This window comes from Stigmatopora argus, chromosome 4 (genome assembly GCF_051989625.1).
Source record: "Stigmatopora argus isolate UIUO_Sarg chromosome 4, RoL_Sarg_1.0, whole genome shotgun sequence".
Lineage (NCBI taxonomy): Eukaryota > Metazoa > Chordata > Actinopteri > Syngnathiformes > Syngnathidae > Stigmatopora > Stigmatopora argus.
The window spans coordinates 4,365,884-4,437,972 of NC_135390.1; the positions used below are offsets into that span (position 1 = coordinate 4,365,884).

Sequence of the window (72,089 nt, forward strand, 5' to 3'; positions counted from 1 at the left end):
AGCTTCTAATTCTTGTCAGATCTGCTTTTTGGTGATTCTCGATTGAATCTTCACCCTCCTGATCAATTTTCTCTCAGCAGCAGGTGATAGCTTTCATTTTCTTCCTGATCGTGGCAGTGACAAAACAGTGCCATGCACTTTATACTTACAAACAATTGTTTGCACTGTTGCTCTTGGGACCTGCAGCTGCTTTGAAATGGCTCCAAGTGACTTTCCCCACTTGTTCAAGTCAAGGATTCGCTTTTTCAGATCCATGCTGAGCTCCTTTGACTTTCCCATTGTAGCGTTTGTGGGCGTTTGCATCCAATGAGCCATATTTAAATGGCCTCAGAGAAGTCACCAGCTGTAGTCAGTCATAGTCACTCACAAGAAGTTAAGAGGCCATGCTATGAAGCTAATTTCACTGACACAACTTTCTAAGTCACCAAAATTGCTAATTCGTGTTGCTGTATGTATATTTTTGACCCAGCAGATTTGATTACTTTTTCTGTTAACCCATAATAAAGTCATAAAAGAACCAAACTTCATGATTTTTTTGTGACAAAGAAGTATCTGTCCCAATCACTCTATCAGAGAAAAATCAGAGTTGTAGAAATAACTGGAAACTCAAGAGAGCCATGACATTATGTTCTTCACAAGTGTATGTAAACTTTTGACCACAACTGTATTTTTATATGTTAGCCTACAGGAGCACTGTGCAAATTAGATGAGTTAATTTACTTAAATTGAATTACAATAAATTTACAATATGCCCTTTTCTGTGAACATTTTTAAAATACAACCTTCTGACATAAATGTCAAAATTATTGAAATAACTAAATGCCTAAAGTCTTAAATATTTTTGAATTTTTAACAAATATGTAACTCTTTAAGGCTTGCTGAGTGTTTAGATTTTGTGCTTAGTATTCTGCTTATAAGATCTGGTAGCAAGAACTAGACCTTCCTTGTTTGAGCAATGACTAATAATGTCAACAAGAGACATGAAGGATGACACTGGTGTCTCCGAACCTCTTGACCCAACAACACACAACAAGCAGGAATGCTCACACAACCAGAAAATAGCAGGGGGTATTGTTGGGTTTCAGTCCATCTGTTGTCCAATCAGGAGGTGAACCTGTGGAGGTTTGAACCCATAAGGAAGCCCTCAGTATCACTCATGTTCAACAGCAGGTGGCAGAGTGTGTTATGGCTTCCACCCAAAGACCTGAATTCTGACTTTGCCTCGCTTTGACTTTGACTTGTTCCGACCCACTTACTTGACTTTCCTAAAACAGGTAGTGTGTGGGCATAGCCAAGCAAGTTCTGCAGACATGGTAATATTCTGCTTTTGATGGTTCATTTCATCGACTGCCAGATAAGAGCACTTTTTGTGTGTATGCCCACATGGATGGTTTAAAGTAGAACCTGAATTGGAATCAAGCATTAAAACATAAAGCACAACCTCCATGTACTATTTTGAGTGCTACAAGCCTGTTCATCTGTATACAGTCTTACATCTACTCACAAATTAAGTGATTTTGCTTTTGTAAGTAGAGAAATATTTTACATTAAATTAGTATAGGCGGCCCATTGGGGAGACGTTGATGCGTTGGCCTCACAGTCGTGGGGTTTTAGGGTTCGAACCCAGGTGAGTCCTCACCTGCGTGTGTTTCGTACCCGGACATTTCGTCGATGGACATTTCGTCGACGGACACTTCGTCGACGGACACTTCGTCGCCGTACGCTTCGTCCCCGGACGGTTTGTCCCTGTTATGGTTCGTCGCCGGACAGTTCGTCGCCGGACAATTCGTCGCCGGACACTTCGTCGCCAGACAGTTTGCCTAACCTCAACCACTATTAAAGAAGACACATGAAATTCACATGTTCTTTAATAAAGAAAATAAAACAGCAAAAACTCGCTCGACAACACAAACACATTAACATTTGGGCGTGTGCAAGTACTAAATGTGCTCGTCTCTAAACACACTACGCACGAAAACGGTTCCTATGTTGAGCGCTCCACGTTTGGAAAGACCCCAAAAAGAATCAACGTGACATCTGAGTTGTTATGTCACGTTGATTCTTTTTGGGGTCTTTCCAAACGTGGAGCGCTCAACGTAGGAACCGTTTTGTGCGTAGTGTGTTTAGAGACGAACACATTTAGTACCTTTAAAAATTATGAAAAAATCCCAACTTTTGTAAAATATGTATGCAAATGGGCTTATGTATGTAAAAAGGAGAAAAAAGAAAAGACTCACAATTATGTTACGCACACTCAAACTTAAAAAACAACTCCATGACGAACGATGGTCGAGAGCACAGGAATCAGGAACTCACCGCCGGCTGGATCTGATCAGACATAGTCCTAGAAAAAGATGAAAATGACGATAAAGCAGTTCAGAAAATGAGATGAAATGAGATGAGATGAGATACACAAAGTCCTCTATACTCAATTGGTTTCCACCTTCATTTAATCCATCATTGACTACCAGACCCCCTGGCCCCCTACATAAATGATCTTATTTGTCCTTGGTCTTCATGTCTCTTTCTTCGGTCTTCTCACCTATTCACTAAGCTCTCCATGCTATGACCACACCACTCACATTCAGTCTATGTGGACGCACCTTTTCTCCTTCCCATTAACTTTGGAGCAGATGGCAAGGCCCTGCTCTCTCTGTGTGAGCTTGACTGACAGGGGTTGGTCATTCACCTCCATAGATACCCAGTCATATGATGCCTCACTCTATCTCCCCTTTCTCATCATGTCCTTTAACTCTTCTCTTCCCTGGTCACCTCTAAATCTCCTCTGATCCCCCTTTTCTTTATCTGGACTATGTTTCACTCATTTCTTTCAGTATATTTTCCTTCTCACATTTTTAAATAATATCATTTTCACCATATACGAATGTATTGTTCACTCTTACTTTGATTATAGTTAGGCTGGCTAACACTGTTAGTTTACCTTGGGTGATGTTTTGTATGTCTTACACTTTAAATTGGCTAGTATTTTTAAGTTAGGGATGTTTTGAAGCTGTTGCCAGGAAACTTGGTTGTCCCACATTTGTGGAATTTCAAGAGGAGTGTAAGACGTTGGCATCGTAACAGTTAGAAGAACAATTTGTGTCAAGAGAAACTGATATAGTTAAATAGATGGACCAGAAACTAAGGTTGACAAAAAATACTTTTCTTCTGATTGCTTATGGACTGACCAAATCCCCGACAGGCAGCGACATGTTTTTTGGAAGACAATGCCTTCCTGGACATTCTTATTAAAAATGAACTGAAAGTGCTAGGGTTCACACGGATTGCCTGACGCTCTTCATGTGTGGGGATGCTGCTGGCTGGCTTTATGGTAAAGCCAGCCTTAATCAACAAGTCCGACCATCCTAATGCTTTAAAAAACAAGAAACGGTGCTCCCCTTCAAATACTTGGACTTAAACTCCCATTTTCCCTCTTTTTTATTTATATCAAGGGGAAAGGAACTATTTTCACTGTGGGTACAGTATTTAAAGTACTATTTACAATTGTTTAAATATATACATTACATTTGGATATTATCATATGCTTCTAACTGTAATATTTATTAAATACACTTGTATAATTGTACTCGTGTACTTGTATTTTTGTATAGCACGAAAACATGTAGTATGGTATGTAGTAATAATAGCGGTGATCCTACTTTGCGTTTTTTTTTTTTTATTATCGCGGCCATGTCTGGTCTACATTATCCGCGAAAAACGAGGGATATGTTTTTCTCTCTAGTCAGTTGACTTTGGTCAGGGCAAGCATGGGATCAATTCCCACTCAGTTGTGTTATGATTATGAGTGTGAATGGTTGTCTGTCTCTCTGTGTGTCTGTGTGCTCTACGGCTGACTGGTGATCATTCGAGGGTGTAGTCAGCCTTTCGCCCAAAGTCAGCTGGGATAGATACAGACCAAAAGTTGATGCCTTTGAAACCAAACAATTTCCGGTTCACATCATGTAAAATCCAGAAAACAACTTAAATCTTGTAATATTACCACTTTCTCCAATATTACTTCAATCTCTTAACATTACGTAAAGAGCAGAATTAGCATTGCCAAAAATTAAAGCCCGTGAAATTAAACAATGTCCGGTTCACGTTACATACAAATTAGCAACAAAATGTCTTTAATCTCATAAATTTGATATTCGAATCCTGTAATAGTCCAATCTATGATTTAATTTTTGTCATATTTTGATTTTAATCTTGTAATATTTCGCTTTTAATCTCATAAAAGTTTAATTTTAATCTCGAAATATTAAGATATTTCTCTCGGAATATTACAATGTATAATTTATTGTAATTTCCTACGGCACACATGATAATCGCTCACGGCACAGTGGTTGGGAAACACTGATATAATCAAACCTAAGTAAAAAACCCTAAAAAATAGAATAGCTGGAAAGCATCAAAGCCATCAGTATTGTCTCTTTCTGCTGTGATTATGAGTAAACAAACTAAAATTGGTTTTCTTCTCTGCCGGTATGAAGAGGTCCTTCTGAAGACAGTAAAGTGACTGCAAAATTGGATATAGCGGTAAAGGGCAAGGGCCTATCTTCAGTACACTACAGAGAAACAACTGGTTGAGATCACATCTTAACACTGAAGTATATGTTGTGTCTTATAAAGCTCTTCTTCATTATGGCCCTCAGAATCTCTGTAACTCTGGTCTGTATCTTTGATGATAGTGAGTGCTTATTGCGCCCATCCACTCGTAACTATTTGAATCCCAGGATGCTTTGTTTTAACGCAGCACAGATGGTCGATGTTGATGACTAGGCTTAAAATCGTTCACCTAAAATAATTGATAAACATCTGGACACAATTCTACTCTAGTTAAAATGAATGTCCTTTTAAATAATACTGAGTGGCAATTAAAAGAAAAACATGAGAGAATTCGACTTTATTAGAATGCTACTAGCAGGAACACACAAGATTAAATATGGAGATAATCTAGAGAGAAGGTTGACATACTAATCTCGCTGATTTTCTCATTCTGGCAAAAAGAAAATCTGCATATTTTGTCGGCAGATGCTGAAGACAACTGCTCTCAGCAAAATCAAATATTCAATAAACCTTTTGCTGTTGACTACTAATGTGATTCTGTTTTTGCTGACTGGTGTTCTTGGCCAGTCTTTGCTGGCATCTTCAACAAGAGCTTTACGAGGAAGCCATATATCAGTGCTGCATTTACCATTTTCTCTGTGGTCATTGTAGGCATAAAAACTGTAATGACCACATCCTGTTACTAGACAGGTAGCTGTGCAGAGAGTTGTATGATCCACATTCCCAGTAAAAGGGTGTACTGATACATTTTCTTGTGGACATACACACACACCTTCGCACCGCACCTATAGATAAATTACGATAAAATGCTCTATTGTTCTGTTTGCTGCCAATTAAAGTGACATTCAATCCATCACATAAAAATATATTCTTGACCAATCTAATCACTTTAGTCACTTTTTGTACCTGACTTCATATTTATTTGACCACTTATTCATGTTGACAACTGGTACCTCGAGATACGAGCTTAATTCGTTCCGGGACTGAGCTCGTATGTCGATATTCCCATAGGAATGAACTAAAAACAAATTAAATCCGTTCCAACCATCTGAAAAAAACACCAAAAACTGGATATTGGATTGGAAAAAGATTTTTATTTGTTCTAATTTGCCATCTATTAACAAAGTAACAAATAACTAGTGGTTTCATAGTACTGAAATGTGTTTAATAGTACTGAAATTAGACAGATTTCGCGGAGGGGAGAGAGAGAGCGACAGAGAGGGGGCGGGGACTTTTTGCACGGCAACACGCTCGTAACATAACATAAACAAATATAAATGAACTTGGATTACGATGCAGACAAACTCAAAAATAAGTTTAATCTAACCTTACACTAAACTTAATTCTAATTTGGTTTTACATTTTTATATCTTTCTTCTCCCATGTTGGCTCTATTTGCCCCGCCTCCACCCTGAATTTCAGATGCAACCTATCGAGGGTTGTTTGCTTTTGTCTTCCCTTCAAAATATTCCCAAAATGATGCACTGTCAGGCCCCGGACCAGATTGGTGGCTGGTTGTGCCTGCCACCAAATCACAGACCCAACCCCTGATCACTCAAACGCTTCCAGGTCTGAATCATCAGCCAGTGGGGAATATTTAAAGCCAAGAAGACCACGACCACGCTGCTAGATCATCTTAATCAGTTCACTGTTAAGTACCCTCTTGTACTGTCTCCTTGTCTGCCTCTACTAATCTACGACCTCTTGTTTTTGCTCCCAGGATTACGACCACGCTCAACCCCACGACCACGGACCCCGGACCACGGACAGCGACTTCGCTCTCACTCATTGTACCCTCCACTCTCGACTCAACGACATACTTCACGGTTACCGACCTCCCTTCCACGACTAACTACTCGCCTACGCTACTCCCTTTTGTGCCTTTTCCCGTCTCTTGGACAATTCTAATAAAGATTCGAGAACCAGACTTGCTGCCCTTGCCTGCTTTGGGGTCCTCCATCCCCGATTGTAACATGCACACAAATGTCCTCACAATAGGATAACGCACAACCACTTGCCAACGAGAAGTAGTATATACTCCTCTCGTATTAGCGATCACTCCGCCATTCGCACTGACTAACGGGAAAAAAAACTGAAAAAATGCAACGCTCCGCCCAGTGCTCGTAGAGACATTACACGAGGGAGTTGCGACCAGAGAGACATTACACGAGGGAGTTGCGGGGAGAGAGACAGTGGCCATGATGTTCTTATGAGCAGCCTCTCGCATCCAATGTATGCTTGTATATCAAAATTTGTCTCGTATCTCAAGATAAATATTTGCCCGAAATTTTACTCGTGTCGTATATGTCAGGGCACTCGTATGTCGACTATTGACTACTTATTTATTTCTTATTTATGTATTATTATAATGTATTAATTATTTATTTGTGCACCTCATGAAGCTTTAAATCTCATTATAGTTGTATAATGACAATAAAAACATTCATTTCAATTCAATTCAAAGTCTGAAACCTGGAACTCGCAGTTCATCAGAATTGCTCAATTCTCCAGACCACCACAATGTTGGCAGAGGCTTTTTGTTGTTTCACTCCCCGATACCGGTGGAAGTTCAAAAAGAGATTGGAAGGGGGGGCTCACGAGGGTGAGGCATGTGGGCGTAAAAACGGGATGGACGCAAGTGCAGAGAAGCAGGAAAATACGGGGAGTGAGGGTGTTCTAACATAAACTTTAAAAGCAAAAATAAAATCGTAAATACAAAAATCAGAGGAAAGTAACTAAGCAAACACTTAAACAATGAAACCAAACTTACAGGGGGAAACTGGGTAATCACATGGACAGGTCACACAAGGGAAAATGCCAAAAACACCAAAAAAACGGAGTTCAGGCCTCAAGTCCATCGTCAGCTAGAATAGGCTCCAACATGCCCTAAACCAGGGGTCTGGAATCTTTTTGACAGAGAGAGCCATAAACAATTTATATCTTCTAATGTTATTTCTGGAGAGCCATTCTCATAATTGAAAAGTAAAAATATATGAAAATGTGTGATTTTGTTGTTGTTGTCATTTCACCACTTTTAAAGTACAAAAAGTCTCTGAATTCATTTGACAACATTGTTATGCTGTTGCTAATCAATCAGTATCAATGAGATTATGCATGCAGAAGAGTAATGAAAAACAAAATTATGATTAAAGTGATGCTAGAGGTAGTGTCAACACCACAGTGTCGATGTGACGCTCCTATTGGTGCGTTCGGGACTCAGCGCTCTCACCATTGATTTCAATATTTTACCTCACAGGTTAGTGGAGAGCCATATGCACCCATGGAAAGAGCCACATATGGCTCCCGAGCCATAGGTTCCCTACCCCTGCCCTAAACCCTTATAGCAGGGTTAGGGAACCTACGGCTCGGGAGCCATATGTGGCTCTTTTGATGGTACTGTGGCATTGACGTTACTTCTAGTGCCACTTTAATCATAATTTTTATTTTCATTAGACTCTTCTGTATTCATACTCTCATTGATACCCAGTGATTAGCAACAGCGTAACAATGTTGCCAAAAGAATTGAGAGACTTTTTGTACTTTCTAAGTGGTGAAATGACTAAAAAAGACACACATTTTCAAGTATTTTTACTTTTAAATTCTGACTATGGTTCTCAAATAATAACATTTGGAAATATGAATTGTTCATGGTTCTCTCTGTCAAAAAAGGTTCCTGACCCCTGCCTGATAGTGATGAACAGCATGATTATGATAAATAATTCTTGAGGTCAGGATGTGTGTGTACATGACTGATTTCAAAAGCCACTTTCAGGCACAATATTCCTGAACATTACTGTGTGATGTAACCCATAATATAATCCCATTGATCATTTGTAATAAACTAGAACGAACAACAACGCGTTCTCAAAGTCTATTGAAAAATAATTTAAAATTAAGGAAAACTGTCATTGCTTAGCTGCAGAGACCCTCTCTGTCCCATCCGAAGATAAACCTCTTCCTAAGCTTTAAAATGGTGGAATATAGTAGTGGTTGAATCTAGTTTAGCTACCATCTACAATGTTTATATAGTAACTTCATTTAATGCTAGTCAAATGTGAGCACTACATCTAATGGTGAAGAAAAATAAGCAAGTTTTGCAGTCATGTGATAGCTACGTCATTAACCTCAATGCTCTGAAGCAGGACTTGCTAGATTCACCAGTAAACAATCATGTAATTTAGTCATTTTAATGTAAAGTGATGGATGCGTGAGTATTTACTTAGTTACTTCCTGAATGCGGGATGAATAAAGTTATCTAATCTAATCTTGTTGGAGGTTTTACATCTTGGAAGGACGTTTTTGAAACCAAAATGTAATCCTTCATCTCTATAGAACATTTCAAGTAGCAACTTTATCCACTTCTCTATAGAGGTCCTTTTTAATAACACTGTGTGTTCATATGTATTTGTCTATGCATGCAATTGGATTGTGGAGACTTCAAGACAGCTGATTTGCAACAGCAGAAAACATTAGAATTGTTATCTTGGCCAGCTTCTGATAATGCATTGATGGACCATTTGCCCCAAGACTGTGGAACTAAAGAACAAATATGATGAAAAGGGGGTGTATACGATTAAAGATGTGGAAAAATACCTCTTGCATTTTTGTTGTAAATTGTGGCGAGAAAATTATTTTATGCTCTGAATAGGTGCAAAAAAGATTAAGATTGTATTTGCTCCATATGTGATCTTAATTACTACATTTTATGTAATTGTATGTAATTTTATTTGGGCGGCTCGGCGGCTGAGTGGTTAGCACGTCGACTTCACAGTGGGAGACCTGGGTTCAAGTCCAAGTCGGTCCACCTCTGTGGAGATTGCATGTTCTCACCGGGCCTGTGTGGGTTTTCTCTGGGTACCTCTGTTTCCTCCAACAGCCATGGTAAGCTGATTGGACACTCTAAATTGCCCCTAGGTATGAGTGTGTGCCTGAATGGTTGTTTGTCTCCTTGTGCCCTGTGATTGGCTGGCCACCAATTCAGGGTGTTCCCCGCTTCTGACCCATAGGCTCCAGCACCCCCCGCAACCCTGGTAATGATAAAGCGGTTCAGAAAATGAGATGAAATGTCTTTTTATTTCTATTCTGATTTTGTATGCAAGGATTTAATGAGTCAAATGTAATAATTTTCAGCTGCAAAATGATGAATTTTATGTTTACGTTCTATATATTTTTTTGCTTATGATACTGTAAATCACAACCCACATGAAAAAAAAATGCAAATGAACAGACTTAATCGACTACTAGTGGGAGTGTGTAGGACCACACGCACACACAAACTGTTTTTCACTTGTTCCCCTCTATCTGTCAGTGACAAGAAGAATACAAATTAATAACAGCGTGGGTCAAAGAATGATATGCTGCAAAATAACAGAACAATAAACAGAAGCCTTTGCTCAAATTATATGCAGCAATTGCAGATACACACACACCGACACACACTTGTCTTGCCTGCATGCATGGGCCCACGTGGGACAGGAACACAAAGGATTCCAATCAATCAGCAAAGTTGTCTTATCTCCTGCTTGTGAAAATGGAACTTCAGAAATTAACTCATTTATTTTGGACAATTAGGGTTATTGAAGTGTGACAGTGAAAATTTAGTGTTCGCTGAGGCGTGGTCCTGGCAACAATAGCAATGAGCCAGTTGAGTGCAAAGAGAATTTAAAGCTGTAGTATTTACTTATCAATATAACTGCTGCTCTGTGGTGATTTGATTAAAAGCTCTTCCACTGTTTTTCATTTATTGGACAAGAGTGGAACGTGTGGCAAAAGCAAGCATACATATATATTGCATATATAAGTATAGCCACTGCAAAAAAATAAAATGAGAACTGCTAAAAAAATAACCAACAACAACAACAATAAAATATGGTTACCTGATTTTTCAAGAATTTCAGAAATGGAGGTTCCAATGTGGACAAATCGGAATACTGCAACTTGATTTTATAAGCTACTGTTGAGATCCCATGAAGCATATAAAGAGGTATAAAAAGTATGTCATATTGAATATTTCAGAATCACACATCAACAAAGGAGGGTTTCACGTGTCATTGAAGAGCCAATATTGAACAAAAACAAAAAAAATACTATGGCTGGAAGTGCAAAAATTTAAAAGCCTTATATAAACAAGCCTTAAAATGAGGGCCACACATGCAGTATGTATCTATATTAGCCTACTATCAAAATGACTAAGTTAGCTACAAATACATCGTGAGCATTCGTGATTAAAATTTTATTTTCTCTGCCGTGCATTCTGTAGCGAACGATGCGCCACGTGACTGCTCTGTTGTACGATGCCACCTAAAGTTTAACTTCATTACAATATTAATAACTTAAGTGTTGTTGTTTTGATCAAATTAAAGAAATGCAATAGAGAAATCTGTTTTTTTAGATGTGACTTTTATTTTGAGAATTCGAAAAAACAACAACAAAATGGAACATGCATAATGTGCCCCTTTGCAGTGGGTGAACGTTTTTCTACGCTTTATTATCTCTTGGGTTGTAACAAAACCTGGAGTAGTAGTGGAGTTGAGAGATGCAATCCACTTCTTAGATCTATTTTTGTGCTCCTCTAATTTCTCCAGGAGTAATACAATCACACCTTTTCTTTCTTTCCTAACTGGATACTCGGCTGCAAATGTAGCATGCCAAACCTGGAAATGTCTTTCCACATTACTATTTTTGTTATTTGACAACTTCTTGTTACAAATCAAACATTCGGGCACATTGGGAATGAATGCCAAGAAACATTGAATCCTCGGTTTTCCTCAGTTATTTTTCTCTTTTTCCTGTGGGATCCATGGCCCATCACACAGTCACTGGTGTGTTTACAACAAGCACCTGCCTAGCATCCCGTGCTGCTGATAGAAACGTGTGTCAGAGGCTATGACGCAAATTTTCGTTGACAGAAATGCTGATTTATTCTTTCATTTTCCGAACCGCTTATCCTCAAAGGGGTCACGGGGGATGATGGAGCCTATCCCAGCCGACTATGGGCACCAGGCAGGGGACACCTGAATGCAGGGCACAAGGAGAGGGACAACCATTTTTGGAAAATGGGAGGAAACCAGAGTAGCTGGAGAAAACCCAGATTCTTTTAAAAGAACACATTGTTCATCATACCCTGCTTTAAGTACACTCTTTTGTGCAGTTATTTCGGTGGATTGCGAGCCATAGTGGCTGCGTGCTTCCAACTTGTGGAGGAGGGTGGAAGTACAGGCACCGGTTATTACCACCAAAAACGTGTACAATTGTTTCAGACTTTCAGAATCGATACGAGAATTGTGCAACGATATAGCGCACAATCGGTTTATTTTAACACCCTTAAGTTACATTATAAAATAACTGAATGACTGAAAGAGACTCTCGTTTATAGATTTATTTATAATAGTAGCTAATGTTGCTATAAGAGATTCTTTGTGATTTTTGAGAAATATTACATCCATACAAAATGTATCTTTTCGTTTGGAGCTTTTGAGACCAGACACATCTTTCTCAACTTGTGACTATGAAACTATGTGCAGATTAAGAATGAGTTTATCGGTGTTCAGTGGTGTTGGTGGGGGATATTCTATCTGAGGGATGTTGCTAGATGTCAGTTCTTTAACGGTGTCTCTAAAATAATCATTTAAAGATGTAGTAATGTCCTTGGGATCATGGATGAAAACAAGGAAGAACTATCTACTAAGCATATTGAGAATCACTGGCATAGAGCTTTATTTTAGCAGTTTTACCAACAGCGTATACAATTATAAACTCTAATTGTTTAAAATACTCCACCAATTTCGCATGTGGCTACATCATTAACAAACTCCTTTGTATTCAATAAAGTAGAGTTGCCAAGACAAAAAAAGCCATTTTGTCCCAAATGCAAAATGTGCCTGGAAGCAAGCTATCTGGAATTTCCACAAATGAAATCATCACGATTTAACTAATTTACATAACAGGAATTTCTTCCAATCATTCGGGAGGGAGGTTAGGCAAAGTCCATCTATTTTGACCAGTTATCAACACACCATCATATATCAAAGAAATGCAGAGTTGCATCATAAGGAAGAGTAATCACAGTTATCTTTACCAGCACATATATGAAATATTGAGTGTAGTTGTTTGAAAATTTTTCCATATGAATACATCTGTCTGTGCAAAAAGCTCACGTGCACTACACTGTGTCCCAAAATAATACCATACCTGGTCAAAATTAAATCTACTCCTGCTTTTGAGAGCCACATTATTTTAAAATAAACTCCCTCCTCCATTCCTCTCCCAGGTTTGCATAATTTAATACAATCTACATTGTGAGAATCAGGCTATTTAGGAGCGAAGGGGGTTGGGTGATGCACTTCATTTATTCTCAAATCTGGGAGTTAGTCATTTTCAGGAGACAAATAAGGAGCGGTGACAAGGGCCATCTACGAAGGAATAAATATTTAAGAAGCTATTTTAATAAGTAATACATGACATAAAAGCAGCGTTTGTTATGGCCTCCCAGTTGTCATTACATATTCAGATGCTGTTTTTTTTACTGTGCTATCAGCCTCTCTTTAATATTAACATATCTGCATATGGATTTTTCATTGCCTGGTGATGTGTGTGTGAATCCCAAGCCCCTCTAAATTATTGTTGTCTCCAACATTATTAATGAATTTTTGTTTCAAATTATTACATTCCACACTTTAAAAGATTGATATTTCAACAATGTCTGCCTGCTTTTTTATTATGCCCCTTGTTTGTGAGACATCTAAGGATGGAGATTGAAACTGACGGAAAAAGTGGGCCACAAAATAAACCTTTCAGCAATATTTACATATGGAAATGGAAAAGGCTTTGTGGAGCACAAATATCTTTTATTGAAACTTTGTGTGCTTGTCTGTGAAAGATTTACCCTGGCCTCATTATTTGTTTAGTATATTGTGCATAGAAATGTTGGAGTTTGATTTATTTAATAAAGGGAAAATACATATTAATGAGCATATTCATGTAAATATGTAAGATTACAGCTCAAGGCTAATTTCCATTTATAGTCCCTTTGGCAGGTTGATGTTAAAAACCATTCATTCATTTTTGAACCGCTTTATCTTCACAAGGGTTGCAAGGGGTCTTGGAGCCTACCCCAGCTGACTTAGGGCACGAGGTGGGGGAAACCCTAAATTGGTGGGCAGCCAATTACAGGGCACGAGGAGACAGACAATCATTCATGCTCACACTCACATATAGGGGCAATTTAGAGTGTCCAAACAGCATACCAGGCATGTGTTTGAAATGTAGGAGGGAACCGGAGTACCTGGAGAAAACCCCGGGCCTGCGTGCGTTTCATCCAGGTACTAAGGTTTCCTCCCACATTCCAAAAACATGCATGGTAGGCTGATTGGACACTCTAAATTGCCCCTAGGTATGGGTGTGAGTATGCATGGTAGTCCGTCTCCTTGTGCCCTGCGATTGGCTGGCCACCGATTCAGGCCCGGAGACAGCTGGGATTGTCTCCAGCACCCCCCGCGACCCTAATGAGGATAAAGCGGTTCAGAAAATGAGATGAGACTTAAATTGACACTTACAATATGCCTTTTGTCCAAAGTACACTGAGATAGGCTCCAGCAACCTTCTCAACCCTTGCGAGGATTCAAGGTACGGAAACTGAAGGAATGAATCATTTAATTGCGCACTTTTGCGCTTCAGCGGTTGTCTAAAATAATTAGTAAAAATTTCAAGTATGGTTTGGTGCTTGGACTTTGCCACTTGCAGTTTCACACCTGCCAAACAAAGCCAAAATTGGGTTGCTCTGTGGCCAAACAAATCAGATCCTGATCTAGTGAGGAATCCGGAATACACCCGAGGGCTGCAACTTGAGGAACACTAAAATAGATGGTTAGAGGGGATCCTTAAACTATGGCTTGGTGGAGACCATAGGGTTAGGGTCAGCTAACTCTGAGCCAGAGGCGGGGACACCCTGAAACGGTGGCCAGCCGATCACAGGGCACAAGGAGACAGACAACCATGCACACTCACACCCATACCTAGGGGCAATTTAGAGTGTCCAATCAGCCTAAGCTTTTTGGAATGTGGGAGGAAACCGGAGTACCCGGAGGAAACCCTCGCAGGCCCGGGGAGAACATACAAACTGCACACCTGGATCCGAGCCCAGGACCCCAGAGCTGTGAGGCCGATGCGCTAACCACTCCCTCCACCAGGCCGCCCGTCAATTTAAGCATTGATATAAAGTATCTTAAATACAATGTTAAAGGACAATTGGATGGCTAACAGGACGAAAGAGGATGGGCCTTTCTTTGTCCTCAAGTTGTATAATGGCGCTTGCAGGAGAGAGAGGCATTAGCATTCTCACATCTCTGCTAAGACTAGGATTGTATAGAATTGCTCCAGCGTGCTGTATTTGACACCTCTGTCTTGGACAATAAATTATTTAGAACGTGTTGTGTTTGGAGTCCTTTTTGAAAGAGAACATGCATGGAACTTTAAGGATTGCAGGGTCAATAGGTGAATTAAAACACAGAGTTCCTTTACAATTCAATCGTACATGGAGGTACTTATATAGTAAATCTAGTGACTTCTCATCTAGACCATTTATTTCTTGTTTTACCGTTGGTGTGAGACGAAACAAAAATAAAATGTGACACCCAAAAGGTGCGCCTTTGGGCCCCTCACCAGTACTGCTTTAGGCCCCATGGTAAATTAGCCCTTTCCCCTGAGGGATGGATAATTACCGTGTTTTTGATTACACAATAAACACACAATTTACACATAATTGGGAGTGCGTACATTTCCAAGCAATTAAAAAGCATTTTTTACCAAATCTTTGCAAACCAATGGGCCTAACAGTTACTCTACGTGTTGCACACAGATCAGCAGCATACTACCACTCTCAGTTTCAATAAGGAGCCCCTTGCGACACTCACACACACTAGCACAGGCACACAAATGCTGTCGTGCACTGAGGCTAGCAGCCAATACAGGCTTGGCACGGGGCCTAATGAAGCTCAGGCAATGTATCTGCTCTCAACAACAGCAGGATAACACCTGCCAAATTTTAATAAGGGGTGGATGTCTTGATTAGCAAGTGCCGGGTCCCTTGCGTATGTCGATTGAGCTTTTTCGATTGTTAATAAAAACCTAGTAATCTTTGCATCCAGTGGGCATGTCGACCCTTTTGATCTCTATTACATTTTTCATATTAAGCAAGAAGCAAGATACAGAAAAAGAGGAATTTATTAAAATTAGAACATCATAAAACTTATATATATTATATAATTTTCTCTCATTTTTGTGTATTTCCTCACATCTTTCATACAAAACTGGGACACTTTGACCAATTTTAAAGGGTTTAGTTGGTAGTTGTGTGAGGACCGTGGAATGAATTAGAGAATTCACATAAAGTACTGCTCAACTTTCGAAAATTTCAAGTTACACAAAAAGTTCTGGAACAAATTAACTTCGTAAGTAGAGGTATGTCTGTACATCTCTTTCTCTCTTGTTCAATAAATCATGTGAACAGTCTTGGTTCATTGAACGAAATATTCAATGTAAGAGGGTGTCACAAAATAATGTTGTCTCATTTGTATAGGAAGGAAAACAAATTACGAGTATACGAGGTAAAGTATATATTTACTCTACTCACAGCCCAGTGTTTGACATCGATTAATCGCCAATCACATGGTTTTATAATTTGTGCAAAGAATGTTGGTCGGCCCGGCTGTTGAGTGGTTAGCGCGTCGGCCTCCCAGTCCTGGGGTCCAGGGTTCAAATCCAGCTCAGTTAATGGTTTAATGCACATAGGAATAAAGAATGGATTGTGGGGGTTGCTGGAGCCTAACTCAGTTGACTTTGGGCAAAAGGCAGACTATACACCCTAGACGGGTTGCCAGTCAGCCGTAGGGCACACATAGAGACAAACGACAATACCTATAGTACTCACAATCATACTGTCAACAGCTGGAATGGTGCCGGCGCCTACCTGCTCCGAACTCAGGCGAGTGATCCTCTACACCACAAGGGAGGAAGTACTGCAGCATTTTATATTAAATTAGCATAATTTGTTCCACAATCTTTAATACTAGCCACTATACACCCTCTAAAAATGATAAAGGTAAATCAATTTTGTATGAACTATGTATGCAAATGTATGAATGTATGAAAAGACAGACCAAAAATATAAGAAAACTATTTATTAAGCCATTAAAATGGTGCCACAACATGAACCAAACAATAACAAATTCAAAGCACCTCAGTTCCAACATGCAATCACTGAAAGGGTTGGTCAAGCCCGGGGATCGGCAGCCATAGCTTCAGGAGTCGAATTTAGATTCTTTAGCATGGCCCTAATGGCTCCCATGAGCTTTTTAAAAAATGTTTAAGAAATTGCTGAAATACATTTTAGTTTTAATATGGTTTCTGTAGGTGGACAACCATAATAAAATAAAATTTCAACATTTCAAAGAAGATTTATGTCTAAGCCTGCGACGCACGCTTCTATCAGCAGGGTAGGATGCTAGGTGGGTCACTGTTGTAGACAAACCAGTGACTGTGTGCTGAAGCCACAGCTCCCAGGGGGAAAAGAGAAACATAACTGAGGAAAAAAGAGGATTCAACGTATCTTGGACCGAATCATTTGCATTCACTGTCGATGCAGAAATTTTGCCTGAATGTTTGCTTTATAGCGAGAAATAGTCAATTAACAAAATGAGTCATGTGGAAAGACTTTTCCAGGTAAGGCATACTATATTTGCAGCCGAGTACCCCCCAAAAAAGAGAAAGGGAAAGAGAGAAAAAGTGCGATTACATTCATTCTGGAAAAATTATAGGAGCGCAAAAATAAATTTTAGAAGTGGATTGCGTCTCCAAACAGTTCACAGTTCACAGCTAGTGCAAAGGCAGGTTATGCACATTCAATTTTGTTATTGTTTTGTCGAATCCTCAAAATAAATAAAACTCGGATTTTTTAATTGCATTTTTTAAATTTCATCAAAGCAATGAAACATAATTCATTAATATTCTAATGAAGTTAAACAATAAGCGGCATCGTACAACAGGGCACTCACGTGGTGCATCGTTCTCTGCAGAATGCACTGCAGGGAAAATAAAAATGTAATCATAAATGCTCATGATGTATTTGTAGCCAACTTAGCCATTTTGATAGTAGGCTAATATAGATATATACAGCATGTGTGGCCTTCATTCTGAGGCTTTTAATTTTTTTATGGCTCCAGACATTTTTGTTTCTTTCATCCAATATGGCTCTTTCAACATTTTGGGTTCTCGACCCCTGGTCTAGCTCAAATCTCACTTTCTCTCTTAAGCTTGCTTGCTCGCTTGGTCTCTCTCTCTCGCTCTCTCTATCGTCACTCACTTTGCTGCCATATCGCCACGTGATGCTCCTCAAGGTACATTTGCGGGTGCAAGGGCTGATGGGTGCGCATCCTGGCTGTAAAGTATTGTGCAGATGATTTTACCGATTATCTAGCGTGGTTGTTGCTGGAAGGATGATAAATAGCAATTATAACTTACATGATGGCTGTGGACAGTGAAGTCTATGGCCTGCATTGCAGAGTTTCCTTGTTATTTTACATGCTATACCTCTTTTAATGTTTTGTAAGTTCGAAAATTATCGTATTTTGTAAGAATATTTTGACTGAAATTCGTTAGTCGAATCATTCTTAGGTAGAGGTTCCTCTGTAATGTGAAAGAAATGGAAGCTAACAGACTTTTCAAAGAAAAGCTTACACGTGAATACCTTGGCTGACACTGAAGAAATATTTCCTTATTAGGAATTCAAAATACTTCCATGTAGAACGCAGGCCCCAATAAATCATTTAGCATTGCCTGCCACCATCATTAATTCTGCCAAATCAGCGGAGCAGAGCCAAGTATAATAATAACATCGGTGTGAACAGAGCGTTCAAATTAAAGTTGCGAGCGTCGTCCGAGCGATGCATGGCCGATGGCAAACAATGCTTTACCAAGACTGGCAGGCAATGTCATGCAAGTTGAATTGTAATTGGACAGAATTTGGGAATTTATTTTGGATGCTTGGATTAACATGTCTGACTGACACTGAATGTTGTCTGAACCCGCAACTGAGAGTGCACCTATTAATATGGTGCACCTTATAGTCGCTAAAATACGGTAATCCATGTTGTTTAACTTGTTTTAAATCTTGTACTATTTTTTTTTTAGAAATTCACAGGTTGTTTTGTTTGGCATGGATTATTTGAGAAATATACCTAAGCAACTGAGAAAAACTGTAATACCCTGAATGGGTGGAATGAATTGGTAGCTATGTTTGCTGGGAGTACTGTATTTTCCAGAGTATGAGTACCTTATATATATATATATATATATATATATAGTTTTGGCCCGAATATCAACTCAAGTTCCGCACCTAGGAGGAACAAATCTAGACTAATTTCTTATTTTATATTTGCACTAAACCTCCATAGGCTGGCTTTTACCGGTCTGCCATTGAGAGCATGCTGACCTACGCTGTGTCAGTGTGGCAATCAAGCTGCACAGAAGCCGACAGGAAAAGACTGCAGAGGGTGGTCAACACAGCCCAAAGGATCATCAACTGCCCCATACCTACCCTGTCCAGCATGTACAAATCCCGGTGCCTTAGAAGGGCGAAGAGCATCATAAAAGACAATATGCATCCTACCACTTCAACCTGCTGCCCTCTGGAAGGCGCTAGAAAGCCATAACAGCCAAGACAAACAGACTCAAGGACAGTTTTTTCCCAAGAGCTGTCACCAAACTAATCTCGAGTTCTGCACCTGGGACATAATCGGGACTTATTACTACTACCTATACTAATTTTTTATGTTGATCAGTTATTTATCTATTAGTATTTATTGATTATCTATTTATCATTACTATGTATTAGATTATCTATGTTTGTTTGTTTGTTGTTGAGTCGATAGACTCTGCGAGTGGTGTGCTCTCAACAACTTGGCGCTGAACGTCTCCAAAACCATGGAACTCATCCTGGACTTCAGATGGAACAAGGCTGCTGATCCCAATTGGACTACTTATTTATTTATTGGTTACTTATGGGCGGCTTGGTGGTGCAAGTGGTTAGTGCATCAGCCTCACAGCTTCAGGATCCTGGGTTCAAATCCAGGTCGGTCCACCTCTGTGAAGTTTGCATGTTCTTCCTGGGCCTGTGTGGGTTTCCTCTGGGTACTCTGGTTTCCTCCCACATTCCAAAAACATGCTTGGTGGGCTGATTGGCCACTCTAAATTGCCCCTAGGTATGGGTGTGCATGGTTGTCCATCTCCTTGTGTCCTGCGATCGGCTGGCCACTGATTCAGTGTGTCCCCCGCCTCTGGCCCTGAGTCAGCTGGGATTGGCTCCAGCACCCCCCCCCACAACCCGAATGAGGATAAAGCGATTAAGAAAATGAATGAATGAATGAATTTATGTTGACTACTAATTTATTGATTATTTTTTGTGCACTTCATGGCGAAGCTTAAAATCTATTATACTTGTTTATCAATTCGCACCTGATATTTTGACACATAAGAGGGCGCTTTGGGTCGGTGTTGATCATTTACATTTGAGGTGGGAGGACTTTTTTGTAGATTCCTACCTAAACTATAGCAATAAAAAGATTACAAGACCTAGATCTAAAACTATCTTCTTCTTTAGGCAGTTTGCTATCCATATGACCAAAGTAGCCAAGTACATTGTAGATCTAATTATGAGAAAGAAAATCCCTCTTTACTGTCTTACGAAACGTGATTGAAGACGTCTTCCTAATGTTAGCCTCGTCCTTCTTGGTAGAGCGAATGGTAAACTCATTTACTCTAAAATTGAGTGAGATAGCAGGATAAGTAAGTAGTAACAGCACTTTTCATAGATGGACACTAACTGAGCGCGTAGAGGGGCAACATTAAAATATATTGTAACATCGACAAAGGAGTTGACAGATTTCTCAGGATTTTAATCATTTATTGGGCATAGCTGATGCGAAAAACTGCAAAAACCTCCGTCAAACTCTTCTGCATGTTTTATCTCCTTCAACCCCTCTGCCCATTCCCTCAGTGCATTCAGAAACAGTAGGAAAAATTCAACATTAGAACCTGATTCATCAAAATGTCTGAGATTGACTGAGCGTGTAGAGATGCCTATACCTTGGACACTAACTGAGCGCTGTGAGGGTAAAATTTATCTTATATTGTATAGTATATGCTATAAAATATATATAAATATTTAACAAGGCCCCGTGAGCTAGCAGATGCCAGGGCAAGCAGCGAGCTTGATATCAAGTTTTATTTTATTTTTTTATTGTTCCTACTGTGTTTTGAATTGTATCAAATAAAATTCCGGTACACGAGTTTTTTTCACAGGTCACCTAAGCGGTGCATAGCAAGCAACCATACTGAAAAGATGGGCTGGTGGTTTGCCTTCTGCCCTGCTCTAATGAGGGTAATTTGCTGCTTTGGGTAGTCTGGATCTTACATATTATGCAAGTAGTAGAAACTACAAGATCAGGGAAATTTGCCAACATTGAAGAAACAATTGCTTATTAGAATTCAAACTCCCCGGAAGAACACTGGCCACAATAAATCTTTTAGAATGGCCAGCCAAACTCGGTAATAGTGCCAAATCAGCAGAGACGAGCCAAGTCTTACAGTATATACCCATCCATAATTAAGATGACACAAACATTCTTATTATCTTCTTTTTAGCTATACAGTAACTGGAGGATAAATACGATAGATTAGATCAGGGGTGGCGAACAAGTTAGACACAAAGAGCTAACATTTTAAACTGTGAGAGTCAAAGTGCCACATTCCACGTCAAAAGCAGCATAAAAAAATCGAATCTGTCAAATTATTTTTTAAATATCAGTTATTATTTGTTTTCAATGTGCCCTGGTGAATTTGAGTGTGTTTTAAGAGAGAATAAAAATAAGAGAAACATGAAACAAGGCAAAGGGCCACAGTATACACAAAATAGGATAAAAAGCAAAGAGCCATATTAATTTTGGCCAGGGAACGCAGGCGGCTCGAGAGCCACGTGTTCGCCATCCCTGGATTAGATAGAGAGAGATAGACAGCGAGAGGCGGGGGGTGGATGAATGGATGGATGTCCGGAAAGACAGACGGAGGAATGGACAGACAGATAGGCAGACAGTCAGACAGAGAGATAGGTAGATATGAGATAGATTTTTCAATGTCAAAGTACGAATGTACGCTCTGGATGAAAAATGACAGGTGGATTATGAGGTGATAATTTATGGAGACTTTTTAATTAAAAGAAAAACTGCTTGTTATGAACCCTCAGGTTCCTCATTAATACCATGTGCATGAAGGGTCAATGAGTTCTTGAAGGTTAGTGGGGAGCACTAATGAGATATGCTGTCAGATAGATACAAAATGTCATCTAATTTACAATGATAAATATAATAATAATTTTTATAGTTTTGATCAATCCATATTATTGCAATACCTTGCCTATTTGCTCCTGTTTTAATAAGAACATTAATAAGCTGTATAAAACTGTAGTGACAGTGCAGCATTTTAAATCAAATTCTATTTGAGAATTGGGTTCATATTGGTAGTAGTTTGTTTTACTAGGTTTCCGTACCATATGCTGTAAATGTTTTGTCATGTGTTCAGCATTTGCCAGTTACCAGTATCGGTGCAATCCTTGGAGTGAGCTGAGAAAATTATACCAGTTTTTAGTCACAAATTATGAGTACACATTATATACTGGTTCGCGTTATACTCGAATAAATATGGTAGCGTTTTTATTTATTTAACTAAAATCACTAACAGATTGAGACAATGTGTATATTTTAACATTCTCTTGACTGACCTAAGCTTAGACTGCTATATTAAGCTAGTAAGACTACAAGTCATGTCCTCCAACCAGAAGTGAGCTGCTAATACTTCACCGACTAAGTTCAGGCCAACGAGTCAGAAGCAGATATACTTTTACTTGATATGCACAGGTAAGGCTCACCAATTCAGTGTTTCGGCTACTCTTATTTAGGAGCAACAGGCACCGCTCCTAAATCCTTGATCTTTTTTCCTATTACAGCAATACCTTGACATACGAGTGCCCCAACATATGAGCAATTTGAGAAACGAGTAAAATTCAGAGCAAATATTTGCCTTGAGATACGCGACAAATTTTGAGATACGAGACAAGCAGGTGGTCTCCCTTGTGCAAAGATATCTGCGAGCACTGGGCGGAGCGTTGCATTTTTCTCTGTGTTTTTTTTGCGTTAGTCAGTGTAGAATTCATTAAAAACAATGGGTCCGAAGCAAGCCGGTGCAATGAAGGGTAGTGCGAAGAAAATGTGAATGATGACAATTGATATTAAGCACGAAATAATCGAAAAACATTAATGTACGCGTGACTGAGCTGACTCACCAATACGTATGGAGAAGCAGGAAGTTTGCCTCGAAAGCCGCAGTGGAATACATTAATCTCTTTGCCTTGGTTATTGCACAAAAAGCTTTAAATTTAGTGTAACATAAGATTAAAACTTTTGTGTGTATAGGAATCTAAGTTCATTTAAGTTACATTTAAAGTTTATGTTATGTTACAAGCGCATCGGTCAAGTCTCTCTCTCTCTCTCTCTCTCTCTCTCTCTCTCTCTATCTCTCTTTTTCTCTGTCTCTCTCCCCTCCGCGCACTCCGCGTTGAGCTGAATAATGTCGGATTTTAGTATTAAACATCATAACCATTAGGTATTTGTTACTCTGTTAGTAGATGCTGAATTACAACCAATAAAAATATGTTTTTCAATTGTAATATCCGGTTTTTGATGTTTTTTAGAGGGTGGGAACGAATTAATTCGTATTTAGTTCATTTCTATGGGAAACGTTCATTTGAGATATGAGTAAATCGACATACGAGCTCGATTCCGGAACGTATTAAGCTTTTATCTCAAAGTGTGACTGCAATCATTAATGGAGTGAGTTTCTGCCTAGTGTTGGCATGATCCCCGCAGACATTTGGCAGACAAGCTACTATGACAAAGCAACTAAGTATGAAAGCATTGCATTGCTAAACTATTTTCTTCAACAGTCCCAGTTGAGGAACTCCACACATGTACATCTAAAATGTGCGAGTGTAGGTCGCATAATGAATTAACCAGCAGCTTCCTTCTGTAACTAAGCTGAGCCAGGGCACTGTGTGTTGTGTGACCTGACCTGAGCTTTTACATAATGAAATTACATGTGAATCCAAAAAGTCTTGAGTGGTGACAATATTTAGAAAATGTATCACATATTAAGGAGGTTAAAATAAAAAATAAAAAAACACCCATAGACATGCGCAGACATGCATGCCTGTGTCAAGCGACTGGAACTCTCATATTGTCTCAGTCCAACAAAGCAGCAGCTGGCACAAACAGGGAACTATTTAACAGCCACCAATTGAGGCTATCGCACCAGGTGCTACTGTGTGGCTTTCCCATCCAAATTTCATGCATCAGCAGAATTTTGCCGGCTTTTGTTTTCATAGTTTAAAACAAGTCAGGGTTAAGGTTGTGAGGGCTTGCTTAAAGGCAATGTATGCATTCTTAGTGAAATGGAACAGAGGAAAAAGTATGACATTTGTGAACAGGATTATGATTTAATGTCCCAAATCAGTATTCATATTTTACGCTATTTTTTGTCTTTACTTAAACCTGTTGCTCTGGCAGGTGCTCCAGTACCATACCAGCCAATACAAACAGACTCAGGGACAGTTTTTCCCAAGGAGCCGGTCACCATACCCAACTTGAGTTTTGTACCTATGAGGACCTAATCTAGACTCAATTAAGTAATGCATACCTGTGAACCTCTGCCGATAACTGCCCTTATAAATGATTATGATTCCCCTTACAAACCCCCAAAAAACCTTACAAACACCGTACGACTCGTACTTTTACTAAAACTAAGGCCACCTCGTGGTGTAGAGGTTCACTCGTCTAACTTCAGTGCGGGCAGGCGCGGGCTCAATTCCCGCTGATGGCGGTATGATTGGGACTGTGGATGGTCGTTTGTCTTTCTATGTGCCCTACGAATGACTGGCGATCAGTCTAGGGTGCCGGTGTCAAACTGATTCCAGAAAGGGCCAAGAGGGTGCAGGTTTTCCTCCCTACTGAAACAGCGCAGACAGTTAGGCCAATGAGGAGGTCTTCTGGAACAAGCAGCAGCTGACTGCAATCAACTGATTACAGTTGTAAGAGAACAGTTTGGCGAAAAGGTGTCGTCTTGATGGGTTAGAACGAAAACCGGCACCCACTCGGCACTTTCTGGAATGAGTTGGACACCTATGGTCTAGGGTGTAGTCTGCCTTTCTCCCGAAGACAGCTGGGTTAGGCTCCAGCAACCCCCGCGACCCTTTCGAGGAGGGGCAGTATGGAAGGTTAATGATGGATGAACTCCATAGCTATCTCACGTGCTGCTAACCACTTTAGACACTTTTTTTTAACTTCACTTGATTCTTATTGTATATAAATCTTTTTATGATGACTTAATGTGTGCACTTTTTGGTGAAGCTTTAAATCTTATTGCACTTGTATAATGACAATAAAGGCTTTCAATTCAATTTTACCACCACTCCCCACAAATGGGTACTCTTAGTATGCCCTATAAGTGACAGATTTTCTCATCTCATTTCATTTTTAATAGGGAGTACAAATGTGTTACTTTGAAGGGACAATTTAAAGAAAAACGTGGAATTTTTGAGATACTGTACGAATCGAAAGGCTCATCGGCTGGATTTCCGAAAGAGTGTTGCCTGCACGTGAACAAATTCAAAAAGGAAGTCACGTGAGCAGTACAACCAGGAAGTGTGTCCGTAGCGGTCTTCTTTTGTTATACCATCCCTAATCACCACATCTCTGGATGCAACAATAGCATGAGATACACATTACGCAGGTATCAAGGCTGACACCGCAAGACCTTCGATCAGCCTTAACAACTATTGGGGTATGCTGACACGGTAAACATGACAAACACATGGCAGTCAGAGCACGTTTAATTACCGGTAAAAGTTAAGATGGCAGCGCCCTGAGCGAGCAATGGCAGGTAAAAGCGCGAATTTTCACGTTTTATACAAGATACATTTTTTTTTCTTGAATATCTTTCAAAGGCGTAAAAAAAAGTTTAGCATTTTATCTGTTTATCGTTTCTCTATTTTGAAATAAATGACCGTAACGGCCGCATTGTCTTGCGTTATGGCATTTCGTCTTTGTCACCTTGCAGGATGTCAAGTCAAATTTGTGCACATATAAGCTGTACCCTTGATTCAGTCATCATTTTTTGAGTTACAAATACGGCTTGTATGCGAGAAAATACGGTAATTCATCTGCATTCGTTCATTTATTTATTTTCCGATCCACTTATCCTCACAAGGGTTTCGGGGGGGTGCTCGAGCCTATCCCAGCGAACAATGGGCACCAGACAGGGGACATCTTGTATCGGTGGCCAGCCAATTGCAGGGCACAAGGAGACGGACAACCATTCATGTTCACACTCATACCTAGGGGCAATTTCAAGTATTCAACCAGCCTACCATGCATGTATTTTGGGATGTGGGAGAAGCCGGATTACTCAGAGAAAATATTATAATTTAATTTATACCCTTTCCCACTAAATCCAAAGGTCAGGTGACGTGGCTTTAGCAGGGAATCCCAGCAGTAAGCATGCATGTGAGTATGTTCATCAATTTCTAACATTTATGTGAATATGCAGAAGATCATTATCAATCATTTGGCTGAGACATGCCTGAGTCCAAATTCGTTTAACCCGTCTGTGGTCCTGTCTGTCATTTTACACTTCAAATTTGACAGGTGTCAGATTGACTATTGCTCTACAGTAAATCTGAAACCTCTCTGCCTTCACTGTCAGGCATGTTGATACAGACATTGACAAGATGTGATGGCTGCACTGTCTGATAGCCTCCAGATTTGTTCACACTTTAACTGGGCTTGACTGTGGATGAGCCTCTAAACTGCCTAGTACAATAAAGGACACGACCGAGAGAATGGGTTTGACCCTGTGGGTCATCTCACAGATTAATGCCGTCTGCGGTGGCGTTCGGCAGACATGGAATTCTACTCACACCTCAATAACAGACAAACAGACTTATGAACAAACAAACACATCTGTTCATAGGATGGAATCACAACAACACAAATAGTTATGAGTGTGTATGCATGCACACTGTGTACCGTGAATTGTGTACATGAATCCAGTGTTTAGCTCAAATCACTCTTAGGTGCATATGTCTTTGTGGGAGCATGTTGATGTGTGTGCGCCATCTTTATAGTGAACACATGTTACACATACACCTTGAGAAGAGACCCATGGGTTTTAAGTCGCTCTAATCCCTGAAAAAGATTTGCAGTTTGACGTAATCCTTTCACATTTCAGCATTCCTCACTCCCAAATTCCTCCTGCTGCGGCTTTGCTACTATTCACTTGGGATAGCTGGATCTAATTAGGGATGTTCACTAACAATAAAAATGTTTCTTTCAACAGTGTTACAGATTTGTGAACAATGCATTTAAAAACAGGTTTCATTGCACCTCTTGAAGATTGTTATTTAGTTACACAATAGCTTGAAAACCATATATCAATGATAAGACCATTAAAGACGTGCCATCAGGCCATTTCTATTAGGTATTGCAAACAGTGTTGCAGAGTGCTTTAGCTCATCTGACATGGCAGTTGAGGGTCTGGGGAGCATAATACACCCTGAAAAGGGCGTCACTCAGTCACAGGACAACCATTATGGCACACACATTCATACTATTACTGAGTGGGACCGGAAACTGAACCAAGGCTGCCATCAATACCAACTCAGAAGTTGGGGATATCAAATTTTAAAGAGCCACTGTGACATTCATTCATTTTCCGAACCGCTGGGGCTGTGGGGTGCTTGAGCCTAACCACTCTTCCACCGGTCCGCCACCACTGTGGCAATGCTGGCAAATTAGCAGCATGAATACTGATAGTTGGTAACGTGGAACTTTAAAATAGTGCAGAAAATTCACACTTTCCCACAGATACATTATATAAATATTTATAATGATGGTGTAGTACAATGGTCCCCAAACTATTCCAGAAAGAGCCACAGTGTGTGCGGGTTTTCGTTCCAACCTATAAGAAGAAACCTTTCCACCAATCTGGTATCGTAGAAGTGCAATCAGTAGATTACAGTAAGGTGCTTCTTTTTTCAGCAGAAACCTGATTGGTTAAACTGTTTGTGTTGGTCAGGTCGGGTGGCGTTCGGGATCAAGATTTTACCTCTACTCTGAATCCCTTTTTGAATGCCTGCCTGTGTAATGCATGTAACACAGTGGTATATATGTAACCGTGTAGTTTTTTTTTTCTACGCTACTGCACGAGTAATGTTCATTCATTCATCTTCCCTACCGCCCATCCTCAAAAGGGTTGCAGGGGTTGCTGGAGCCTAACCCTGCTGTCTTCGGGTGAAAGGCAGACTACACCCTAGACTAGTCGCCAGTCAGTCACAGGGCACACAGAGAGACAAACGACCATCCACACTCCCAAACATACTGCCACCAGCAGGAATCGAGCCCACGCCTACCCACACTGAAGTCAGGTGACTCTTTAACTCCCCTGAGAAATTTATGTACCAACGTGTGACTGAATACCAACTTTTCAGACCTTTACTCATGTGGCTTGTATGATAATAATACACTTCTGTGTTTATGCTACAATAAATGTGTCACCCCGATCCTAGAGAGAATTCACTTCTTGCCACCCTTGTCACCATCTGTTACAGAACTGTGTCAAATTTGTTGTCACATCAGGGGTAGAGTTGTTGTAAATATGTCACTGTTGAATTGGAGCTTTTCCATTATTGATTTTCAAATCAGAAAAGTCTTCAGTATGTGAAACAGAAGAACTTTTAATCAATTTTTGATATTTTTTTAAAATCATAATGGATATCCTCATAGGATGGGGAAAATGATGACTGTTCTCATTAGCTGCATTTTGTTATTTATCCTATACCAACAACACTTTCCCTGGTGGCACTGTCACATCACATGAGATGTCATCATCACAGATACTATGTCATTTCTTCACCACTAGTGAAAAATAGGCTTTTGACAACTTTACTTTTTGGTACGTCTCTGTAATAAACTGAGCCGCTTTCAACGGTCTCGACATTCACAATGTAGGCCTGCGTCTTTGACAGACATCCAGGCTATTTCAAGTATAAAAACATTTCAGTACACATTGCAGAGCACAGACAACAGTGGTAAACAGCTTTACCTTCATGAAACCAATGTCTCAATCACGGCCATAATCAGGATTACAGAAAATCAGAGACCCTGTGATAAACTCGGCAATAAGGCAACCATGAGCAAAGTAAGCAAACCCTCAACAACAAATAGCTTCAATAATATACTCTGCTAATACACAATAGGAGAGAAACTGTTTCTCAATAATTTCAAAATAAAATACAGAATGCTACAAGAGTTTTGTGGATTTTTGACTTATCCTCTCAGGGATTGTTTGAATTTTTTTATATTTTGCTTTTTATAACTTGGAATTGCTTTAGTATCTAGAGATAAAATTTTACCCATTGGGGTTTATTGTAATGAATACCTGAATATTTTGTATGTGGAGACAAATGTAAACTCGCATTAAAAAAAAAAAAATCCCCCTTTGCTTATGCATTCTGCCGTCCAATTCACCGAGCAAGTTTTATTTTCAAATAGGGACGACGGCGTAAGGTTGCACAGGGCTCGCATTTCTGATAAAAATCCACCCTCACAGCGGCTCCCGGGTGCTCAGAAAGCTCTATTTTCAGATAAAAATTATTGCCACCGGTGCCCGCCATTTTTTTTCTTCTGTGCTGAGTCCTATGTCTTCTGCCATTTTCCTAGTGGCAAGCAGAAGAGAGGGGAGTGGCTTCCACATGCAAGTTTCAGCGTGGATTTTCACATTTTTCAACAACAAAAATCCAGAAAAAAATCTGCGAGGCAGTTCTCCGAGAAAGTTGAAGCCGCGATATTCGAGGGATTACTGTACTCTACTTAGTTCCACAATCCTCACAAAACTCCCAACTAAACCCTTAGAAATGCATCAACGTGTCTCCAATTTGTAGGAAAAGTGCACAGACACACAAAAATGAAAGAAAATGATCATGAAATTATTTAATAAGCCAATTAAATGAATAAACATGCAAAATCTAAAATGAATAAACATGCAAAATCTATTCGTGTTGAAATGCATGTGCACAAGTGTCAGGAAGCTAACGTTAGGCGGCAGAGGCAGAGAGCACTTGAAGAGATAGATGAACTCACATCTAATAACCATAAAATTAAGAATTCAAAACAATAATACATTGAAATTTTAATCTTTTTCAGGATGTTTTTTTTCCATGAAGCAGTGCATCTGCGAAAATTTAGAAATAAAATAACAGATATAGGAAATGTATTGACATTTTTGTAACTTGGGTATTTTTTCGTATCTTGAGGCACTGATTTGCATTTCAAAAGGTTTCGTAACCTGAAAATTTTGTCCCTAGAGGCATTCGTAAGTAGAGGTATGACTGTATAACAATATGATAAAATATTGGTCAGGAGTTTTTGGGAATGAAGTTGGAGAAATGTGCTTTATTGGGGCAGATTAAGCATTAATTAATCTACTGTGTTTATTCAAAACCGTTGACTTTACAGGTAGCTCAGCTGGGATAGTTCTACAAATTGATGCTTAATGAGAACATTTAGATTTGGCAAGTAAACAGGCTTGTTCTATTTTGCTAGGTGGTTATTATGGTCCATGTAAATGAGTTTTACTTTTATGAAAAGTGGGATAGGATTTATTGTGGAACTTCTATAATATAAACCTAAATTCATCAAAATACAACTGCAGCTCTTCTCTTGAAGTTATTAACGTTACTGAGCATGGTCTTGACTAAGACATCAGTCTGCTAATTTATGGAATCCACAGCATCCTCATCTGTCTGTCTCTATGTATAGCGCAAGCATCCTTGTTAATGATCTATTTCATGGCACATTAATTTAAATTATTTTAGGGAATGCGACGTTAGCTTATTGTGAAACTCATCAGTCTTTCGTTGAGTGCAAAATTTGACTTTTTTTCTTCAAATCAGTGTCTGTTTGCTTCTGCCTATGATGAGGCCAACATTGCTTTTCAATATTCTTTGTGTGTGTGTTTAATAGTTGTACCTTACATAACTGTAGGTTTTGAAAACCATTAAGCATGCGTTTGCTCTTACAGATGGACCACTGTTCTCTATTGGCAAAGTCGGAAACTACAGAAGACTTTGCCCTAAATACGGGCCAATGTTACAAAGCTACCAAGTTTCAAGACAATTGATTCGGAAGTAACAATTGGGGTAGGAGTTCAAATTTAGTGACCACATAAAGAAGTATAATAACAACCTGAGTGGTGACTTGCCAGGCTTTCAGCCTATAAAAATCAGTGGGACATTGCTGTCTACCCATATACTCTGCAGTGTTGTAGTTTGAGATTATTAATAAATAGGGGCCAAGATCAGAAATGTACTAAACAGTTAAAAATGCAAAAAGAAGTTTTGGTTGACTCTTTTTCCTGTATTTTGGAACAAACGGTGGTTTCACGGTACAGCAGAACAAACCCCACGCGCATGACAGTTTCCCAGTATTGCCAGGGGACAGGGTTTATTGTCAGTAAATGAGAGGCAGTCCGAGAGAATGAGAAAAATCAGAAAGGGGGCCGGCGACGAGGCACAATCCAGGAAGCAGGCAGGGGTCACAAACCAGGTGATAAGAGGCCAATCAGACAAATCCAAAAACGGTAGGCAGGTGATCTGAAAATAGGCCGGTCCAGACGACAGGTACACTTGCATGACTTGATTGCTGGACGATGTCAGAGCAGTGCAAGGCAATACTCACGGCCTCACATTAGGCCATGGCAGGTGGTGGTAACGCTCCAAATTTGTTTTCCATTGAAGCAAGTGAAGATACTGATGACATGACAACCATGTCATCACTATGAATAAACGCCTTATTCACTGGCTCAAGAACTTTGCTGTTACTTGCAGCTTCACATCCCTATTTTCAAAGTACCACATTTTTCTGCCATGTTTTGCTTTCTGAACAATGCGCATGCGTGAGATCTGGGCATGAGCAGAAACCCAAATAAGAGTAATGGCAAACTGCACGCCTTTTTTCTAGTCAATATAAATATACATAATAACTTTACATTTTCATTCATAGGTGGTTAGCGAGTTTTTCTCTGGGTATTTTGGTTTCCTACCATATTCCGAAAACATGGATGGTAAGCTGGTTGAGGAGTCTAAATTATCCATAGAATGAATGGTTGTTTGTCTAATTGTGCACTGTGACTGACTGGCAACCAATTACGAGTTATACCCCACCTACAGCCCACAGTTGCTGGGCTAGGCTCCAGCAACCTTTGTGAGTATTAGCCAAGGCAAGTTTCCAGTTCATGGTTTATCTGCTTGGTCTGACCAGTGGACTCGGTGGAAGCCAGACGTAAGGCTGACCTAGGCTCCAGTGAGCAAGCAAAATTCCTTCCAGAACTGGGATGTGAATTGGTGCCCCATCTCAGAAACAATGTCCCTGGGAATCCCATGGTAACGCACCACCTGACAGAAGATAGCCTGGGCCGTCCCCTTGGCTAAAGGGAATTTGGACAAAGGCACAAAAAGCACCATGTTCAAGAAACGGTCCACAACAAAGCACCATGTTCGAGAAATGGTCCACGACAAAGTAACATGTTCGAGAAATGGCCCACGACAGTCATTATCGCTGTATGACGATGGGATGATGGCAAACCTATAACAATGTCTATAGAGATGGGAGATGATGGTCTTCTAGGCACCGTGATAGGTCAAAGTAACCTGGTGCCTGGTTGATGTCTTGCTCCGTGCGCATACTTGTCGACATCCCACTCCAGGAGAGGCATTCAAAAACACTGCTTGATGACATACGCAGTTCTGTGGCAACCAGGATAACATGTAATGTTCGAGGTGTGGAACCAATGTATGACCTGCGACCTCATAGCATCAGAAAAATTAAGTCGACCAGGGGCAACCTCTTGGTACTGGGTCCACACGATTTTGTGTTTTATCCGGTCTTCTATCGGCCAAGATACACGGGAAGGTGGAAGAATGTAGACCAATTTAATGTGTTTTCTGAGCAAAGGGAAGCCCAGGACTAACTGGTGTATGGAAGAGTTGGTTACGTGAAATGTTATTCTCTCCACATGATTATCGATAATCATGGTAGTGGTCTCTGTCATGTAAGTTAATTGTATAACGTCCCTCCCTGTCAGAGTGCCTGTCATGACTGTAGTAGCAAGTAGGACTAAGGTCATGTGTAACATGTTAACTAGCGAGCGATTGATTAAGTTTTCATCTGCTCTCGATTCAATGAGGCTGTGTAATTTGTGTTAGTGACCCAGCAACTTAAGAGTCACAATTGACGAAGTACGTAGCGGTGAGTTTGTGATACCGTTGATTTGTGCTAGGACCGGGAAAGACTGAGCCGCACCTGACTTCTTTCGGACACAAGGCACACTGATGTCCCCCCTACCCATGGTAGAATCAGCACTATTGTCTCTCGTCCTGGGTGAGTCTGATATGGCTGATCTGCATAAGCTCCTTGGATGCGGTGATGGGTTGTTTAGCTTTAGCATCCATCAGCGCAGGCCGAGGGGTTTTGCGTGTGGGCATGGTGCGATTCCTCTCCTACTTTCATACGCAGAGACGACAGTCCAACCAGGAGGCCAAATCCACCATGGACTCCAGGTCTGGAGGGTTCTCGTAGGGTGCCAGATGGTCCATGATATCATAGGAGAGCCCCTCGCCGAAATGAGTGCTGTGGATCTGCGTAATTCCATTCAATTCTCGCCACTGCAGCCCAAAAACGGGTGGCGTAATCAGCCAAACTGAGTCTCTTCTGCCGCAGGATCTCCAGGGCCAACACTTCTGCGTCAAACATTCTTTGGAGAGCTTCCGTGAAATGCTTAAACCGCAAGCGGGGTATACTCTAGCCCACTCCATTGTCCACTGGGATAGGCTCCAGACCCTCATCCAGCCCAACATCGGAACACCCCCCCACGACCCTAGTGAGGATAAAGCGGTTCAGAAAATGAATGAATGAATTCTGAAAATCATTACTGCTGGATATCAAATGTTTTACTTTATTGTAGTTTGTCAAAAAAAGTGTGAACATTACTTTTTTAACAAACACTTATGTCACTGTTCTCAATGAAGTGTAATCTGGCAGGACACAAAGAAATACCTTCAGACAGAGACATAATTTTCATCAGATGGTGTCCTATTAGATAGAAGCAGAGTGTATCAGAATGAACGAATCATCGAGGAATTCGAGTTGGCAGCAGTTCACACAGTAAGCATGGATGAGACTAATTTACTAAACATAACCTCCAGTCTCATAATTACATGTAATTTCAATGGTGTAATTAACTAATTTAATTACTACTCCTCAAGAGCATCAATTATTGATATTACAGAGCATTCAGATGGTAGTCATTTCTCTCAACGTGGCTCTCATTTCGAGGGTGGTAAACACATGCTGACTCTCCAAGAGTCTTGGCCACATTCCTGCTTGCAAATTCAGTCAGAGCATGAGAGAATTACAGGCAGACTGATGGAGTAAGTGTCTGTTTTAAAAACAGAGAGCTTATGCACTTGTAACAAGCTGTTATTTGCTCAAAGCTAGAAAACAAACAAAAAGAAAGAAAACAAAGAAGAGGGAAAACACATTAAAAAGGTAAAAAAAAGAAGAAAGAAAAAGACCAAAAAAAACATAGGTGGCAAATAGGCACTAAAAAATCGAATTTTCACTGTCATCAATTACAGGGCAGGTGAATCTTGCTGCAATTGTCCATTACGATTCTGGGTAAAAGAAAAACGACTGGAACAGAAGCAGTAACATGAAAATGCCTACACAGGTGGGCTGCATTCCTACATTGCCTTGTAAGGGACCACAGACGAGGACTATTTTTTTCTGCTCTGGATGTCAACGTAATGGGTTATCCATTTTTGCTACTGTTTGTTTATGACAAACTTTTTTTCTGAGTAAATCAAATTTGACACTCCATAGTGACCTTCTGTTTGTCTATTTTTACATGAAATGATGCTGGAAAGGGCGACCCGGTGGAGCGAGTGTTTAGTGCGTCGGCCTCACAGCTCTGGGGTCCTGGGTTCAAATCCAGGTCACGTCCATCTGTGTGGAGTTTGTATGTTCTACCCGGGCCTGCGTGGGTTTCCTCCGGGTACTCCGGTTTCATTCCATATTCCAAAAATATGCATGGTAGGCTGATTGGACACTCTAAATTGCCCCTAGGTGTGTGTGTGTGAATCTGCATGATTTTCCGTCTCCTTGTGCCAAGCGGTTCAGAAAATGAGATGAGATGATACTGGAAATGACTGTTATTGCAAATGAAAGGTGTAGTGCTTTCCCAAATGTGTGCCCGCCAGCCAAGGGGTGACAGAGTTGGTCTATCAGAAGGACACGGTCTAACCAACTGAATCTATTGGGTGTACTACACGCGGTAACCAGACGTAGAATGACCGACCGGGTATATCGAGCATGCGACCGGAGCAGCACATGTTGTCTGACTGATCGAGTCTTTCGGGGTGGCGTCTAGGTTACCAGACGTGGGGTGACCGACCGGGCCTATCGGGCGAGCCTCCTGGTCGCCAGACATGAAGCAGTACCTGGACACATGGGCGACTGGCGCAAGGTGTACAGAGGTTTCCCTCGTTGACGGGAACTTGACAGTGCAGGCCCAAATCTGCCCCGTGACTCGACATTGGATAAAGGGGAAGAAGATGAGATGAAATATATTTTTGCTCTTTTTTGCATACATACATTTAAAACTTCTGGAACCAATTAATTTTGTAAGTAGAGGTTCCACTGTATAATATGAAAGCATATATTTTTAACAGCCAACCGAGCAATACCATACGAATGATGTGTGGCCAATGAGTTGGGTTCTTTTTTGTGCGAGACTGAAGTAAAATATACCAGGGTCAGATGGTTAGCATGCCAACTAGCTGCCATGGTCGATGGCATTGGAACTAAAACAACACAACTTTAGTCTGCGTTATTGTCGTGGCAAGCATCACTGAAAGTGCACCAGTAAAAAATCCCGGTTTCAATTTCAGACGATGAATTATGAGATTTAAATCACCAGGTCTGCTCATAAAATGTCAGCTATTTGCCCTTCAGTATATCCTATTGAACGAAGCCCAAGATACATCCGTGCCCGAACTGAGTCACGTGCCATGGTACGTCAGCCTCTGGTTTGAACTTATATGGTGCAATCTCGTGTTTTTGGGACTTATAACCAACTTTAATTTTTTTATTCCATGATGAAACCAATATGAACCCGCTTACATACTGTGTTTCTTTTGGGGCCTCTGCACTCTATTGGGTCCTCTTGTGATGTCATCGCGTTTTACGAAAGCTGATGGCAACGTTACATAGATACGTTTTTGGTACAATTTCCAAAATTATGGACCTCTGCGAGTCTCGAGCATTTATTTTTGAATACGCTTTGTCAGGATTATATCATTTAATTGGTGTGTAAAAATCAGTAAAAGTGGGCCTTTAAACATCCTTGGAAAAGTAAAATTCTGGGTCTGAGGTTTGTATTACTTATTCATTCAATCCTCACAAGGTTTGCGGGGTGTGCTGGAGCCTATCCCAGCTAACTCTAGGCACTTGAATATATACATAGATGTCAAAATTGTTCAGTGTTTTATCTGTTTATCTTTTCTCTATTTTGGGGAAAATGATTGTATCGGCCACATTGTCTTGCGTTATGGCTTTTCGTCTTTGTCACCTTGCAGTTTCGTGCATGTCAAGTCTAATTTATGCAAATATAAGCCGTACTCTTCATTCAGTCATCATTTTTTGAGTTACAAATACGGCTTATATGCAATAAAATACGGTAATTTATCTGCATTCATTCATTCATTAACCGCTTATCCTCACAAGGGTTGCGAGGGGGTGCTTGAGCCTATCCCAGCTAACTATGGGCACCAGACGGGGGACATCTTGAATTAGTGGCCACCCAATCGCAGGGCACAACGAGACAGACAACCATTCACGCTCACACTCATAACTAGGGCCAGTTTAGAGTGTTCAACTCATCAACCATGCATGTTTTAGGGATATGGGAGGAAAATGGAGAAAACCCACGCAAGCCCAGGAAGAACTCAACAAAGTGAGGTTGAACCTTGGATTGAACTTTGAAGCCAACGCGCTAAGTTCTGCCAGGCCGCCCTAGGTCCATATTTAACACGATAAATTGTTCACACTTGGAGTCACTTGTTCATTTTGCTTTTGAGTTCAAGTGCTGGTTTGTAGGGTTTGTGTGTGTGTGAATAAGACATGAACCTTTAAGTGTCAGTCATACAATAGAAAGTGTTTGTCACGTGATTGTAAGCATTATTATATTTTCTATGGAAGGTAATACAGTACACAGACAGGTGTGTTTGTTGTGACATATGCGTTTGCGCACTCATACCACTCAAAGCCTGTGTGGGTTTGTGTATGTGTATGCGTGCATGTGTGTGTTCTAACATTACTTCCATGGTCTTCTCTAATTATATTCATAACAGCAATTTGAATGTGCAGGGTCCGTGATGAATGTGCCACCCAAGTGTGACTTGCACCTAATAGGATTCTGGGATACGCAGGCGGTTGACAAGAGGGGCCCCGCGTGGCACACAACACCCCACTCCTGGATGTCGCACACATACACTGCTTTCCTAGTAAAGCATTACCAAATACAGAAATGTTGCGTAATTCCCTCAATTATTTGTGTCATCTCACTTTTTCTACCTCGTTTTCATATAGCCTTCCTATAAATCTGTACTCTTTCACCTGCACACATGGCTTTTCAAATGTACTCGACATTTACACATCCTTGAATGAACACATAAATACATGATAAATCTATGACGTTTTGTACATTTCAGAACAAATGTGTACAAACTTTGCATGTCTAAATTTTATTCCCGATTTCAAAATTTCTACAAAGACTATGAACATCACACACACGTGTTACAAATTTACTGCATCATTTCCCAAATTTTTAGTTGCCAAAGCCCCATCAATTTTTTAGATGGGTAGCATAAATGTTTTTTTCCATATGATACTTTATTTTAGCAATGTATATTTTTATGTCCTCCTGCTAAAAGTGATTAAACTGGTTGAATCATACATATTTTTTGGTCACGCCGCTAGCGAAATCACTTGATGTTAATCATATGGTGGTTTACATTTTCTGCCGCTTTTAACAACACTAACGTTGTCATCTAAAAATATTTGTGCTATATTTATCATTTGTTTTCTCCATTTTATTATTGTATGTAGTGGGTGCTTGAGCCTTTCCCAGTTCGGGCACCTGGCGGGGATCACGCTGAATTGGTGGCCAGCCAATCGCAGGGCACAAGGAGGCGGACAACCATACACGCTCACACTCATATTCAAACCTATAGAGCAGGGGTCACCAAACTACGGCCTGCGGGCACATTTGGACCGGCCCTCTGAACAATACCAGAGACGCTATCGGATTTTTTTCCTATTTGGCCTTGAAGACTGGGACGTTTTAATCGTGTGTTTGGTTCATTGCACCCCTGATGAGCCCACAAATCATCCCAGTGAAGCGGGGCTTCGCATTGCTTCTTTGGTGACACGCGCGGGGAGAGTGTTTCCCTTTGATGCATGCGGGCACGTCCACCGTTGCATGCGTGAGCAGAGTGTTAGCGAGACATCTGGACGATCGCAGGTGAGGGCAGAGCCCTGGGACCATCGCTATTGCGATGCTATTCAAGCATATAAAAACTGTGCAACCTGAACCTGTTTGAGAACGGAATAATGGCGAAAAGGTTAGTTAAGAGAAAAATTGATTCAGAATGCAGGGTATTTAACCTGCAGTGGACAAGCGATTATTTTTTTGTTCAATGCAAAGAAAAGGCTGTTTGTCTCATCTGTCAAGAGACGGTGGCAGTATTCAAAGAATACAATCTTCGCCGGCACTATGAATCCCGTCACAAAGACAAGTACGATAGCGTGCAAGGCCAAATACGAGCAGACAAACTCTCAAAGCTAAGTTCCTAAACTGATAGCAAGCAACGGTAAGCCTTTCACTGACGGAGAGTTTTTTAAGAAATGAATGGATGTTGTCGTGGAGGAAGTGTGTCCCGAGAAGAAAGATGCATTTAATGCCGTAAGTCTGTCGGCGAGTACAATCACCAGACGCGTTGAAGAAATCGAGAATAATGTATATGCCCAGCTGCAGCAGAAGACGAAAGAATTTGACTTTTTTTCATTAGCACTGGATGAAAGCACGGACGTGCAAGACACAGCGCAACTGCTCATTTTTATTCGTGGAGTTAGCGCAAACTTTGAGATATGCGAGGATCTGGCAGCCCTCCAAAGTCTCAAAGGGACCACAATGGGAGAGGATATTTTTGACAAAGTGTGCCAAACCATGGAGAAGTTGGACCTGGACTGGTCAAAGCTGGCTAGCATTACGACTGACGGGGCTCCTAGCATGGTGGGCGAAACTCGCGGTTTAATAGGGCGCATGAACCGGGAGTTGGAAAAAAGGGGTCTCACCGCCCCGCTACGAGTGTTGACGTGGGATTCTGTAATGAAGGTTGTGGTGTCGTGCATAAACTTCATCAGGGCAAAGGGACTTAAACACAGGCAGTTCCAAGAATTCCTGTCTGAACTGGAGTCTACGCACGGAGATGTGCTGTACTACACAGAGGTCCGATGGCTGAGCCGGGGCAGAGTTTTGAGGCGTTTTTACGAGCTTCTACCCAAAATTAACGCATTTCTTCATTTAAAAGACAAAACGGTCCCAGAGCTGATCAACCCAGAATGGAAATGGCACCTCGCATTTTTAACAGACGTGACAGAAATACTTAACCGCCTTAACTTGCAGCTACAAGGCGAAGGGAAACTCATTTGCGACATGTATTCACACATAAAAGCATTTGAGGTGAAATTAGCGCTGCTTTTGGAACAAGTGAAAAAGCACAACTTTGTCCATCTTCCTGCTACCCAAAACCTGTCGACAGAGAACCCAGCGGTCCCGTTCCCAGCTGAAAAGTGCGTGGAAGCACTGGAAATGCTGAAGGCGGAGTTCAGTGTGTGATTCACTGAACTACATGTTCATGCAAAAGAAAGCCGTCTTTTTCAGAACCCCTTTGTTGCCGACATTGATGAAGCCCAGCATTCATATCAGTTTGAGTTGGCTGAGTTACAGAACTGTGATGTTCTGAAAGACGCATTCAAGCTCAACAGTCTCATTGACTTCTATGCCTCCCTCCCAAACGACACATATCCGAACATCAAAACACACGCAATGAAAATGTCCTCAGTTTTTGGCAGCACGTATATCTGCGAGAAAACCTTTTCTCGCATGAAACTGCTGAAAACTCCGATGAGATCAAGATTGACAGATGAACATTTGCATCAGTGCTTGAGACTGGCTGTAACTAGAATGGAACCTGATATTCAACTTCTCACCAGCCAGATCCAGGCCCACAGTTCACACTGATGAACATACATAGGTAAGCTCACTTTTCTGACTTGAATGAGTCATTCTGAGCATACACAAATATAATCATAATAAAATCTACTGGGATAAAATCCATCTTTACAACCATACTGGTAGTGAAATGTATTGTGCTGTGTAGGTGCGGTTTCACTTAGTTTTGTTTCTCAACCTGCTTCCTTTGTGGTTTTCACAGGGAAGTTGATGAAAGAGCTGCAAACAGCGGTGTATACAAGCCTATTGGAACAAAAGGATTATAAGGAAGAAACACAAGAACTTTAAGAGACTGCTCATATGTGTCAGAGAGATTCTGCTCTGACAACTGAGCTGAACTTTTATCTGTTAAGATTGTGCATGGCACAACAGAAAGTTAATGTTCCATGGCTTTTTTTCTATGAAGAACCCAGAGAGAGTTATTTAGCTATTATTTATTTCATAAATAGTGTTATTTATTTCCTGTTTTTTCTGTGAAGAACTCAGAGAGGGTTATTTAGTTATTATTTATTTCATTAATAGTGTTATTATTTGTTTCCTGACTTTTTTTCTGTAAAGAACCTGGAAAGGGTTATTTGGTTGTGTGGCTTTCTGGAAAACAATAAAAAAATTAAGCTCCCCTACGATCGTCACACTTTTTCTGTTACAAACTGACACCGGCCCCCCCATCAGAGAAGGGAAAAGTTATGTGGCCCTCACAGGAAAAAGTTTGGGGACCCCTGCTATAGAGTGTTCAACCAGCCTACTGTGCATATTTTTGGAATGTGGGAGGAAACAGAAGTATCTGGCGAAAACCCACACAAGCCTGGGGAGAAATGCAAACTCCACACAGTGAGGACCGACCTGGGATCGAACACACGACCTCAGAACTGTGAGGCTGACGCCCTAACAACTCATTAATTTTTTCTTACTGGTTGTCCTTTCTGCCTGTACTAGTGAGTTGTGCTTTTACTTATTTATGACTATCCCCATTCTTTTTTCCTATGTGCATTAAACAAAATCTAATAATATGCATTTGACAACAGCATATGTAGTGAAGATTATTTGCCTCCTGATTACCATATTAAAGAATATTATATTATCCCTTTGTATAGCTTGTGTTCTGTATGCGTGAATACAACATCTGCCCGCTATGGGGTATACTCTTTTCTCAGTACATAATTATCATAAGAAAGAGCTGTGTGTTGTCGACTTTCAGCATTGATTAGGGAACTACGCCTTTTCAGAAAGAGAGAGATGAGATCTGAGATGTTGAGAGGCTGTATACGATAAGACATGGAAAGACTTGTCCTGAGGGAGGCCATATCCATGGCAAGAGGGCACAGAAGGCCCGTCCTCACTTCCTTACCAGTCTGCATCCATCCATCAACATGTCACCCTTGTTAATGCCCCATCTGCCCTCACCCACCCCAGAAATCTATTGTGTGGCTTCCCAATATACTCACTTGTCTCTCCTTGTTCCTCTTAGATCACTAATATATCACTTTATACAGACAGACCTCTTCCTTATATATCATATCTGAGCTTCAACCTCTTGTCTTCAGATTAGCAAAATTGTTCAGGTAAAAATAAATATAGCTAATATATGGCCACCTACACTAAAGAAAGTATTCAGGCTTCAAACTTGTGGATAGCCCACCAGATCCCTGTAGACCCCCGGTATCCTCGGTCACAGGGTTCTGATGGGCTGTGGCATTCATAGTCCATCTGTAACTGTGTCACGTTGGATTACAGTTAGCGGTAGAGACATACAAAAGAGTGAAGGAGATGAGAATAAGACTAGGAAAGGAACACCAAGGATGAAGTCTTTCTCCAAGGGAGCCTCTCTTTCTGTTAAAGACAGGTTCTTATCCTGGGTGAAAAGACTTAATCCATTCCCCCACATTCACTACTTGCTACCACATTTTCTCCCTATTTTCACTACCCTTTTTCCTCTGAGCCAGACAGATGCTGCAAATGACAGCAGTGTGTCAGCTGTAAGTCTTTATGTTCCTTTAAGGAAAAAAAAACACCGAGGAGATTGATCCGCACATCATGAGGAGCACAAAGAAATCACATTTTATGCACCACAGAGCCAGCCATGTATCTAGCATTGGTGTAGCCATACCTGTCTTATCGCATCACAGCTAAACGGGCAGATAATAGATTGTTGATGGAGCACAGAGTGCTGAGAAAGGGCTACTTCAAAAAGCACTAAATAAAGAAGATGGAATTTGAACAGTAAATTTTGTCAAGAACACTCTTGAAGAATATAATTCTGCTTTTCATTTTTTTAAGCTTGAAATTAGATGATAAATTGACTGCCTTCATATCACATACAATATAGTAGAAAGATTGCAACCACTGTAAATCAGCTCTAGCAACTGAGCTGATACCTGGAGAGTGTGGTTGGATACTAGGCTGAAATATATACTACCTTGTACTTGTAATGCGACATGAATCTTTGTTAATATATTTTAGGGCAGATTTTTTTCCTAAGGGTTGAATTCATCTCTTGGCCATATTTATCTTTAAACACAAGTGAATATTTAATTACTACTACTATTATTATTACCAGTGAACCTCAGAGCCCCACGACAACTTTTAATAACAATCCATTCACATTGGTTTACTTGCATTGGAAGGAAAATATCTGTTTGTAACAGTTACACACTCTTAAGATAATTATCCAATTCCCAACAAACCATCTGAATTATTCTTGGAAAATGGCCCACGTGTTATGTCTTTGGGGAGACGTCGAGGCGAGGTTACGAGGAATAGCACCCAATCGCAGGGAAGCAGGCAAGTAAGAGGGAAGGAGTGCTCAAACCAAAACTTTAATAACTTAGGCAGGATCTTAGAAAATAACAAAGACTTAGAAATCAAATCACAAAACCAAACCTGACTAGGGAAAACACGGGGAATCGAGTAACGAGGAACGCAGACACAGGGCAAGGGAAATAACGCAGACGATCTGACAAATGACATAATAATGAGTGGATTTTAAATAGACAAAACAGGAACTAATTCTAAATGGCGCGAGCGCAACGGCAAGACAGGAGGGGCAAACAAGAGTAGGGAAACGAACATAAGAACACAGGGAGAAAGCAATGGAAAAAAAAAAAAAAAACAAGCTAATAATAACACCATGGATCTTTACTACAGCCCTTCATTTGTCCTTATCAACCTGCATCTAGTGAAATAGGTTTGCTAGGGCAGCATGGTGGAAGAATGGTTAACATGACCACCTCATAGATCTGAGATTGAGGTTTCAATCCGTGGTGGATTCTGACCTTCCATGAGTGTACGCCTGCATGGTTATTAGTCTCCTTTGCCCTACGATTGGCTGGCAATCAATTCAGGGTGTCCTTTCCTAAACCACAAAGTTGACGGCAATAGGCTGGAGCAGGGGTGGGCAAACTATTCCACAAAGGGCTGCAGTGGGTGCAGGTTTTCATTCCAACCCATAAAGAGTACACCTTTTCACCAATCTGGTGTCCTACAAGTGCAATTAGTGGATTGCAGTCAGGTGCTTCTTGTTTTCTGCAGAAATCTCATTGGTTAAAGTGTCTGTGCTGGATCGGTTGGAACAAAAACCTGCACCCAAAGCGGCCCTCGAGGACCAGTTTGCCCAACTATGGGCTGGAGCAACCCAATGACCCTAGTGGGGTTAAGTGGAACAAAAAATAAATAAATGAATTGTTTTTGCGACCATGGCATGCTCCGTGTGCGGTCAATTGGTCGCCGGTCTTTTGGTCACCGTCTTTTGGTCGCCGGTCTTTTGGTCGCGGTCTTTTGGTCGCGGTCTTTTGGTCGCCCCGACCGCGACAACGGGCGACCAAAAGACCGGCGACCAAAAGACCGACGACCAAAAGACCGGCGACAAAACAAGGTAAAACAACACGGTCTACGCATCAATAAAAGCCAACAATGGCCATGAGCAGTTTCACTGAGCCGACGTGTGGGTCTTAGAAAGTTCTCCAACAAAAAACAATAAAAGTCCGGGAAATTTGGAGCTTTTCTTTAGCCTAATAATTAATAGGGCATTAAGTATGACTGAATAGTAATTCGCAGTTTGTATTTAGGGAATTTGAGCAACGATTTAAATGGTAATTATCACTTACCTTCCGAGCGACCAAAAGACCGGCGACCAAAAGATCGGCGACCAAAAGACCAGCGACCAATCGACCGTGTACCGGCACGATCTATGAACCGTTGAGCCTGCAAAACACGGCCAATCTGAAATCAGCATAAGAATCATGTACTAGTTTTAGGGTTACTGTAATCATAATATCATAATATTGTAAATATATTTGCACATAAACACGAGACTACTGGGTTGTTTGCTGCAGCTTAATAAGCAGTGGGGTGGGGATCCATATATCCTTTGTGATGGATGGCAATCCTTTTTATTTATTTCGGCCATTTTCACTATCGCACTTCACACATGCACGTTCAAGTGTATACACACACAATCTCATGGTTCTAGCCCCTGGGTGTTGCATGCATTGCATCAGTGAGATCTGGTCTTCATCTTCCCTGTGTGCTGATGTATCTAAGATTCCTATTTTGCCAAGCTATTGTGTGAGTGGAGCTAGAGGCCCATCGCTGAAAGCACAAGGTCACTGAACGGATAAGCACAAAGAGTCTTATCTGCTGTGCTCTGTCTGTGCATAAAAGTCTGTCCCACTCTTTCTTTGAGCACAGGCACGCGTGTTCCCATGTGTGCATGCACACATTTCTGCTGCAGTCACTTAATTCCCTCTCAAGAATATAACAGTACTAGAAAGTTCAAGTGTTCAATTATATTATCCAGAATAGACCTACAGACAAATATCGGACATGTAAAATTCGACTTTGTGATTGAGAGATTCCGCATGTCATTTTGTAAATTGACGAGACAACTGATTACAATGTCAGATCGTTACCGTATTTTTCAGAGTATAAATTGCACCTGACCTTAAGTCGCACAAGCCAAAGAATACCCAATGAAAAGGAAAATATTTACATACAAGTCGCAGTTGGTTACAAATCACATTTTATCATAGAGAATAAGCATACGTTAAAGTAACAAAGGAAAATAGAAAGCAGCATGCTGAATAGGCATCATAAAATAAAATAAAATCGTGGGCACTGCGTAGCCTTCAAAATTTAGTGTGTGCTAAAGTTGTCTCTTGCCACACTGGCTAATCGCAGTGACAATGGCCAAGTCACGCATTACGGCCTGCATACTTTTCTGCACAGAGAGGTCTCCGTGTGACAAGTGAATGCACAATTACGATATGAACGATCCGAGTCACTTTGATTACCGGCAAAAGAAATCTGCAGCTCTCAGGACCGCAACGACATAAATCAAAAATATGCTTTCATCTAATTAGATTGAGACATGAATGCACTAATCACAAAAATTGAGCTATAAATTGTTTGGCGCTTGATAAGTGATTTGTTTAATAATTTTAAACTCAATGTAATAAGCATAAACTAAGAATTCTGTGTGACTGTTTCACTTTCACTGCATGATAGTCCAAATATATGTATTTTAATCTTAGCAACAGAAAAAAATATATATTACATAGATGCTGAGAAGATAATGTTTTTGTTGTTGTTGTTTTTAACAAATCTTAAGTATATTATGAGTTGTTTGCAACTCGACTGATTCTGTAGGGGATAATTATAGGCTGTTTTATTTGGCAAGATTAATTTTCCCTCGTTCTCTTTGATGTATAATTCATAATTGATGCTATCTTCCCTTGTCAAAACACAAGTCACACATAGGAGAATTGTCTTTTCAAACAAAATGGTGAGTGCTTTGATCCAACCGAGCTTCTATTCTTCAGGTATGACATTTTGGTTTATTGTAGTTTGTGAATGGAATTACAATTTTTTCCATTCGTTCATTCATTTATTTTCTGAACCACTTTATCCTCTCTGGGGTCACGGGGGGCGCTGGAGCCTATCCCAGCTCATTTTGGGCCAGAGGTGGGGGACACCCTGAATTGGTGGCCAGCCAATCACAGGGCATGAGGAGACAGACAACCATTCATGCTCACATTCATACTTAGGGGAAATTTAGAGTGTCCAATCAGACTACCACACGTCTTTGGAATGTGGGAAGAAACCAGAGTACCCGGAGAAAACCCACGCAGGCCTAGGGAGAACATGCAAACTCCACACAGGTGAACCGACCTGGATTTGAACCCAAAGACGTGATAACCACTCAAGCTCCAGAGAGATATGGCACAAATTGCAAAGTTAAACTATATGTATGTGTGTTACACACATACTAATTACACAGAACAAATATAGATTAATCACATTGAAACTTGCTTTACTGCGATTATAAAAGTAATGAAAACATTTACCAATAGGGAAGTGTGATGGGGCTACAGTACTAGACATAAGTGATCATAGAAACCCTCTTTGCACAATTTGAACCTCCAATATATCTCACTTTATAATTATTTCCCAGTTGGTCCTTCACACCACTTATGCACAAGTATAGAGTATTTTTTGAGATAATAAAACACAAAGTAGAATGGGAGCACGACATTGAAATTGTGCTTTAAGCTTCACCCACTCTTCCTGTTTATAGACACTTTCATCTGGTGAACAAATGCTTGAGATCTAAAATGCATTTCTAAAGTTGTGCTATCATTTGCATTAACATTTGAAGGAGCTAAATATTAGCAGGGAAAAAGAGTGTTCTCATCTCAAGAAAAAGTCTACTGGCTTTGGTCCTGAACCATAAGAGATGGCCTCCCTTCTTGCATTGCAAACATTAGCTCGCAGGCTGCCTTCTCAGGGAACAAATGGCACACAGGCTACTTTGAGCCCTTCCTCTGAAAATAAGCCTTTCTTGTGCCACATCTATTAATTCAGAATTCAGGCTCCGCTGCTTCTCCCCATACAAATAAATCTGTATGGACTCGAGACCAATTTTTCATGAAACGTCCCATTTGAAAATCTTTTCATCCTTTTGTGGATTTTGGGCTTTAAAGTAGAAATTCCATACTACTGTATGCAAAACACATAAAACTTTTGACAGATAACAGTTTATGGATCCACTCAGGCACATTATCCTTTAGCCTGCATTAAATTATGCAAAGCCCCCAATTAAATGTTGTAACCCTGAGTGGACTGTCTAAACATGGTAACGCACTGATCCAATCATATATTCAATCCATCTGAAAAAGACCCAATGAACGTTTTCAACGCTACGACAATGCTCTTCATTCGAATGATGCCATTTCCTCATGAAAGCAATGTATCATATTGTTCAGACTATAAGTCACACGAGCCAAAAAATACACCCCCCAAAAAAAACCACAATGGACTAATGTTGCAATTTTAGGGTGCAGAGTTTATTTGATCAAAAACTAGGAAAAACATGCTTTAAAGTAAAACTAATAATACAGAGAACAACTGGCTAAATAGGCATCTGTTAATCATTTTTCAGATATTTATAGTATTCAAAGAAAAAAACATAACAGAGAGTAGTCAGAGAGAATATAAAACACATAAAAGTCACACTTGAGTATTTGTCGCAGGCTCATTTTTGACTAGTCCCAATGTGTTTCTCTCAGTAACATTCTTGCCACTGGTCGTCTGTTGGATCATACAGATCGAGGCTCTCCGTTGGTGTTTGAGGTCAACAATAAGAAAGGCAAGGAGCAGATGGCGGTCGTCCCTCCCTCCTTGCCTACTCTTTTCAGCTTTCTGGCGACCATTGGCCACCTCTCTATCTTTCTCCCCTCTCTTCACTATAACAGCAATGTAAGCCTTTGAATAGACCCCAGCCTAGGCAATGAAACCTTCCGCCTGGGAAGGGACCTTTGCAACCAGATGGTGAGATTATTTGAAGCAATTAATTCTTTGAGAGAATCAATAGGAACATGTTTGCAGCAGAGATTTGAGGGCAGACACTGAATGTGTTGAATGGCATTCCTTCTGATATGCCTCCAAAAAATTCTAAGGAAGTGGGTGTTTCCCAGAGTAAAATGGGAGAAAGGGAAGGAGGAGTTTTGTCCTAGAAAGAAAAGCACGTGAAAAATAGGAATGTCTCTATAGGAACTTTCTTGATAAAAACGGGCCGGGTGTTCAATTTTCAAAAGGCATTTTTAAAACTTATTTCTGTTACACGCAAAGACGTAAAACTGAGTGTCATTTGTGTATTGCATATGCACCTACTAGAATTGTAATCAACAATTACTCATGCATTCATTTTCTGAACCATTTATCCTCACAAAGGTTGCAGGGGGTGCTGGAGCCTATCCCAGCTAACTATGGGCACCAGGTGGGGGACACCCTGAATCAGTGGCCAGCCAATCGCAGGGCACAAGGAGACAGACAACCATTCATGCTCACATTCAAAGCTAAGGGCAATTTAGAGCATTCACCCAGCCTACCAAGCATGTTTTTGGGAAGTAGGAGGAAAGCGGTGTACCTGGAGAAAACCCAAGGGAGAACATGCAAACTCCATACAGTGAGGACCCACCTGGGATCAAACTGTCCACACCAGACCTGTGAGGCAGACACACTGCTAACCACTATAAAAATAATCAAATAAATATATATGCACTGCTATCACTCACTGACCATTTATAAATTGTATTAATTGAAATGCTTAAATTTGTGCAAACAATGGGAATGATAATAATCTAAATTAAAAATATATACACACATGGATAGTCCTTTTACTGTGGAAAAGTCGTTTGCCAAATCCATCTTCTTTGCCCAGTTTGTTATATTTCCTCATACCAAGTGTGCGTCTTCTATTAAGTAAAAAAGTTTCTCTTCCTATCATGCAGAGGATGGGCGGCTCAGATAAACATATCTGTGTATGGTCTTGGGACGTCAGAAAGCTTATATGATGAACTGAGAGAAATCGCCGCAGTTCATTCCCACGTAACCTGCAGCTTTATTGCCAAAAGGCAGGCTTGTGATTGTCTATGAAATTATGAAAAATGTGTTTTAAAATGCCCACTGACTTTTGGCTATTCCCCTCCTGAGGTCACTACTATGAGACAGGCGGTCCGCATGATATATTTGGCACAAGTTATAATAATATTGTTTTTATTATTATTTTTTCATTCATTCATCTTCCATACCGTGCATCCTCAAAAGGGTTGCAGGTGTTCCTGGAGCCTAACCTAGGAGACTTTGGGCGAAAGGCAGACTACACCATAGACTGGTTGCCAGTCAGATGCAGGGCACACAGAGAGACAAACAACCATCCACACTCACAATCATACCGCCACCATCGGGAATCGAGCCCGCGCTTGCCCGCACCGAAGAGTGAACCTCTACACCACGAGGCAAGGCTAGGGCTGGATTGCCACATATTTCATGTTACCGTACTTTCTCGCATATTAGCTACCTCTGCGTACAAGCCGTACCCTTAAAATCGTTGAATTTGACAATTTCTCTCGCGTATAAGATGCCCCCCGATTCACAATTTTTACCTGCCATGCTGAAATAGTAAACACTACAAACACATGTAACAAGGCTAATCGCGTCTGGCCAGTCAGAGCACGTTTAAGTATGGCAAGATGGCGGCGCCCTGAGCGAGCAACGGCAGGAAAAAGTAAGTGAGTTTTTTCACGTTTTATGCAAGATACGGGTCATTTTTTTCTTGAATTTCATTCATAGACGTCAAAATAAATTTTATTTAGCGTTTTATTTGCTTATATTTTCTCTATTTTGAAATAAATGACCATATCATCTGCATTGTCTTGCGTAATGGCGTTTCGTCTTTGTCACCTTGCAGTTTCGTGCATGTCAAGTCTAATTTGTGCGCATATGAACCTTACCTTTGATTCAGTAATAATTTCTTTGAACGCCAAATATGGCGTAAATGCAAGAAAATACGGTAATTAAAAAAAAACATCGCTTGATTTTTTTGTACATGGTGTAGATACAAAATGTGTCTTTAGTCTGGCGTAGTAAACTACGGAAGAGTCATAGTAGTTGGCAGCTCTGATTCTGTCATCATTCAAACGGAGAATGTTGTCGTTTGCATGCAAAACTGTAATGGTCACTTCATGTTTATTTGATCAGAGTGTCGCCATGTAAATGGAACCTTGTTTTTTTTTCCTGTTCATATTTTATAAGTCTGTGTGACCAGAATATGGTAATCATCATTTCCAATTAGCTTTGGAGAAAGATGGTTTGTCATTTATGGGTAATAGGTGATTTTTCAGCACTATACGAAATGTTTGATTATCTCTGAATTGCTTTCCATTAATACATTAAAATTAATGACATTTTTGGGAGATTAATGTAATTAACTTTACTCATTCCTACATTCAGGGACACAAATACGTATAGTGTTCATTTTCTATGGCACTAATTTGAGTGTTGAAATTGACCCTACTCCAGTTGACCTAAAAATGTACAGTTCACTCAAGTCAGGTGTCAGTTTAAATAAAATTCCACCATTCCCACACACTGTTGTCTTAATTTTACTTAATATTAGATTTTTGGTATGTGGGGGGAAGCCAGAATATCTGACAAAAACCTCCGTAAACACGAGAAGATCAATAAAATTGTTGGGTGGGTGGTTGTTTGGCTGGGTGGTTGTTTGGCTGGGTTGGTTGGGTAGATAAGTGGGTGGGTAGGTGCGTGGGTAGGTGATTTTGGGTGCCTGGGTGTTTTAGATAGGTGGGTAGGTAGGTGGGTAGGTAGGTAGGTAGGTGGGTAGGTAGGTGTGTAGGTAGGTGGGTAGGTAAGTGGGTAGGTAGGTGGGTAGGTAGGTGGGTAGGTAGGTGGGTAGGTAGGTGGGTAGGTAAGTGCGTAGGTAGGTGGGTAGGTAAGTGGGTAGGTAGGTGGGTAGGTAAGTGGGTGAGTAGGTGGGTAGGTAAGTGGGTAGGTAGGTGGGTAGGTAGGTGGGTAGGTAGGTAGGTAGATATGCATACACAGTATGTACATACAGGTACATACGTAAAGTTTGTAAAAGTGATGTAGGTTGTGAGTTGAGAGCGGCTGTGTCGTACAACAAGGATGTTAAAATGCTGCACCTGTTATAGCTAACAAATGCAAGAATACCCCCCCCCCATACACACACACTCACACACAGGAAAGTCACCATGCTTCAATTCAATTTAAGTCTGTTATTGTTGGTTCTCTAACATTTGCACTACAAACAGGCTCCAGCAGCACTAAGTGAAAATCCAAAATGCCAGGTTAGGAGTGTTTTATGTGTACACAAGGGGAACTCAGAAACTGAAAGTACTACTAATGTTCTGAATTATAGGGGGCAGGAGGTAGACAAGGCCATAGTATGTATAAGCAACTTGGTTTAATCAGAAGTTGTGCTTTAATATTGAATTGGAGTTTTTAAAATTTAAACCATATCATGGTACTTTTGTATTGCCTAGAAATTGTTCATATGCAATGTCATGCAAGCATATATATTTGTTTGGAAATAGGTGTGTATATATATAAATATATATATATGCATGTGTGAGGACAGTTACTCAGGTTGCACAAAGTAAATAGTGGATGCACCTGTGTAAATTACACATAGGGAAGTTGTGTATTGAGCTTTGAGGCCATTGGGGACTTATAAGCATGTTGTGCAAACGACATCATGAAAAGTGAGTTACCACAGCAGAGGCAGCTGACACCATTCTTGTAGGTAATTAACAGTCGATGATCATGTTTAATGAATCATTTTTTTGTATAAATGTGACAATTTAGGGATTGTGCATATTGAATGAAATGTGAGTGTAATGATGCAATGAGGAACTGTGTGTTTAACAACCGTGACTCAGCACTGCCAAGTGGGGCCACCATGGACTGATGTTAAAGCTCCTATGAGGTAGTACAGCAAGCGACTTTGAAATGATAGCAGACCATAATATTTACTTCATTCATCTTCTGTACGGCTTGTCTTCATGGGGGTCGCAGGGGCACTGGAGCCAATCTCAGCTAACTAGGGGCAGGAGGCAGGCTTTGCTAGCCAATTGCAGACTATATTTTGTACTTCTTTAAAAAAGTGACAAGTGAAAGGCTAAATAATGAAACTAGTATATCCTGATTAGTCTTACTTTGAGATCAAGATGATGTCACACCCAGAATAAGTTTCAAATGTTTGCAGATGGGATGTTGCACTCAAGGTGCACACTGATGTTAATATAACACGAGTACACTCAGCTTACCACAGAATAGTCAGGCTCCCAAATTGGTGCTGTGAGATTCTCCACAAAAAAACAAGATGGGCCAGATGTTATGCCCACGTTCAATTGAGCTAAAACAAGAAGGTTTAGCTGAAATACCACAAAGAGAAGAATTTTTCAGTCGTGTTTTATGGCAATCTCTCTGCATGTAATGGTTCACAATATTTCAATAAAAAATACTGGTTTGGAAGTTTGAAATTCAATATCTATCAATGCATAATGGTCACAACAAACCCTTTGTTTGTTGTTGTTCATCCACCAAACTTACCTGGTAATGAGTCTCTAGTTACTAAGGACCAGTCCCTAGTCAGCGCCATGATAAACCTTTGGGGAAGTAGAGCCATGACAGCCACAATTAAAGAAGAAGCAGAAAGAAAACTGGCGGCAACCAGTTTTAAACAAGACACTCATGTTTGCCCTTTTTTTCTTCCATTCCAGAAACATACATACAACAGGTATTTTAAAGAAAACATGTTTGTAGATTTGAATTAGGGTGTGATTACTTTTCAATGGGAGCAGGAATCCAGGTGGATCACACAAGTCAACTGAGATCTGAATGAGAAATGACATACGTATAGGTTGAATATATGTAATACAGCACAACAGAAAAGAACAGTTATCTTGAAAATACAGGAATATTTAAATATATAATATATCAGAATAAAAATATTATTTGCGAAGTGAAAAGTGGTTATAGGAGTTACAGAAAGCAAGCGATAATTTGTGAAATATAAGGACCCAGGAGCATAAATATGAGCACCACACAAGAAAAATCAATATTAGGTAGACCTTTCAACCTGGGTTCAAATCCAGGTTGGTCCACCTGTGTGGAGTTTGCATGTTCTCTGCCTGCGTGGGTTTTCTCCAGGTATTCTGGTTTCCTCCCACATTCCAAGGACATGCATGATAGGCTGATTGGACACTCTAAATTGCCCCTAGGTATGAGTGTGAGTGTGAGTGGTTGTTTGTCTCCTTGTGCCCTGCGATTGGCTGGCCACCAATTCAGGGTGTCCCCCGCCTGGTTTTTATTAGTCTGCAAAGGGTAGCAGCAGTTCCCATCCTACAATGTGTTATACTGCGGTGGTCACATGAAAACAAGGACAATTTATACTTCTGTATCAAGCTTAATCGCCCTCGTCAACATGCCACACAAAAAAAATCAGGGCAAACCTGTCGAAAGACTAACTATAAAGACACGCAGATTTTTTTCTCTCTTAGCCGAATTTAATACCAGGAAAATAAAATGTAGGGGCGGCCCGGCGGCTGAGTGGTTAGGGCGTTGACCTCACAGTGGGGGTCCTGGGTTCAAATCCAGGTCGGTCCACCTGTGTGGAGTTTGCATGTTCTCCCTGGGCCTGTGTGGTTTTTTTCTGGGTACTTTGGTTTCCTCCCACATTCCAAAGACATGCTGATTGGACACTCTGAATTGCCCTTAAGTATGAGTGTGAGCACGAGTGGTTGTTTGTCTCCTCGTGCCCTGCGATTGGCTGGCCACTGATTCAGGGTGTCCCCCGCCTGGTGCCCAAAGTCAGCTGGGATGGGCGCCAGCACCCCCCGCGACCCTAGTGAGGCTAAAGCGATTCAGAAAATGAAAAAAAAAGACGTGAAAATGAAATGTAACTATCAGCACACTCTCGATGAGACACGCCTTTTCTCTCTCCACTCCAGCTGGATTCGCTCGGTGGGCAGCGGGTTGCCCGCCAGTGATTGACCAGCTTCTGCCCCTCGTGTGTCAGCGTGCTGGCTTGGCACCTCCCCTCTTTTCTCCTCTCGTCTATAAATACGCACAATCTACTCCTTGGCTGCACACAGTGAGAGCAGTTGCGCGGTTTCACGGGATATCAACACTTAGAAGCGCGCCGTAGAAAAAAAAAAGAAATCGTCAATTTTTGAACCGTTGATCTTATTCGTTGATTTCCACGTTGTCTACGATGAAGGCTGTCCCTCCCGTGCCACCCCAGGACTCTTCTTCTCACTCCTCCTCCACTAGCAAGCTCTCTCTCCACCATCTGACCAAGCAGAGCCTCACCGCCGCCCGTTCCAGGATGGAAGAGGACGACCGGCACTGCCTGCAGTACGACATGAACGACTGTTACATCCGACTGAAGCGCCTCGTGCCCACCATCCCGCAGGATAAGAAAGTCAGCAAAGTGGAAATCCTCCAGCACGTTATTGACTATATTTTGGACCTCCAGTTGGCCCTGGAGACGCACCCTTCCCTCCACAAACAACCGCCTCAGCGAACCGGACCGTGCGTTCCTCTTGCGTCCAACCCGGCCCGAACGCCCCTCACGGTGCTCAACATTGACCACCATCAGGTACGGCTTGTTTGGGGATATTTTAACGGCAGACCAGATGGTGAGCGACTTGCCTCCCAGACAAAGCGCGTCATACTCGATCTGTCATTGTCCCGTCAATGGAAGCGAGATCATGTGTAAAATGCAACTAAGCAAAACGTAATGGTCCCCAACACTATGAACAGGAAAGGCGTATTTGGCTTTTTTTTCTTCGATTGCGCACTTGATTGCGGGCTTTGTGATTTGCATGATAATGAATAGTGTGTGTCAGAGGCCCACCTCAAACCAAGGCTGGTCAAGTGCCTGAGCCTGCAGTCCACTCCAATTCGCAGAGAGAAAAAAAGGACAGTTTGTTATTAATAGGCCATAAAATAACGAATTGGGGCTGCAATTGTCTATTTCGGCTTCTCATCTCAGCTCATTTTCTGAACCGCTTTATCCTCCCTAGGGTCGCGGGGGGTGCTGGAGCCTATCCCAGCTGACTCCGGGCCAGAGGCGGGGGACACCCTGAATCGGTGGCCAGCCGATCGCAGGGCACAAGGAGACAAAGGACAACCATACACATCTATTTCGACTTCCACTGCTTTAATTAATACAGCGAAACTGTTAGACACCATATTGATATTTTCTTTGTATTTCTTTTTAGTTGACGTCAATTGTCAAAAAGCCAGAGGATACAATTTTATGCCGCTGAAGTATAAGCACCGCATAGGTAAGTGCTTTAAATATTATAATTATTCGAGTTAGCATTGTTTTCATTTAGACATTCTTCCGTTTATTAATCCGAGATTTAATGACTGAAACGTCCTCCTCGAAATACCCAGAGAGCATTACACATTAATGTTGTAAACCCAGGCCCTTGGCTGGTAAGTAAAAGAAGAACTGAGGAACATGAACACAGACGGCTGTGCTTTGTGTAATAACGGTCGCCGGTGAAGCAATCGTAATGGAAACTGGGGTTCAAACATCAATTTGGCCTCTTTTTGAGTCTTTAGTAGTCACTCTCAGTCCAACTGTGTTGACGTTAGCACAAGAACATCTGTTTAAAATCGGCACATTCGAGGTTACGGTTCTTTCTGAGGTCTGCCTGTTCCTCGGCCACTAACCCAGCGAGCCGTGTGGATGTATTTTGACCTAGTTTGTTTTGGGTTGTTGATCAAGCATGGCCTCTGTTTTGTTGGTGGCGCCAGTCAGTCTGGAGCTCTGAAGCTCACCCCCCGAACTCTATTCACCCCCTCCACAGGTGTGCAGGCTGTACAGAACAGCTCCAAAGCCAGCAAAGCTTCGCCAGGGACTCACAGCCAACTGGATGCACAATCACAAGGGAATTTGAAAACTACCGGAAAGAAAAAATCTTCAATAGAATGACAATTTTTATTCCAATTGAGCATGGAATTAGTATAAAGATGTCTCCCCTTTTGGTTGCCCCAAATAAACATGCTGCCCCGTTTTTAGAAATTTGTTTTTAAAGATGAAATTATTGTCACCATTTTGAGTATTATTTTTTTTTCAACTCTAACCACAAACAACCAATAGATGAAAACCTTTTTGCGAATTGTGAGAAAAAGTGAGATTAAAGCTTTACTGAACTACAACACTGCTGTATATATTTTGGACATCTATTGTTTAAAATAGATGATTTGTGTTGAACAGGAATGTCTTTCCTGTGTTCATATCATATTTGATAATATAAAGAACAATTCAATTCGAAAAACAATTACAATTGTACATTGAAGAGAAACAAATGTTCTATGGAAACAAAAATATGTGAAAGGAATACACGTATATGCCTCACATAGACTATTGTAATTATAAGATATTTTTATTAATGGTTTTGTCGGTCATTTTGTAAATATTGTGCTTCCACTTGGAAGTCCTTAGTGAATGTGGTTTTGTCCTCACATCATATCAGCTCTCTTTGCCATTTTTTGGGCTAGTTGAATATGTAGCATGTCAGGCTCATTGCAGAGATGTCAAATGTGCACTGAAGCAAGCCTCCCTGTGTAGATATGTTTTTATTTGCTCAACTTTCCCTTGTTGTTTTTATACTCACTATGACACTTGACCTATTTGGTCCAATAAGTCGATCGAAACTTGGCTACTCTAAATGCTTTTATTTTTATTTTTATGAAAAGAAAGACTGAATTTCTTTTTTTTTTTTTTTCTTATTACATCATCCTATTGAAAAAAAAATACATTACGCACAGCACTTCTGGCAGGACAAAATGTTTAATTTAAAAATTCACTTAGTGATAAGAAGTGGCTTTTGGTTTGTTCTACTTGCATGATTTGTTTGGCAGTTTTTACACATTTTAATCCCGGCTTGATATTCTACTGTGATTAATATTATTTTTATTTAATTGCAAACAAACTTTGCATGAACAAATATTGTAATCAATTTGTTTACTTTTGTTTTTTTTAGCAATTCTCAACTAATATCAGAAGCAGAATATGTAATTTTTTTTTTTCCTCGACAATGAACACCAATTTTACCTCACCAGCCTCTTACCACTGTAGGAGGGCACATGTACATGATTGTCAAATGCACTGTTGGAATTGATCTTCACTGGATTGTGAGGAGCTGTCAAACAATTAAAATTTCAAGAAAGGACTCGGCTGTCTTATTATTTGTCTCTGGAGGTCTGATGTTTTCATTCATTTTCTGAAGTACATACTTCATCCTTACTAAGGTCGTGGGGGTGCTGGAGCCTATCTCAGCTGACTCCAGGCCAGAGGCGGGGGACACCCTGAATTGGCGGCCAGCCAATCGCAAGCCACGAGGAGACAGATAACCATTCACACTCACACTCATACCTAGGGGCAATTTAGAGTATCCAATCAATCAGCCTACCATGCATGTTTTTAGAATGTGGGAGGAAACCGGAGTACCCACGCAAGCACGGGGAGAACTTGCAAACTCCATACAGGTAGACTGACTAGATTTGAATCCTGGACCCCAGAGCTGTGAGGCTGACGTGGTAACCACTCAAGCTGCCGGGCCACCCTGATGTTTTTGATCAATCCAAATAATGAGACCAAAGAGCAACGATTTGAAGGAACATTAGAATTTAAAACAAATTAAAAGTTTACCCATATCTCTAAAATAAAGACTAATGGATCATTTCTATCAAAATAATTAACACAATCTAAATTAGTTTTAAATATGAGTGCAAAATCAACACAATTCAAACTAAAAATAATAACATTATTTAAATTATTTATTTACAATTACTGCCCAACTTTAAAATACTTTATGGCTAAATTATTATTATGTTCTTCAGGACAACAATGGTTCACAAATTCTGATTTATTTAGTTCAAGTGTGTATCTTATAATTCCACTCCTAAATACTAACTGATTTTAGATTTGTGTGTAAATGAAGACACTCGAGTCTCTTCTAAACGCAATTATGTTATTATGAGCAGAGTCAATTCAGGCCTTCAGGATGTGCCTGGCCTTTTCAGCTATTTACTCCATGATACTTTGGAAAAGACAAAGTTAGTAATCAGGATTGTAAATCACTCACATTCAAACTCTAACCCAGTTGACAAACCTGGCCATGCTTCTTCTTAAATTTAAAAATAATTCTAACTAAAAACTATAAATGACTTTGGGATGCATTTTTGTGCATGGATAAATGAGAAGAAACAACACTAAAAATGGTGAGGCAAAATGGTGGTATAGGTATACATTTTATACTTTTTACTCTTAATACAAGCACAAACTGGTCATTTCTACCCCTCCTTTTAACCACTTAATGGATAAAACAGACCTGGGCCTGACTGCCACATCCAACCAGTGCCGCCAATATATGTAGTGCTTTTATTTTGAAATTGGTGCATTTATTTTCACTATATATCCAAAGATAAATAAATACTTTTTCTTTCAAGAAAAAAAGCCTAATCCTAAAAGGGACATAAAAGTGTTACCGCCATATTTCCTGCTGTGGGGCAAAAAAGGAGCAGATATTCCCAAATACTACGCGTATTATTAGTGTACTAATACTATATTTATTGGGTGTATCACATTCAACTCACCAACTACCAAAGACGTATAAACAATGTTACTTATGATGATTAATTGCTCATAACTGAAGAATGAAAATGATCAGAATAAAACATTTTTATGATGAAAGATGGGAATCTAATCTTACTTTTTATAATGTATGTGTTCATGTAGACATTAAACACATTGTTCTGTTGCACTTGAATGAAGGGGATATCTTGTGACACAATGTTTGGTAGTGAATGAATGAATTGTCATCCATTGAAATCATGGTCGACATATTTTTAATTGCCATTTTCGCTTCGATCTACCTACCTACTTATCTGCCTACTTACCTACATATTATCATGTATAGCAATATAGAGGTACTATACCATAGCTTTGCAAACATCAGTATATTTATAAATATAATTCATTCATTCATTTTTAAAACCAGTTATACTTGTTATGGTCATGGAAGACAGGAGCCTATCCCAGCTGACTTCAGGTGAAAGGTGGGCTCCACCCTAAACTGGTCCCTGGTCAGTCATAAGACACACACCGAGAGAGACAACTATTCCCACTTACAGCCCCACCATCACTAGGTGGGAATTGACACAAAGCTGCCCATAGCAAAGTCACGGGAATAAACCAGTACGCTATAAGTGATTTTGATAAATACCAACACATTAAATTAAAATAAAACATTGTTTCAGAGGCATGATAGAGAACAACTGTTCCAGGTTCTCTAATGGTTCTTTAGAAAATTAATCGCCCGCCGCTTGCATGAAGAGTCAACAAGGTAGTTAATTAATCTTAATGAGGGCTAAATTTGGCAATCCACACACTATACGTAAATTGGAGAAATTCCAGATTAAATGTGTAGAAGTTTTGCGCCTCCAAGTTTGATTTAAAAAACAAGCACTTTCAATGTTTTTTATGGTTTGCAGTTTTACCCTTCCATCAGCTCCTAACTCGCAGTGAAATGTCATTTTACATTTTGCTCCAAAAGTGCCGGATTTGATTCAGATGCCTAGATGCAGCATGATTGCCATAGCATGTGACATTGTATCTTTTTTTTCCACGTACCACATTAGACATGACCTTTGTTTTTTCTTTACCAAGCTGACATTTGTGTACTTGCCCCCAACAGCATCTTGCTTTATGAGAGTTGAGAGATGTATTTGTCATTGACAAGTCCATCACCTTTTGGATCTTACATTAATACCTGGTAGATGTAACTCTGGCACAAGCAGGCAAGGTCGCAGTACGTGTGTGTGTGTGTGTGTGTGTGTGTGTGTGTGTGTGTGTGTGTGTGTGTGTGTGTGTGTGTCTGTCTGTCTGCGTGGGCAAACGTGTGTTGAGACCCTTGAGTTTTTCATGATGTGATGCAGCTGCCATAGCAGACACATTCAATTTTTTTAAAGGATAAGACCACAAGACAGAGATAAATCTTCACAACACATTTAATGGATCTAATTGAAAAGCTTCCGCTTCACGCTATTTTAATCCGACAACAGCTTTGATTAATTCTATGCAAAATCATCCAAAATATTCTTGGCATTAAACTGATTTTAAATGATAACATCTGTTACCGCTTTTGATCTGAGTACCAGTTTGGTGATGCGTGTTCATCAACATTCAGCACCAGGTACAATATATATATATATATATATATATATATATATATATATATATATATATATATATATATATATATATATATACACGTGTATATATATATATATATATATATATATATTAATTTACAATTCCCACAAAGTGCTAGTGTAAAAAAAAGTTATTTATTTGTGAATGATTCCTTTTATTTAATTACAGGCCTTAAGGTTCAATTCAATTTATTTTATTTTTAAGGGACATTACTTGTCTTATTGTGCATTTATTTACAGACATGATGCAGTATTCAGTTATATTCAATATTTGATGTGTAAAATTAGTTCCTGTTTGTGTGTTGGTCATGAAGCTCAAAAAGGGTGAACATGAGTGGACTGAATTCCGTGATTCCACACAGAACAACACAATATTTTTCAGGCATTTACCATAAATAAAATATGCTTTGTATAAAAATTACACACAATTTAGCCAATGCAAAGAGAGTGATGCTTACTCACATTTGCAGTGGGTGCATACTAACTGTAAATTGGATTGGATTGGATAACTTTATTCATCCCGTATTCGGGAAATTTCGTTGTCACAGTAGCAAAAGGGTGAGGATGCCGAAATAGGAAAGGCATTTTAGACATAAATAGATAGGTAATAAGTAAGCTAATAAATAAATGAATAAATATATAAATAAATATAAATAATAATAAATAATGTTGCTGAAGTATATATATATATATATATATATATATATATATATATATATATATATATATATATATATATATATATACATATAGACATATAGACATACGTGTACATACACCTATACAAATACATACACACTTACACATATATAAGCAAATATATACATACATACACATAGATGTACATGCATGCATACGGTAGGTCAAAATGCAGTCCACCTGTGCGGAGTTTGCATGTTCTCCTTGGGCCTGCATGGGTTTCCTACGGGTAGTCCAGTTTCCTCCCACAATCCAAAAACATGCATGCTAGGCTGATTGGGGTCTCTAAATTGCCTCTAGGTATGGGTGTGAGTGTGCATGGTGGTCCGTCTCCATGTACGGTTCAGAAAATGAATGAATGAATTTATCATATCAAAGGCCGTAGTTCAAAGAATTATACTGAAATTTGTATAGGGATTATACAGATTTTACAGGTTTTAGGTCATATTAATGGAATAATGAACATTTCAAAATAGAAGTTAGTTTAATAACACTTCCTGGCTGTTGAAAGAAAGTTGAAATGCGTAAAGATTTATTCCAAACAAGCCCCGCAAGTAGGTTGTGAAAGTGTGTGCAAATTTACATAACCATATTTTCTCAATTGTTCATTTTTTAAATTTGCCTTCTTGAAAAGAAATGTTTGATTTAATTACGTTTCTAAATTGCATTGCCAAGTTATTAATTTTAGTCAGCATTTGAACAAAAGGTGTAATGCTTTTTTATATACTATATAAACCAATAGTCTGTCTGTCAGAATAATCCTTGTTAAACATATTCATTCTCCAAGGTGTCAAGGTGGGCCTATAATTAAATAGGCTTCTTATTTGTGCATACAAGTTGTGATTTTAATAATAGAAAACTCAGAGATGAATTTTGAAATTTGCATTATGGAATTCATTGTATCTTGAGATGTGTGACTTTGCACCTTCTGTGATTACGCCAGAGAAGGAAATAATGAATTTAGTCTGTACATCCGACAGCGATCCAAACCCATAAAACGAGGATGCTTGCAGTTGTTGCAGCTTTGAATTAACCTTCGGCATATGTTAAACAGCAATAACAGGTTTAGCTGCGCTGTCTCACCTCCTTCTCTCACTGATTTAACTCCACATTATGGTGTACCGCGGGGGCCTATATCCCTGCGTGTTAATCACTGCTCTTCGCGGCATTCTCAGCAATATATGGCGACCGCTTGCAGCTGAACGGCAGAGGACAAAAACGTGCTGTCTTGGACACTACTTGATTACAGTCTAATTGGTCTAGAGTGATTAAATATCTCATGCTCTCACTAATTGCTACTATTTAAAGCAGCTATTAGTTTAAAATGCCTGCCACAAGCAGCCGGATACTCAAAATGGGAGTTGCAGTAATTTGCCTGCAATGCTCAAACTAAAATCTTTTTTGTTGCATGTACTTATTTCACGTTAAAAATAAGCCAATGCTTGACCCGCAGAAATTTTTTTTTGAAATATGCTGCTCTGCAACAGATGAAGATTTTATTGACATCTCATTAATTACTATTCTATTTTCCAAATTCTAATTAACGACAGTGATAAATGCTGTTATTTTTCATTTGGGTAATGATTTGCATTGATGATTTGACATTTCAGATTGGAATTTTCACCTTGGATCATTCATCCAATTTCAAGACGACGCTTGACATCGGCCTGTTTTAACATTCATTGAGTAAAATGAGCACAGAGCTTTCATCAAATATAATCATTGAAAGAGAATTCATATGTTGGCCTAACTATAACAGTCAGGTACTTTACTGCTTAACATGAATGAAAGGAAGGCAAAGAAAGACTCAAGATGAGAGCATATGAGGAGGAAGAAGAATAATGGAGAGAAATTGGCATCGCCAATGCCAACAAGGACTCCCAGGAGGCAGGCGATGAATTACAGAAATGAGATCTTAGACAAATGCCAAGCTTCTCTAAATAGCAGAGAGAATGGCTGCATGCCCCTGGAGAACTCAGAGATTAGAGAAGGGAAGCCAGAAGCCTGCCATGGCCCTGAAAGATTGAAATATTGGTGAGTGTGTGTGTGTGTGTCTGTGTGTGTGTGAGGGGAGGTGTCTGTGTGTGTGTGTGTGTGTGTGTGTGTGTGTGTGTGTGTGCGTGTGTGCGTGTGTGCGTGTGTGCACGCATTCATGCATGCCTGTGTGTTGAAAGTGGTGGCCAACAGCCATGTCACAGAACATGATCCTGAGGTGCAACCATCAGACAGCCAATATGGCACACTAAATACCGCTGCTCCATCAGGGCGGAAGCGCTCCAACTGCCTCCAATCCAACAGGTTTTTGTTCATCTAATGAGCCTAATTAATGAGGCTTCATTTGTAATGTCTGCTCCCAAAGACACAACAGTGTGACAGTCATACGTCTGAAAAAAACGGATTAAAATAAACACATTGTTGAAATTGTATATTTTACGTTTTGTTTCAAATACTTCTAAAATACTAATCCTAGACAAAATAGATTTATAACAATACTGTTTTTTTCGTGCATCCAAGACAAAAACATTTTTTTAAAGTAATCTATTTATTTAATATATTATATTATAATATATTAATAAATATTATATATAAATATATACATATAAATAATATAATAATATATTAATATATATAATAAAAATAAATCTATTTATTTCTATGTTTCTCTTATATTTTTTCTTTTTTTTCTCTTATACTTTTTCAACTGATCCTATCCAACCAAGAAATTTCCCAAATACAGGATGAAATAAAGTTCTAATCTGATCTAATCTAATCTAATGTAATCTATTCTGATCAAATTCCTCATTTGCATTGAGGATAAAATTTCTTAATCAGATAAAATCAGAATGTATTTTGTAATTTAACTGAATAAAATTGTGTCTCAGAGACACCTGTGTTGAAGGGACCTGTTTTTTTTCTGATGTATAAAAACAAAATAATTATTATTCATGGCAAAACTCTCTTCACTTTTACAAGTTTAACTTTGGACCACAAATAATTTCCCATGTGTTTTTGCTAAATGTTTCTGTAGGCTTAATTTCTGCCTGCCTACCTTATAGTCTTGACGTATGAAAACAATGACAAATTGTTGTTGACTTACAAATTAGCTAGTTGTTGCCAGAATTTCCTGAAATTGTATAATTTTTGCTCTTAACATCTTTTCTTCTCCTCTCCATTCGTTTTTAGTACTGTAACTATTCTGCCTTTGTTTCTCCAATGTATGATTTGATTCCTCGTATACCATTGTATACAATATTTACAGCGATTTTTATTAATTATATATTTGAGGGGCGGCCTGGATGAGTGGTTAGCCCGTCTGCTTCACAGCTCTGGGGTGCTGGGTTCAAATCCAGGTCGGTCCATATGTGTGGAGTTTGCATCTTCTCCTGTGTGGGTTTTCTACAGGTACTACAGTTTTTCCAAAAACATGAACGGTAGGCTGTTGGACACTCTAAATTGCCCCTAGGTACAGGTGTGAGAGTGAATGGTTGTTCGTCTCGTAGCCTGCAATTGGCTGGCCACCATTTCAGGGTGTCCCCCGTCTGGTGCCCGTAGTTTGCTGGGATAGGTTCCAGCACCCCCCGTAACCCTTGTGGGGATAAACGGTTTGGAAAATGACTGATTGTGTGAGCAGTTGGATCTCTCTGATTAAATCGTAGCTTTCTATAGACCATGGATTTTGTTGTAAGATTTGACTGCAGAATTGTCTGATAAAACATACCAAAACCTGGAATCGGGCACACGACAGATGATGGCAAGAGTGTAGTGAGTGAAATTACCATTTGAGTTTAAATCTATGTTAAGCTTTTTTTAAACACAGTTAGAGATCTGTTGGCAGCAACGGGTACTTATAAAATCACCTCATCATGATGATGGCATTGATTGTCCAAAACGTTTATGTGTTTCAGTGTTGTTGTTTTTTATTTTATTTTTTATTTTTTTACATTTAAATTTACAACAATGTGTTCATAGGTGTGCTCACATAATCATTAACAATTTATTCTTGTAAAATGATTTGGCTTTTTCTGTATTGCGACCTTATTCTTTGTCAGTCACCAAATTTAGTCAGGATTACATAGAGAGAAATTCTTTCCCTCAAAATTGTCTCTCAAGGGGGAATAATATGAATGATATCAATATCAGTATCGCAGTGACTACCTGAAGCTAGAGTACATTAAACAATGGAGAACACGTTAACATCAGGGATGATTAATGCAGACCTTGAATAAACGCATTATAGATGTGAGAAGAATTCCTTTCCATGTCACTTTAACATTTCAATGACTGTGCCAAACAAATGTGTTTTGACATCTCCTAAGTAAACACTTCTGTGTAGTTTACATATCTACCAATTAGAGGTAAAAAATGTGGTGAAAAAAACTGTTGACTGAAACATTAAGTAAGCAAGAGCTTCAGCCCTAGAAGTAAAATATTGTGATTACATGCATCATAGTAAATCATAGTTCTACTTTACCAGTAGACATGGGAAGTGATTGCAACCATTAATTCAGTTGAATATAATGGTTTATGTTATTATGATTTTGTTTGTATTATTTTCTTTTGTAATTGTACATTTTTCAAAGTGATCTAAAGTTGATTTATAGTAGTATATATCGCATCACCCCCCGAGCGGATCACTTACCTCTCACTGTCTCTCACTTACCTTCAGTCAGCCAGTAGGAGGCAGATCATCGCCCAACGTCTTTTCATGTTACCTCACCCCGAAGTTATTACACAGAAGGGATTGTGTGTCGTGTTACCGCAAGTTTAGAGTCCTGGTGGATGTGGGAAAAACTGTCCTTAGGCCTATTTGTCCGTACTTTGTGAGACCTATAGCGTCTGCCAGAGGGCAGCAGTTGGAACAGGTTGTGACCAGGGTGGTATGGGTCCCCGACAATGTTCTTGGCTCTGCTGAGGTAACGAGGGCTGGCAATGTCTTCCAGTGAGGGCAGAGAGCAGCCGACGATCTTCTGGGCAGTGTTAATCACTCTCTGCATGGCCTTTTTGTCTGCTGCCATGCTTCCAGCGTACCACACTGTGATGCAGTATGCCAGGATGCTCTCCACAGTGGCTCTATAGAAGGTTACCAGAAGCTTAGTGTCCAAGTTGTTCCTCCTGAGTACCCTGAGGAAATTGAGTCGTTTCTGGGCCTTCTTCACTACTGCCGTGGTGTTTGTAGACCAGGAGAGCTTATCCATGATGTGGACCCCCAGGAATTTAAAGGACTGGACCCTGTCTACACATACTTCATTTATGAGGAGTGGGGCCAGATCTGTGCTGTGTTTGCGAAAGTCCAGTAGGGGTTCACTTGCTTGACTTCGGTGCGAGCAGGTGCGGGCTCAATTCCCGCTCGGTATGATTCCGGGTGTGGATCATTTGTCTCTCTGTGTGCCCCACAGCTGGCTGATGACCAGTGTAGGGTGTAGTCTGCCTTTCGCCCAAAGACAGCTGGGTTAGGGTCCAGCAAACCCCGCAACCCTTTTGAGGATTGGCGGTATGGAGGAGGAATGAATGAATGAAAGTCTACACTGCTTGAACAGAACAGAAGTGAGGGGAAATTGGACTGATACGAAAAAGCACAAGCTGTGTGTCTGATCCCTCCATATGTTTTAAAATACATATCAACCCATCGATTATTAGACTGTTGTCATCCAGTTGGCAGCTATTAGTCTGCTGGCTTTGACACTAATTTACATGCTAATGTTTTCCAGACTCCAGGTCTTATTTGTAATATCAGTTCCCCACAGATGGCCACTTTTCAATATCATAGACACCTGTTTGAGTTCTGTTCATGGTATGCTTGGCAAGCGCTCATAGGAGGAAGGGCTGAGGATTTCCCCACCTTATGGATGAACAAAAACAATTATTGACATAAACAGCAACATTATCTGACATCTGAAAGTTGACAATGATCAATTCCAGTCATTACAGTCACATCACGTACTACAGTTGGCTTTTAATTACTGTTAGTTGCTGTTGAGAAAGGGCAAAAGTTTAGACACGTTATCAGTCACTTTCCGTAATTGATTTGTTCTTAAAATTACCAAGAGTCTAGTCAATACAGACAAATGTGCTGAAATCTATCAAATTAACACAAGAAATGATGAAAAGGCAAACCGGAGCAGCAGGTGGAGAGGGGTATCCTAATAAAGATGCATTTATTTCTTGAGTCCCTGAGTCTTCATGAGCACATCTGATCCTATCCTATTGCCATTGTCTTCTTTGTTTCCTCTCACATTTTTTTTTTTTTTGCTTGATGCTGTTTTTCTCAGTAGACTTTTTGCTGAACCTCTGTGAAAACAATGTCAGCAAATTAGTGCAATTGTTGTAAGAGTGTGTGCATTTGCATTCTAGTAAATATTTATTCATTAATTTACTGAACCGCTTTATCCTCACTAGGGTAGCGGGGGCTGCTGGAGCCTATCCCAGATGACTTCGAGCCAAAGGCGGGGGACACCCTGAATCGGTGGCCCGCTGATCGCAGGGCACGAGGAGACGGACGACCATTCACGCTCAAACTCATACCTAGGGGCAATTTAGAATGTACAATCAGCCTACCATGCATGTTTTTGGAATGTGGAAGGAAACCAGAGTACCTTGAGAATACCCACGCATGCCTGGGGAGAACATACAAATTCCACACAGGTGGACTGACCTGGATTTGAACCCAGGACCACAGTGCTGTGAGGCTGACGTGCTAACCACGCAAACCGCCGGGCCGCATTCTAGTCAATATCCCTTGCAAAAACATATATATAGTTAACTGGAGAACACCAGAGCCGCATGCCGCTTAGCCAGCAAGTATTCATTGGCTACCTCTGAAGTCCTGTTTGCCAAAAAGGCCCAATAAGACTTCATCTCCTTCAGCTTGACAACATCCCTTACCGCCGGTGTCCACTATCAGGTATTTCCACCACGACATTGACCACCTTGCAGGCGTGACTCCGGTCAGGTGCCTCAGACCGGAGGGAAGGTCCAGTCAGTCTCGGTGTACCCCCCGCTCCTCGGACATGAGAGAAGCTCTGCTGGAAATGGGAGTTGAAACTCCGGCAGGCATTCCAAGCAGACCATCACAAGATGAGACCTAGATTCGTATTGATTTGATCCTACTATAACTTAATTTTAGGTTTAAATTGCCAAAATGGGTACAGGTAGGGACGAGCGTATACCCCTGCTGCTTAGCGTGACACATTACTGTGATCCTTCTTCACTTTGTGGCGTCAATACATCACGATTTGTTATCTTAATTATAAAAAAAGTTCATAAAAATGTCAAAATCCATGCTGAAACTCCCAAGCAGAAGAAAGGAGGTGAAAAATGTCGGAAGTCAGGGCATCGCTTCTTCTTCGGCACTGGGTGCATATCCAGAAGAAAAGTGGCGTGCAAAATAGAACAAACAAGGTGGACGGTGTGCCTTTTCTTTGTATTCCATTTCAGAAGGAGGAATAAAATCATAGTTAAGATGGAGAATGCCCTATTGGGAGATGATTCCTTTGGATACCAACATGATTAGAACCAAAGCCAAGACCTTCTACAATAGCCTAGTTCCTGACGAAGACAATGAACCTCAGCCTCGTTCCAGTGCTGTGAGTGAGCGAACGCTATGTTGAGGAATAGTTCTCACGTAAATCAAGAGAAGGGTTGGTTATCTTCCGGAGCAAGTTGGTCTTTTTCGTAGACGATGCCTTCACAGACATTCTTATTCAAAGATGAATTGAAAGTGCCCAGTTTCACACGGATCGCCCGACGCTCATCATATGTGGGGACTCTGCTGGCTGGCTTCGGTACTCAGACGTTTCGTCGAAAGACGTTTGGTCCCTTGACGTTTGGTCCCCGGACGTTTGGTAGAACGGACTTTGGGTCGCCTGGTTGTTACTGTTGAAACCAGCTCTCAAAATTATAATCATGAGAGAGAGAGTGAGTTTAATATCAAAATATCTAATATCAAAATATCAACAGTAAACTCTCTTTCATAATTTGACAGCGAGCGAACCGGCGACTAAATGTCCGTTCTACCAAACGTCTGTTCTACCAAACGTCCGTTCTACCGAACGTCCGTTCGACCAAACATCCGGTCGACCAAACGTCCGGGGACCAAACGTCCGGGGACCAAACGTCCGGGGACCAAACGTCTTTCGACGAAACGTCCGGTCACGGCTGGCTTCATGGTAAAGGCAGCCTGAATCTACAAGTTTGACCGTCCTCATACATTAAAAAACAAGAATAAAGCCTTGCTGCCTGTCTACTGGATGAGCAACCGGAAAGCCTGGATCGCAAAAGCCTTCTCAAAATGCTTCATCCCAAATGCGAAGCTGTACCTCGCTGAAAGGGCAATGCACTTCAATATCTGGACTGTGCAGGAGGACTTGGACTAAATTAAATTGGATTGATCTGAATGCTTTTATTGTCGATATACAAGTATAATGATATTTAAACACTTGTTTTTAAATTGAATGTTTGCCGTCTGTTGGCACTCCCATTAAACTATGTTTGGGGATTTATCTCAAGCAGAGAGGAACTATATTTGCTGTGAGCACAGTATTTAAATAATAATAATAATAATCGGACATAGGCCATGTCGTCATTACCACAACACAAAAGCCTACTTGTCATCACACGCAGAACTGCGTGTGACGAAATTGATGGTGCTTCTCCATAAGCTACGTTTAATCGGCAAAAGACCTAAATAAGTGTAAGTTACGGACTTGTAATTTGTCATTCCGCTGTTGTGGATACAGGTCGCTTACCTCTCGATTACCTCACACTGTCTTCCACTTACCTTACTTCAAGTCAGCTAGTAGGAGGCAGATTACCAACCAAACATCTATTCATATACCGCAGAAGGGAATGTGTGTTATGTTAGCGCGAGTTTAGATGTCTGATGGATGTGGGGAAAAAACTGTCCTTAAGCCTATTTGTCCGAGCTTTGTGGGACCTATAGCGTCTGCCAGAGGGCAGCAGCTGGAACAGATTGTGACCAGGGTGGTAAGGGTCCCCTATGATGTTCTTGGCTCTGCTGAGGTAACGAGGGCTGGCAATGTCTTCAAGTGAGGGCAGAGAGCAGCCGACAATCCTCTGGGCAGTGTTAATCACTTTCTGCATGGCCTTTTTGTCTGCCGCCGTGCTTCCAGCGTACCACACTGTGATGCCGTACGCCAGGATGCTCTCGACAGTGGTTCTATAGAAGGTTCTCAGAAGATTGGAGCCCAAGTTGTTCTTCCTGAGTACCCTGAGGAAATGGAGTCGTGTCTGAGCCTTCTTCACCACTGCCGTGGTGTTTGTAGACCATGAGAGCTTGTCCGTGACGTGGACCCCCAGGAATTTAAAGGACTGGACCCTGTCTACACATACTCCATTTATGAGGAGTGGGGCCAGATCTGTGCTGTGTTTGCGAAAGTCCAAGATTATTTCTTTAGTTTTCGTGGTGTTCAGTGTGAGATTGTTCACCGAGCACCACGAAGACAGCTTGTTGACCTCATCTCTGTAAGCCGACTCATCCCCTCCTGAGATGAGTCCGACCACAGTGGTGTCGTCAGCGAATTTGATGATGGCGTTAGACTGGTGGGTGGGTGTACAGTCGTAGGTGTACAGGGAGTACAGAAGAGGACTCAGTACACAGCCTTGAGGGGAGCCAGTGCTTAGTGTAATGGAGGAAGAGAGGTGGGGACCAAGTCTAACAGTCTGTGGTCGGTTGGTCAAGAAGTCCTTTATCCAGCAGCAGATTGAAGAGGATAGTCCAAGGTGGGAAAGTTTGTCAGTCAGAATGTCCGGTTTTATGGTATTGAAGGCTGAGCTATAGTCAATGAAGAGCATCCTCACGTAGTTCCCAGGGTGTTCCAGGTGGCTCAGTGCTGTATGAAGAGCAATGGCAATAGCATCATCAGTGGACCTGTTTGCTCTATAAGCAAACTGGTGAGGGTCAATTGAGGGAGAGATTGTATTGCTGATATGGCGGGCTACCAACTTTTCAAAGCACTTCATGATCACAGGCGTGAGGGCAACAGGCCTATAATCATTCATGCTGCCAATGGTTGGCTTTTTGGGGACAGGGATGATGGTGGCAGATTTCAGACAAGATGGAATGATGGATAGTTGCAGGGAACAATTGAAAATATTTGTGAAGACTCCAGCCAGCTGGTCAGCACAGGCTTTGAGCACCTTCCCAGGTACTCCGTCTGGGCCCGCAGCCTTCCTGGTGTTCACAGACCGCATTACCAGTCTCACTTCCTGTTCCCGGAACGTCAGTGTATTGCTGCAGGGTGGTGGTGGGGGTGTTGAGACTGGGTCTGATTTGTCAGTCTCAAAGCGGGCAAAGAAACGGTTCAATTTCTCCGCTAGTGAGGCATCTGCATTTACAGACATATTATTGTTATTGTAGTTGGTAATATGTCGTATTCCTTGCCACATCTTCTTTGGGTTATTTTCTGTGAAGTGGTCCTCAATTTTTTTGGTATATGCTGCCTTGGCCTTTTTAATGCCTCTTTTCAGCTCAGCTCTGGCAGCGCTATATTTTATCTTGTCCCCTGATCTAAAGGCAGAGTTACGGCATTTGATGAGTGCCTGTGTCTCATTGGTCATCCAGGGTTTTTGGTTAGGAAAAACCCGTATTCGTTTATCTATAGTGACGTTGTCGATGCAGTTTTTTATGTAAGAAAGTACAGAGTCCGTGTAGTCCTGGAGGTTGTCGTGTACAAAAAGTTCCCAGTTGGTGCGGGAAAAACAGTCCTGCAGCTGAGAGAGTGCATTGTCGGGCCAAGTTTTTATTGTCTTTATTTGTGGCGTTGTTTGCCTCCGGAGTGGAGTGTAAGCGGGGGTGAGAGATAGGCAGAGGTGATCTGATCCAGCTAGGTGAGGGAGGGAAGTGGCTTTATAAGCATGTTTGATGTTAGAATAGACATGGTCAAGAGTTTTGTCTCCTCTAGTATTACAATTTACGTATTGAATAAACTTAGGTAAAACAGTCTTTAAACACGCCTTGTTGAAATCACCAGCGACAATAAAAACTCCATCGGGGTGGTCAAGCTGTTGTTTGTTTACAGCCGTTAGCAGGAGGTTAAGTGCCGTGTTAACGTTAGCATTCGGAGGTATATAGATAGCCGTTGCTATGACGACGTGTAGCTCTCTTGGTAGATAATAGGGCCTACATCGTATTG

General features: G+C 40.5%; 1 protein-coding gene across 2 annotated transcripts; it reads left to right on the forward strand.

Annotated features, from left to right (window-relative positions):
- Positions 1-54,075: 54,075 nt before the first annotated feature.
- Positions 54,076-57,197, forward strand: id4 (inhibitor of DNA binding 4). 2 transcript variants are annotated; one of them, XM_077599598.1, is made up of 3 exons: positions 54,077-54,607; positions 55,233-55,298; positions 55,830-57,197. In XM_077599598.1, the coding sequence occupies exons 1-2, from the start codon at positions 54,221-54,223 to the stop codon at positions 55,278-55,280; spliced, it is 435 nt and encodes a 144-aa protein (XP_077455724.1). In that variant the 5' UTR covers positions 54,077-54,220; the 3' UTR covers positions 55,281-55,298; positions 55,830-57,197. The 2 variants fall into 2 exon arrangements, with proteins under 2 accessions (XP_077455723.1, XP_077455724.1); XM_077599597.1 differs by lacking the exons at positions 55,233-55,298; positions 55,830-57,197 and adding an exon at positions 55,035-55,214 and having other exon boundaries at positions 54,076-54,607.
- Positions 57,198-72,089: the final 14,892 nt, after the last annotated feature.

Coding starts and splice junctions, on each gene's coding strand:
- id4 (XM_077599597.1), top strand. CDS start 54,221: ATGAAGGCTGTCCCTCCCGTGCCACCCCAGGACTCTTCTTCTCACTCC. Junction 54,608..55,034: donor TCAACATTGACCACCATCAG/GTACGGCTTGTT, acceptor TATCCTCCCTAG/GGTCGCGGGGGGTGCTGGAG.